We start from the raw sequence: 60901 nt of genomic DNA, 5'->3' as shown, positions 1-60901 counted from the left end.
CCCTTTAGGCCGACCCCACTTTCACCCCTACTTAACTATGATGGCTTGAAGGTTCGATAAGTAAAATGGCTGTAAGCTTTGTGAGCATTTGGAATCACGAATATATTGTTAGGCTTCAACCCTTGGGTCATTTGCTTCTCATTGAACACAACAAAAGTGTATTCTCTACTCTACCCTCTATTTCTTTATCAAAGTCATCAAAGATTGGATTACCATCATAATTTTGCTCTATATCAAAATCATCATAGATTGGATCATTATTAAAATCTCATTCTTCACCAGAATAATCATGTGATAATCATGTTCTCCGTGATAATCATGTTCTCCATCAGAGTCATCATATATGGGACTACTATCATACACTGAAATGTCGAGAATCTCAATCGTCATCACATTATCTTGAAAATTGGATTGATTTCTAAGTAGTATGTAACGACTCGGGCGCTAACAAGGGCGGGGAGTAGCATCTCCGGGCAGGTTTCCAACTGGAAGGGTACGTGAATTAATCGAATCAACACCTGAAATAAGAGATTTCAAAGACTGTGCAGGTATGAGACTGTATAGTTGGGGATAACTTATAAAATTAATAACTAATAAGTAATACCTATACTAACAAGATGCATATACTTTTTGGTAGCTCATAACGGAAGAACTCCATAGTTAAGCATGCTTAACTTGGAGCAATTCTGGGATGAGTGACCTCATACGAAGTTTTCTTAAGAAGTGTGTGAGTGAGGACAAAGCACGCTGAAAAGTCTCATGTTAGTTTGCGGGGACAGTCACTGATCTTGCAAGTGATCATGCGTTACAAGTGGTATCATAGCAGGGCCTCTCTCCAGTACATTATAATTTGAAGACGAACCAAGGCTTCAAGCCTGACCTGATTTCTTAGCCTTGTGCAAGGTAAAATATTGGCCTAACTTGACCTATTTTCTAAAAAATACAAGGCCTGGTCTGGCCTTACAGGCCTATTAAGCCTACTAAGACGACATGTTGTAAATTGTTAACTATTTTTATAAGATCATTTCATAATTTTTTTTCGTAATAAAGTGTAAATTAATACAATTTCTCACAACTAGTGAATTTTAATTAAATCTTAAATTTAAAGTTAGCGAGACTAAAAAACATAATTTACACTGCAGATCCTAAAATAAAAATTACTATTAATCCAATGCAAACTACACGCCACAAAAACTTTGAGAAGAGTAATATATTCTTACAATGAAATAATCCATGTCGTTCTTTGCATTTGATGTAAAAAATAAAATAAAATAACTTTATGGCAAGATATTTTTCTAAAAGAAATAAAGTAGCCACCTATTCAAAATATCAAAGCAATGAGTCGTCATCAATGTAATACAACTTCAATATAACAACTTACATAATATAATTTTAATATTAGGCAGATAACATATCATATTATAATATAATATTAGTCACATAACATAATATTAAAATATTGAGCACTTATGTTATGTGATTCTAAAAACACACATATAAATGATTAAAGATGAAAAATCTAATCTAAATTACTGTTAGGGTCATTTAAATTTGTCTTTACCTTCTCATGGCAGTGTAATTTCATAATCCTCCATTCTATAACCATCGGCGGACCCACGTTGGAGCCGCTGTTTGCAAGTGCAGACATTAGTTTTGGGGAAAAAAAAAGGGAGTGAGTATCTTAACTGCTCGGGCACATATCACCTATTGTTGCAACTCTCTTACTATCTATCTTTCTTTCTTTACTTTGTTTCTTTTTTTTTCCCTTCATAATCATTCCTCTCTTTTAAGGAGCTTGCTACATATATATGCCTTGTTTCAATTATTACCCATTTCTCCTGGCTAGTCACTCTTTCGAGATGGTCAGCGAACCAAACAAAAAGAGGAATCATCCTGTGTTAGAGTCGATTAAATTTGTCTACAATCCATATTATGTTAAAATATGTAGCATTTTGGTCATTACAAAATGACTTTAAGGTGGTGTTTGGTTGGGAGCTTTTTAGGGATATCTATCTTTCTCAAGTATGGCTTTTAAAAACACCATGTTTGTTTCAATGTTTTTCACCAAAATCCCATCTATCCAATTTGTCTGGATTTATGAGAAACATAGATATCCGCACTGTTTAGAAACCCAATTTGAAGGTGGGATTTTTCGGAAAACCGGTTATCTGGCTTTTAATGCACTGTTGATTTCATAAAGTTACCTAATTTTCCCAGTAAAATTTTTCCCCACCAAACAACTTTTTTTTACATTTTTCTACCTATCCCACTTTATCTATCTTTCCAATCATTTCTCTATCTATCTCATTTCTGTACTATTCCAAAAAAAAATTCTTAACCAAACGCCCCCTAAAAATTGAATGAGGATGCTTACATGCCAAAGGTTGTCTCTAATTACTATTTTTTTTATGTTAAGTTGAATTTTTTTTTCTTGTTTATATTTTTTTATTTTTTTATGTATTTAAACTTGTTTTTTTAAAAAAAATTTAAGGGCCGCCACCACTAATTGTGCACACATAAATAAAAATTTTTGGGTCTGCCACTATCTATAGCAAAAGTTTATTCCATGGAGTTATTATACAATTAAATACTGGCTGCTAGAGGTGGCAAAGTGGGCGGCCCGCCATCAACCCGCCAAAAAATGAGTCAGCTCGCTCTGCCCCGCTTTTGAAAGTGGGTTGAAAAACTCGGCCCGTCCTGTCTGGCGGGTTGGACGGGTTGGCCCACCAGTCCGAGCCTATTTTACACTGACCCGCCTCGGCTCGCCATTAATCCGCCAAAAAATGAGCTCTTCCCGCCCCGCTTTTGAGATGAGTTGAAAAACTCAGCCCGCCCTGCCCCGTTTAGCTGGTGGGACGATTTGACCCGCCGAGCCGAGCCCGTTTTGCCGGCTCTATTGATTGCATATGGAAAATAAATTATATGTGTAGTGAATGTGTAAATATTTTTGCAATAAATTATATATGAAAAATAAATGTTGGCTATTTTACAAATTTTGTAGTCCTCATATTTTTAAGGGTGAGAATGCATTTCAATTTGTAAATTGAAACTCATTTTTAGTGATGCATGTGCCTTGAATGTGTAAATTTTATTTGCAATTTGTTTGAACCCCTAGAGTTTATTCAATTAACGTTACATGTATAAATTACATATATAGAATAAATTTGTTCAATTTATAATATCAAGTATAAATATTAATAAAAAAATATTTATATATAGGCCTGTAATAGGCTCAATCATGTTTTTTTGTTCAACAGGTCAGGTCAAAGGCAGGTCGAGCCTATGACAAGCAATCTGACCTAGTTATATTTCTAGTCGAAGGCAACTCAATGCCCTAATATCAAATGATCCCGAAAGCACATATAATAAGAGATTAAATAGAAAATTGGAATTTAGTAAAAGAGAAACCCTCCTATTCTTAATTATAATAATCAAAATAATAAAATATTCAACTCATATAATAAAGGTCTTAAGCATCCTTTTATAATTTAATTATAAATAAATCCAAAATCTAAAATTCTAAAAATAAAGAAAGAATATAAAAATAATTATAGTTAATTACAAATCAATCAACATTAATCATAATTAAATTAGGAAAATAATTAAATTAAAATAAAATAAAATAAATATATGCCTAAATCTCAAAATAATATATACAAACACAAGCACAGTTATAAATTAATTCTAACTGCATCAACCAGCCTTAGCAGGTGTAATCAACAATATATTGTAAGTGCTAACTTTTTAAGTAGGGGTTTGGTAAAAGGTGAAAAAGAAAATTCTAAAAAAAATGGAATAGGAAAAATTATTTGCCTATAATTGTTAGGAGGTAAATTAAAATATAATTGAATTTTTTTTCCCCATCATTTGCTTTTCTATATAAAATAGTTGGGGAAGATTATTATTGAAGGGGTGTAATTATTTTTTTCGATGTTGTGAAAAAATTAAACACAACATCAGTAAAATTAATTCAATATTTTTGAAAAAAATTTAGCCTACCAAACACTTTTTAGTAATTTATCCAAAAAAAAGCTATCCACCATGTTTCCAATTTTTTTTTTCTCATAATTTTTTTTTCTCTACCTTAGTTAAGTTTATTTCCGATCCTAAATTAATTAGAAATTGAAGTCTATTAAATAATGTCATGTAGCAAGAGCCCAAAAGAGACACACACGAGACAACCTGACACCTAAAAATATTTTCTGCAGACCTTCAGTGGTGAGTCTTGTTTAGGAAGTGGCCCAACTCAGGAATGTACCATATCACTCCATTGCAAATATGACAACCGTCACTGTCCTTTATTAGATTATTTCCCAACATGGCAATACCATTAGCATGCACATTAATAAAAAAGAATGTTATTCTCATTGAGAATAGTTTTTTATATTACACAGAGAAGTCACGTGTGTTATTATTAAAGGATAAAAAAAAAGAAAAAAAAAGAAAAGAAAAATAATGAATGAAATTTTTGAAGTGAGATAATATAAGATAATTACCTCATTTAAAATGAGAGTAATATTTTTCATAATAAAAAAGGACCCACTGGATCTTGAATGTAAATTGCAATGCAAAAATAGTTTTTCTTGTGCTTCAAAGTTGAAAGGGAATTGCCCTTTTCTTCTTTTGCATATCGCTGTTTTTTTTTTTTTTTTTTTTTAATATTTGTAAGTGGATGGGGTTGTTATCATGTTCATGTGTGACCAGAGAGACTTGAGAAAGATCCAATGTTATGCTTCCCTTATTCACCACCATAAAGGCAAACGCCCTTTCCATAATAATTTGACACCCTTTTTATTGACCTCAAAGTGAATTTGAATAAAGTAAAAAGGAAGTATCAACTATCTTTAGTTTAGTGCGAATGATTCTGGTTTTCCACTTAAAATTTGGAGTACGTTGTCCATGAAGACTACGGAAAAAAAGAAAGTTCTTCATTTGTTCATTTCGTGACACATTTTGACATTTATAGTTTAAACCATTCGAGAAATTTACTATCGACCTTCGTAGGCTATTGAAAATAAAATAAAAATACCGAAGGATTTTGACTCCAAATCGAAGACAAATATTTTTTATGGGTTAAAAGTTTCTTATGTTACATAAAAACGGCAACTCATTCCTGCACAAACACAATAACATAAGTCCCATGAAAGTTTAAAAAAGAAAAAAAAAAAAATTTGAAAGCTACGTGCTTTCTATCTACAGAAACGAAGTGAATTCTTATGTTATGTGAGAATTTTAATCCCCATTTTTTATATGATGTTAAAATTTTTACAAATCAGTAATTAATCGAGAAGAAACAAAAATAAACCATCATGTTCCCAAACTGCGAAAAGGAAAGTTAAGGTGATGGAAAAAAAATAAAAAAATAAAAGGGTGGCCAGGATTGGTGCCATAATTACGGATTAGCAGGGTAAATAAATTGAATAACTTTTATTTTTTTTGAAAACTATATTGAATAAAATTTGAAAAGGAAAAATATTCTTATTATCAAAATTTTTTACTATTAACTTACTACCTATTTAATCACCATTGAATTAAAGAAAGAATGCTAAAATATTTTTTTTTTTTTTAAATATTGATCCAATAACAATTAAATAAATAATAAATTAATAGTAAAAATATACCTACTTATTTAAAGGGTTTTATAAGAGTTATGTTGTAGGAAAAGTGATCGTGTTATGTTATAGAGATTCGTTTTGCGTGCCAAAGTTTTTTTTTTTTTTTGCTGCGGGCCCCACAAAATGTTGTGTGTGTAGGAAAATTTTTGTGGTCATGTTAAATGATAGATGATAAACCCTTATTTAAATTCCCTTTTCTTGTCATGATAAAATTTGGGCATTGGCATTGGCAAATAGAAAATTTGGTAGTGAGAGAGAGAGATGGCAACATCCATCGACCATTTCTGCTGTATTGGCGGGACAGTCTGGCGTACTTATCTTTGTACCTCGTTTTTCTCGCTTACTACCATACTACCCTTTTTCTTCTTATTTACTTCTCTGCCCTTCTCTCCATTTTTACCATATCTATTTCAAGGCATTTCATTTTGTTAAATAAATAGAATGGCATATCCTTACTTTCATTCGGTTCATCATTATATGTAGATTTGTTTGTTAGTTGATCGGTTTTTTTGTATAGTTCTTCCTCTAAGACCTCAACACATACGCAGAGTCTTGCGTTTCGAGAGGTAAGATACCGTTTTTAATCTTTCTAAGGCTAAATTTCACTGCAACCGGGCCCAACTATTTTTCTTGTGCGCTTTACACACCGAATCATCCCACTTGGAGCAATTTATCTACTAAACTCGCATGATAGAATGGATAGATCATTCAATTTAAAATTAATATAAAATAGATAATAGAAACTAATGTCAATAAATTCTCATAAATTTTCAATTAAAATCTTTTTATCCACCACCTCACACCTGTCTTTTCCTCTGAAATTAGATAATCAGTTAAGCTAAGTCAGCATAGTTCATTGGAAGATGACGACATGATGTGGCTTTCCACACGTTTAATTCGCCACCATGTTAGGCAAAATATTTACGGTACATTTGTGGCACTGTTTTATTTGATGCACGGACCAATCAAAATAAAACATTTTTTCTAATGTGTATGGAGAAAAGATAATTTTTTTTTTAAATACAAATATCAATTTTTTAATAGAAATTATTGATATACTAGATGTACCGAAAATGCTCTCCATATTAGGATCATCGAAGCTAAAATTAAGACCGTTGCTTTTCATGTAGGCTCACAGGCTTTGTAGGATTAAAGATTATGCCTACTTGTCTATAGAAATCTATCAGGTTGTGTGATGTGATACGTGTTCATTAATTCAAACTTTCTCCTTGTAGGCTTTGATTTTGCACCTTGTGCTTTCATCTATGATTGAAATTGGGAAATCGATAATTGATTTCGAGTCTACTTTGAGACAATTAAAACTTTAACAAATATGTATATGACAAATTATTTCAGTTCGTGTGTGCCAATTGGATGGGGGGAAAGTTGCAGACATGATCACCCATACATGTTTAACCGAATTCCAAAAATAGGAATCTTCTTAGTATTTACATCGGATTCTAACTTTTTAAGTGTTAAATTGCCAAGTTCGAGAGAACAAGAGGTTTATGTGCCCCAAAGGTAAAGTTGGCGTCTGGAATGCACGGACCACCCTTTTCAAAAAAAAAAAAATTGCATGTCCGCGGTGTGCTTTGACACACGTTTGACATGTAATCAATATTTCGACACGTTTTGATACATGTTTTTGACACTCGGTCAAACGCTCCAACACGTATTTAATATGATTTTTTAAGGTCTAAATTTTATTTTATTAACTAAAAATGAAAAAATAATTTATAAGTGAGTTTTTTTCTATTATGAAATTTGATATAAAAAATTAATAAAGTATGAAAAATTATTTTTGCTTTATATTTATGTTATAGAATTTGAATATTTGATTGGTTATATGACTTATTATGGACTATTTTATGTATTAAATATATATTATATTATATATATTAAAAATATTATTTAATATCAAAACATGTTTTAACATGTCGAAATAAGATATTTTTTAAAATTATCGTGTTCTATGTCAATGTCGATGCACCATAGGTCGGCGTGGTTAATACGGATTAGCCCTTTTTCTAATTTTAAATTGAAATTCAAAAAAGTTGCATTCAACAATATGGCTACAATTTTTTATTTTTAAAAAAACATAAGAACCATGAGCATCATGGAATGGAATTAAAAATGAGATAACGGCATGATGGGACCTTTTTCTCATTCTGCTTTTACCTGATCTGTTCCTCACCTCATCCAAACCAATAGAAGAACCTTTTGGAGCAATCTTTTTTTCTTTCTTTCTTTTTTTCACTCTCTCTCTAAAGAATGTTTTCTGAATACGAAGTTGAATTGACATATCTCTTTGTTTCCGAATGGTTAGTGGAGCTAGAAGAAGAAGCATGGCTACTTTTGTCTTTGTAAAAAATTCAAATTTCAAACGGCATGTTATAAGTCAGAATCATTAGAAAATACCCAAACCTCCCTCCCCCAGGATTCAACAGATGCATAGCGAGCAAATAAATAAGGCTAAATTTTTACTTTACGGAACGTTTGGTTGAAGAATTCTTTTTGAATACTAGAAAAATGTAATTACTAAAGAAATAGTTGGAAAATGAGTTTGGTAGGAAAATATAAAAAAAGTTGTTTGGTTGAGTAAAATATTACTGAGAAAAAGTTGTAAGTTGTACTGTGCATATATTACTTTTTGCCATTTTCACAATTTTCTTTCAAATAACACGTTGAAAGTTTCGTTCTTGTACAACGAATATGTTGCTTTTTTACATACAATTGACAAGTCTGGGGAAAAACATTTGATAGGTAAATTTTTTAATCTCTTCTACCAAACGGGGACAATCGGAAATGCTGCATTCATTTAACTGGGGAAATTTTCAAATATCTCAAACCAAACGCCACCTTAGTTTTTAAAAAATATAGAGGTCATTGTTTTAATTTTTGAAAAATTTAAAATAAAGAGTCTTATAATTTTATAAGGGGAAAGTATATTATAACAATCAATTAGTGTTACTATCAATATTACTACTCATCAATTTTATCGTTAAATTGATTATGTGGATCTAACGATTATATTTATTTCCACCTTTATATGATTATGATTTGTCATATTTAATACAAAATAATTGACCAAATCTATTATATCATTACTGAACTAAACTATGCCCAAGTGGCCAAGTTACTACTACCGGTCACTTGAGTTATATAAGAAGAGAATAAATCAATGTTTAAAAATCTGGCTCCAACAGGATCAAAAAATATTAAAAAAAATATATTTTGTAAGCAATGAGATTCAAATTTCAATTTCCTTATTTAAGGATAAGAAGATTTATCATTACATCACTTTTATTTGTTGGATATAATGTTCATAAATTAATAGTTATTATATATTATTTTATATTTTTGATTAAGCCCGGTTGAACTACTGACTTAGTACTCTAGTATCTCCACCGAGTTGATGACCAATCTGAGTTTTAAAACACTACAATAAATCTTTATTTTGAGCTCTTGAAATTTGCGTTTTTTATTAATTCGTTATTGAATTTTACGGAAATTAATTCATCACTGTTAGTGGCAATAATGAAAAGCAAAGAAAAAAAATTCAATTTGCATATACTGACAACAATTAATGGCAACCTATTCCTTTTATTTTACACTAATAACACAGTAAAGATTAAATTCTCTTACTTTTAACAAGTTCAACAACTCCTAAACTCACGAAATTCCCATATTTATTAAGTTACATAATTTTTCATTTTAACATAAAAAACAAATAGAACTAATTATTTTATAGCGACAAAAATACCAAAAAAGAGAGGCAATAACCCAAAGATAGTAATAACAATAAAAGAAAAGCATAATTAGGAGTAATTGGCCAATTAGGAAGTTGTTGGCGCTTATTGCACTAGGAGGAGGACCAGCTGTACGTAGTGGCATATTGGTAAAAAACCAGAGAAAAAATGTCGTTAGTGAAACATTTTAATAATTAAATTAAATTAAAAATAGTAATAATTATAATATGCAATGAATTGAAGATCTAAGTTTGGCATCCAGGAAGTCCCCAATTTCCCTGCGACGACCCCAAAAATAAGAAACCAAATCTCAGAAAAAAAAAGAGAGAGAGAAAGAGAGAAAGAGAGAGCGAATTTAGGTGATAACAGACCAAGATTTTAGAGAGAGAAAGAGGAGAGAGAGAGAGAAGCATTATTAATGGCGGAAGGGAAGGAAGAGAGTAAATCTAGCGAGGAAAGTGTGAAACTGTTCGTAGGGCAAGTGCCGAAGCACATGACGGAAGATGAGTTGCTTGGAATGTTCAAGGAGTTCGCGTTGGTTGATGAAGTCAACATCATCAAGGACAAAGCCACACGCGCTTCTCGAGGTTCCCTTATTTCAATTTTCAAATCTCGCATTCTCCGCTCTCAAATCTCTTCCTTTTTTTTTTTTCATTTCATTTCCAACGTTCGTGTTCTCTTTGCCACATGGCACTGTCTACTTTCCAACAACCCTAACTAATCTCGCTCGCGCCTTTCCGTCGTTCGCAGGTTGTTGCTTCGTGATTTGTCCCTCAAGGGAAGAGGCTGATAAGGCCGTCAATGCGTGTCATAATAAGAAAACGCTACCTGGGGTTGGTGTTGCAATTTTTCATGCTACTCTTTAAATTTTTATTTATTTATTATTATTATTATTTTTTCCTTTTAGTTTTTATGATAGTGTTGAAAGTGATCCCTTTTTATGGAATGGTATCAATGGCTAGTGCTACTATATCAGTTACTGATGCTGACGACTACCTAGTAGTAATGAGTGTCTTAATTGGGCAAGAACATGTGTCTAATCTGAGCAATTTATGTGGTTGTACTTACTATGTTTGGGTAACTGACTCAACTCACTCTCACAGCTTTAAAGTACTTACTTGAATTTCATTTTTATTTTTTTTATTTCTTCCTCCGCGGTGTTTCTCATTGTGGTGTATTTTCTCGAGTCCTTATTGTATTTGTAAGTATTGATATTGGTCACCGGAAGCCTCTGGGTCAAGTTTTGATTTTGATGGGAATGAATCATCATCTATCATCTTAGTGTCTGTGTGTGTGCTTGGTGTGAGCGTCTGCAAAATTGAATTTAGATAATCTTGATTTTGGTTAAAAGTAAGTTTAGAATCAAGTTGTTTATTTTTGGAAACTTTTTATCTCAAAAGTAAGCTTAAGTAACAGAAAAATTACATTTTTTTCACTTTTTAGTCAACCGTGAGCTTAGAATTTTAGTTGAAAACAAACAAACGTGGTTTGTTTATTTTTGGGTCAAAATCACGTTTCTGGTGTCTAAAGGTACATTTAAGGCTTTCCAATGCTAATCCAAACATGCAGTTAGTTATTTTGGTTAGTCTAGATCTGACATGTAGGATTCAGTTATGAGCCCCACTTGTTGGGCATCACAGGGCTGGGATAAATCGTATAATATTAAAATTTTAGTTGATTTTTTATTTTATTCTTAATATTTCATTTAACATTAATATCGTTGAGGTCTTCAGTCTCCAACCTTATTAACATCAGGAAATAGAACAGAAATGCAAGTGAATGGACAAATATAGATTTTATAATGTATTTGATGACCGTGATATATTTTACTCCTTATACTTTTAAGTATACATTCAACTAATCAATTTTTTTTTATAAATTTATAAATATGTTTCATGTAATATAAGCAGATGCATCTTGTAATTTTCTTTCATTTTCAAAGAAAGGGTTATTATAGTTTTTTCACCCTTTAACGTTGACAATTTAAACATTTACTAGCATAATCAATGGTTCCCTGATATCCCGACACTCTCATTTGGGATCTTTGCCCTTGACATACACAAAAGTTTAATTTCTCTACTTTCTTGCTAATTGTGGATAAAAATTGGGTTGACTGTGCAACTCATTCGTGTGATTAATGCAGTGGCTGCATTGACAAATAAATTTCTGGAAGTTCATGGAAACCATATCTGAATTCTGAAAGTTCCTTCTTAGAAATCATAGGTTGAGTTATGCTTATAGCCCTTAAAGTTGGAAATGATGGGTGAAGCTGCCTGCCGCTTCAGCAACTATTTGTATCACATTCCTTATAGTTGACATTCATTAAGAGATAGTAGGAATAGAAATAGACAAATTTTATGCCTTGAGATAAACTATGAATCCTCTGATGAGATTGAACGGGGAAGACCCTTTAAATTAGTACATAGAATAGAACCTTGCCCATAAAAACAGGCTGTTAGAGATTTTGCAAGTAGAAGTCAATTATGTAATTATTGAATAAATAAAAGATTATCAAATTATGTATTAACATGTTAACTTTGACATGGTTGTGGTTTGGAAAACATGTTCATGAGCTATGGAATTTATGTTTATTATTTTCAATCCACCAAAAAATATTTTTTTTTTTAATGGACTTTTATCTCAGAAGATGTTTCTATGCATTTTTTTGGATTTTCTGACCTAGGAATTGTATTAAATGGAAGATATCCTTCTAGGTCATGCTCCAGTTTCTGGTGGTCACTAATATTAAAATTTGGGCTTCTGCCTACATGATAAATTCTGTTTGTTGATTATTCCAGGTAGTTGTGATCTAAATATGGATAACAAAGTGAATATGATTGAAAATTTTGATTTCTTGATTATCCAAAGCCTTCCATGGAGCACTAAAGTAATGATGTTATGCATGTTATTGCTTTAATAACCATGTGATATGATATTATTCTCATTCTGATTTGGAAGAATCTTTTGTTTTTTCTTTGGTGTCCAATTCAGGCAGCTAGTCCATTGCAAGTGAAGTATGCAGACGGGGAGTTGGAAAGATTAGGTGCAATATATTTTTTAATTTAATTAAAAAATTTGTTCAACAGATCATTTTATGAGATTCATTCATGTACCGGAATTCCTATGTTATATTGAGGACAATCCTTGATAAATAATTTGTTGTTGTTATTGAAACCAGAACACAAACTCTTCATTGGCATGCTTCCAAAGAATGTTTCTGAAGTCGAAGTCTCTGCACTTTTCTCCAACTATGGAACTATTAAGGATTTACAGATTTTAAGAGGTTCTCAGCAAACAAGTAAAGGTGCTGATTTTACAGCTTAATCCTTCCTTTATTCTTTTAGGGATTTGGTGTTTCTTAACCACAAAGCCTTATTCATAATTCTCCCATTTTTTTGTCAGGTTGTGCATTTTTGAAGTATGAAACCAAAGAACAGGCTCTTGCTGCTTTGGAGGCAATCAATGGAAAGCATAAAATGGAGGTCAGTGTTTATTAAAACCACTACCTGAATTTTAACACTTTTTAGTTTGGTAGTAGCGGAGTTGGTTGTGTAATATAATGAATGTGTTCATAAATTTCATCTGTGAATGTATTTGAGTAATGGAGGGAAGGAGAGAATTAGATTTAATGTACACGATCGAACTATATTGTTAGCTGATTGATAATATTTAGCAATTTAGCGGTACAGTGTGTAATTTTGCTGGTGCAATGCATTCAAAGACATGGTTCTATAACTGAAACCCTGTCTGACTTAGATGGCATGATTAATCATTCATACACTAATGGACTATTTCAGATTCAGTAACATGTTTTTGGTTCCTTGTATGTGGTAGAATGGAAAAGTGAATGCCTTTAGACTCAATTACAATTTTAGTTGTAAATGGTGTTTGCAGTATTTTGGACCTTCAAGCGGCATTCAGCCACAAAATCCTGTTGGTGAGGGACGTGAACATCTAATCATGTTTCTCAGATTTCATATGGATGCACAAATACTTATTTTAATTTTTTATCCCTGTATCAATTTGGAAATCTAAGCCTGGTTTTGTTCCCCATATAGGTTTGTTTAAGATAATGTTCCAGTCTCAAGCTTGACTCATTATTTATAAGACAGGCTGGAACTGGATCTAAGCTTGGAAAGGGAAACTCAAGCTCTGGCTGTGATGCTTATTATATGTTTGCAATAAATGAGCCAAGCTGAGAAAATCCCAAGATAGGATTGTTAAACATGCACAAACACTTATGCACAAGTTCAATCAACATATATAATTATAATTATAATATATATGAAGGATGTAATATATATGAATCAAAGCTCGTGAACTTGCAAAACGGTGCCTAGTGGAGTTGCATCTCATTCATTCACAATCAATTTGATTAGGTTTTACTAAAAAATTACTATTCCTCTTGGCAACTAAACTTCAAGTTAGATTACTTGTCAACCAATTGGACCTTTTTTTTTATTTGTACTGTGAAATTCACTTGTTTTTGTTTAGTTGATATGTTCTCTAGTCATACTTGATGAAAATTGTTAGCGATATTGCTAACTTGACAAGTATATTAATTCAGACAACTGTAATCTGATATTTGTTTGTCTTCTATAGGGTTCAAGTGTTCCCTTAGTTGTCAAATGGGCTGATACAGAAAAGGAAAGACTAGCTCGAAGAGCTCAAAAAGCACAGTCCCAAGCTTCTAATGTACCACATGCTGATTCTCAGCACCCATCATTGTTTGGAGCCCTGCCTATGGGTTATGTTCCTCCATATAATGGATATGGTTATCAGGTTAGTTCTGTTGTAATACTCTACGAGACTCTTCAGTAGCATTTTGATTTCTTAATTCATGCAGTTTGTCTTCTGCATAATCATGTCATCCAATAAGAAATCATTACATTCATGCATTAATGTTGGTTTCCTCTCTAACATCTTGATGGAGATATATATGTGTGATGAATCTAATGATAATATGTTCTCCTGATAGGCTCCTGGGGGTTATGGACTCGTGCCGTACCGGTTGCCAATGCAGAATCAACCTGGTTTCCATAGTATGATGCCTCACATGAATCAAGGAAATGCATTGCGACCTGATCTTGGGCCCAATATGAACCCTAGAAATTATCCTGTGCCTCCTGCAAGTTATGTTGGCTCTTATCCTCATGTGCCAGGTCTGCACCATCCAATGGCATATCCTACAGGATTGATTAGTCCAGGTCCTATGAGTAGTTCTCCTGGGTCCATTTCACCTGCTGGTGGAAATAGTAACTCTGCTACATCTTCAGGCGCCAGCAAAATTTCCGGGGGTCAGGTCGAAGGTTGTTTATCTATATCTTATATGTTCTTGGGTGTAAATGAATGCATACATTTATGTATTTTGATACATGCATATTTATATTTTAGCACCACTCTTTCCATACAAGAAGAAAAGTTACTTGGTGATAGTTCTGCTTATTATTCTATTTTCTGACTTAGGACCACCCGGTGCCAATCTTTTTATTTATCACATACCTCAAGAATTTGGAGATGAAGAACTTGCAAATGCTTTTCAACCATTTGGTAGAGTTTTGAGTGCCAAAGTTTTTGTTGATAAAGCAACTGGTGTTAGCAAATGTTTTGGTGAGCCTATGCTTCATTTATTAACGAATTTGATGGGTTTTGCTTGGAGCTTGTGTTTGATGAGCTCCCATTTGCAGGGTTTGTTAGTTATGATTCTCCAGATGCTGCTCAAGCAGCCATTGGTATGATGCATGGATTCCAATTAGGAAGTAAGAAATTGAAGGTTCAGCTTAAGAGGGACAACAAACAAGGCAAACCTTACTGATGAAGCTGAAAAATGGAATTTTGTATAATTCACATTGTAATTCATGACCCTTCTGATGTTTATACAATTTGTAATTTCTGTAACATGAAAGTCCATTTAGACATTGATTATTAATTTATTGATTTTTCCCTCAGAACGCCTATTGATTGTATTATCTTTTGTAGTTTCATACAGGATTAGAGGATTAGAGGATAACCACGCTTTTAAGTTTTCACTTTTTATTTTTATTTTTGCTGCCATGCAGTGAGGGACTGAGGGGATATTGTTTACACCAGCCACTATATGTTGTTGAGCTTGAGCCTATTAGCCAATCAGCAGCATTATAATTTTTTATATTATGTATTCTCAGAGTGCTTCAAGGAATCAAATAAAACATAAATGTGCATAAAATAAATGAATACCAATAGAATAATTAATCATATAATATTGTGGGGAAAATGTTTCTTCCGTCACAGAATAATAAATTTATTTTCAATCATCCCAAAACGAAGTGTCATAGTGGATTTAACTTCGTTAATGCAATCAAACCTTTTTTAACAAAAAAATAAAAATAAAAATTACCATTTTAATTTTATTAGATAAAATGTGTATATGCATGTAGTTTCGGGATTTTGGATTAGAAATAAAGGGTATTTTTAAAATTTTATATTTCTCTTTGTATTATAAATTTTGCTGAAATACCATTTGTTTTTAATCTTTTTAACTCTATACCTACCACCTTATAATTTTAAATTTTTTTTCTTGAATATTCTTTTTTATTTTTTGTTTTGATAAAATATAACAAATATTTGAAGTGAATCACAATAATTATATGGTAAAAACTTAAAATGTATTCAAATACGATTGTAATTGTATAATAAAGCATATTTTCCATGTTATTTTTTAAAATTTTCATTTAGTAATAAATCTTATTCATAGTTGTAATTTTTAAATTACTAAATGGGTAATGAATAAATAATAATCTGAAAAGAAATCGTTTTTTTTTGTGCTTAGAAAAAAAAAATTCTGTTTGATAATACAATTTCTTTTTATATCAAAGGAAAAAGTGTGTATTTAATAAATAATGTATTTTAATATTGATAATACATTCTTCCAATGTCTGTATTTAATAAATAGTATGTCAGGGAATAAAAAAAAATAAAAAAGTATTTTTCATTTACACAATTTGTATTTCGGCCCACAAATAAAATAATCCGATTTTATCAAATACTATTTATCACCATTTCTATTCTCCAAAATAAAAATAAAGAAAAAACATTTCTGGAAATGTTCTTCACCATTAGTCTGAATGACAGAGGAAGATTCATTTACTACCAAAAAAGTTTACAACTTTTACAATAATTTATAACTGTTGGATTGGCAGAAATCGACGGTGATTAAATTGGTTGTAAGAGTTGTAAATTTTTTTGGTGATAAATGGATCCGTTCCCTGGTATGACAATGAGAAATAGCTTTGTAGCACATATAAAACTATGAGATACATGTTTGATATATTATATGATACAAATTATCTCGTACAATACACACAAAACAAACAGATAAAATCCATTTTTTTCTTTCCCTCTATTTTTCTTAGTAGAAACATATTTCCCTAAAACTATAGAATAAAACTGAGTTCAGCCCATGAGGAATCAGAAAGAAATGCTCTCCTTATTTTATCTTAATCTAAAAACCTGACCTTCTAACTTCATTCTCCTTGGTCACTCCGTGACTTGACTTATTTATTCTGACACTATATAATAAATTCTTGCCTGCGCCTTTCAAGATGTAGCAACAATTTCCCATAATCAGGAAGGTTTTCTTTAATCACAGGAACTTGTTTGAAATTTTGAATCCACGCATGCAACCCAGGAAATTTGCTTGCCTCAATCGTTTTCATCCCCACAATTTCCTCCCAACCTTCTAACCAATGACCAAGGCAACCATATACTATATCCACCATTCCAATATTGTTGCCTCCAAAGAACTTCTTGTGCCCTAAACCTTCCTCTTCCATGATTGTGAGAGTTTCTTGTGCTTTTTTCATTGCTCTTGCTCTCTCTTGTTCATCTTCAGTGGGTCGGAGAAACAGTGTAGAAACGATCTAGAAAACAAAATCATCAAAACACCATTAATTAAAATACAAGATGATTCAAACTTAAATAAGAATTTCAATTTAGAGAATGATATGTAATAAGATAAAAATTAATTTGTACATAGAAAAGACATAAAGATTAGATTAAATTAAATTACATTACCGAATCCTCTCCAAACTTAATCCAAAATCGAGCTAAGGCTCTCTCATGGTTATCTTTTGGAAGCAATGGGTTCTCAGGCCAAGTTTCTTCGATGTATTCAAGAATCACACTAGACTCAGCAATGGCTTTGCCTCCATGAATAAGAACAGGGACTTTCTTGTAAACTGGATTGGATTGCAAAAGTAGCTGACTTTTGTTCTTACTGTCTTCTTCTATGTACTCATAGGTAATGCCCTTGAACTTTAGAGCCCATATCACTCTATGTGCAAAAGGGCTAAACGAAAATCCTAGTAGTTTGACATCAACCATGGTTTCTATGCACTATTGAGCAGGTGCAAGATGGAACTTAATAATGAGATTGATCTTTTCTTGGACTAAGAAGTTTCAAAGTCCAAAACATAGAGGGAGAATAAATCATGAATTTTATTAATTTCATGTTAAAAGGAGATAAGAAAAACACAATTATCGAAATATATGTAAAAGAAAAAATTTATATCATGTAATATGAGAATAATTTTTTTCATGAATTATACCTATTTTGCCCTGTACTAAGTTTTGGTGTGGTGTGTATACATCGGAACAGTGACCAAAGTGTTACTGTTGACCAAAAAAATTACCAGACTGCCACACTAATAGTAAATTTTGTCAAAATGCCACGTGACATATTGAACTACACTGTGTAGCGAAATATGTCACATGACATTTTGACAAAATTTACTGTTGACATAACAGTTTGATAATTTTTTTGACCAACAATAGCAAAATGGTTCCCGTTCCGTATACATCCCCATTGATTGAACTTATCGATTGTTGACTATTATTTTCGAACGTCAGTGCTCACGCCATCATTATAGTGCTCTTTCATAATAGATAATACACAAGGTTAGTTCCATGGATAATGTAATACGTGTTACACTGTCATTCCATTATATACTATTGCATCATTAATAGTGTTTAACTATGATAATAAGTACCTTAAAATCAAATAAAAAATGAAAGTAGTTGGCATACGTCAGTGACTCAGTGTGCACTTCATTAATAATGAAAACATTGTATTCAAAATAAAACGTGTCTCTGTTATAGCTGGCGGCAAAGAAAGCATAGGGCTTTTCTTTTGATAGGGTTTATTTTTGGTGAACAAAAGAAAATAACTATTTCAAGAAGAATTCTAGCAGGGCAAGGATCTTAAGTCAGAGAGTCCTCAACTGATCGGTCTTTTGTTAGGAGTAAAAGGACTTTCAGTATTGTTACCAAAAAAAAAAAAGACCTTCAGAGTAAACAAAGTTCGAGTGGAGCTTATTCCTTTAACGAAACTTATTTCCTTAATTAAAGATATTGAATTCGAAATGTCGAATTATCATTATGCAAAAAAATATAAGAGGTGTTTGGAAGAGCAATTTTTTTTTTACTAGGAAAATATATTTACTGAGTAAAGGTGAAAAAATAATTTTTTCTGGAAAAGTTAAAAAAAACTATTTAGTAGACTAAAATATTACTATCTAAAATTATTACAAATTTGAGTTTGTTGGAAAAATCAAAATACCACCACCAAGATGATATTTCTAAGTGGACATTTTCCTTCATTTTTACATTACAAAAATTTTTCTATCAAATTTTTTTTCTTAGATAAATTTTTCCTACTCCATACCAAACATGATCATTTGTAAATCTCATCAACCACTTTTCCAGTGTTTTAAAAAAATTCACCTAACAAACACCTGACAACCGGTCTCAATTCGAGTCAGACAATACTTGAACCAATTTTATTTTTATTTTTATTTTTAAAAAAATTTCAGATCTGCGATAGGATCGGCCTTGAGTTGAGAGCTTCGTTAGATTTTAGGCCTCATATTAGTAAGACAAAGTGACTTCCACATTCGATCTATTTGAATCATTAGCAGATGAAAACTAATTTTATATTTGAAAAAGTTCATTGTCGAATGGATTGAATCACGAAATTGGCACCAATATTACATACCATAAAATTATTAAAATTAAAATACCATACACATACACTACTGCCGTATACCAGTTCATTCTATGACTCCTTTTCACAGAGTAAGCTCCTAAGCATTTTAAGGTAATTTAACATCAAATCAAACACCAAAGACTTTGACCATATTTGTGCCACCAGAGACATCTGAACACAGGCAGGAAAATGTCCACTGTTCCTTTGCTTTCTTTCGTGCCAGAAAGCGTCGTTTTGCTGCAGCCAGGCAGAGCATCTTGACTTCTTTTGTGAGGATCGGGCTTTGGTTGAGAAGCTGATGGCTCTTCAACTGAACTCTTTACTTCTACAAAAGGCTCAGTATTTGGCTTCATATCCGAGGGACTGATGCTTCCATTGGAAGGATTAGAAGTTTCACCCTGATCCCCAATCTTTTTCCGGGAAGACTCCACCGGTGAACTTGAGTTACCCAATGAATGTCGCATTTCATCTGATGCATCAGTATGCTGATGCCAGTTTGATGTGTCAGGGCTCACTTCCTCGTGTGTCTCTGGAACTCTATTCTTAGCCCGATGATCAAGTTTCCTCCCTTGAGCATCTTTTGCACCATAAAATCAAGCAAAAAGTCCTTCTTCTTGATAACCTATGCAAATATTAAAATATATGTCAGTTATTTAAAATAGAGATATAGGAATTAAACTATCAACAACATGCCGATTTAATTCAAAAATATACACTCAAATGAGGGAGAAACAAAGAAAGGAAAACTGTTAAGATTGTGATTAGAGAATAATATTAGTTAGATATAGTTTTATTCTTATCTTTCTTTTTCTGTTGTAACAAACCACGTGAAGTAGTGGTGCCTTTTTGTTTGGTTCAATTTGTTACAGTTTGTTAGGAGATTCTTTTTTTTTGCATTTCACTCTCTTGTGTATATATATCAGAGATACCTTCTGTAATCAACACAATGAATATACAGTTTTTAATTCTTTCTTCTAATAAAAACATTAGACTTTTAAAATCCATTACCAATCAATCAGGTTGACAAGAAGAGATATGAAAACATCCTAATGATTATGGGAAATTTAAAAAAGCAGAAATATACATCTTTCTATCTCCTCTTGAAGTTCGCACAGGCGTTCTAGCTCCATTTATCTCTCTCGTTCAGCAAGTTTCTTTCTATATGCTTCTGTAATGAATTTGTCTTTATCAGCGTAGAGATGGTCATCTTTGCTTCTCTCTTTGGCAATCTTTTTCTCATAAACAATCACACGATACTGTTCTCGCTCCTTTGCTTTTTTCATCAGATTTTGGATATATTTTGGCTGCATCACAAAGATTACAGGTTGATAAGTACCAATGTCATTTACCAAATAACCCAAAATGAACAAATTTCAACATCAGCTCTCACAAAAGTAAAACAAGAAAATAAATTTAAACCAAATTTACCAAACTATTAAAGAGGAATAAGCACATAGGCTACTTGAAACTCACTATCAACCATTTTCACCATTCTAACAATGTGTTTACTGTGAAGCTTCACTTTAAGAGAGAAGTTGTGTCCATGCATGTCAAACACCAATACCCAGATTGACTCTAACACCTTTATACACTACAGTACTCTTGGAAAGGTTAAAATATTAAATCTTAATATATCACAATCTTGATTTTATAGAAAAGATTAAACATTAGGCATATTTTAAGTACATTTCCATATGCTACTTGATGATCTATCTATCTATCTATCAATTAAATATACCTATCAAGTATATGATTCTCTACAGAGCTATAAACATAATACAATGGTCGTTCCATTGTAATGTTTTCATAAAAAAAATGCTTAAAACTGCAACCATACCTTTCTCTCTTCAAGATCTTGTACCAGTGGACGAGTAACTTTCTCTTTCATTTTGTCATAGACTCCATCATAATCAAATATGGACGGATCTTCTTCCAAGGCTTTCTTTTGATGTTCCTCAACCTTATAAAGTAAAAACCAAACCAAAAGTAAGATCATAATGTAAACAAACAAATACTATGGTCATAATAACAACCACCAGATCAAAAAGTATAAAACACCAAGGAAGCTATTAACCAATGTCAGCTTAGTTGAGAGTTTTATTCTTGCTAACCTGCAGAGCAATTTCTCTCTCAAGGTCATTTTCATCATCATAATTAAAGTCAAAAGTGGTGGCAAGGGAAGGACTAATTGGCTGCTTCGCAGGTCTAAGGTTCAAGCCATACAGGCATACTTGCCCATTTCACCCTGTCTTCTTCACTACAATTTGAACACAAAGTAAAGCATCCATTACTTGTATCATTCCAATTTCATTTGTATCAAAAAAGCAAGCTTTGATCATTAGAGAAACACATTTAGAATAAAATTTCAACAAGAAGCCAGCTACTAGCAGCTCAAGCATCAGAATATAAGTAGAAATGTATCGTGTGTCCATAATTTTCAAGTTGCAGTAATAACAAAATAAATATGAAAACATCAAAGGGAGATAATCATTAACAATATTTCATCAGCGTCTAATGGTGAACACATAAATTTCGAAAGTTGATAGTGTACAATACAAGGTTTTGAAACCATAGGGATTTCAGGCAAGTTCAATAAACACGAGTAAAGTGCATTTTGAGCATTGGTACAAAACCCTCTCAATTCAAATCACATCGTCCACGACATTGAAGAAGGAATTACCTCGATTCTGTAAAAATGAGAGACTTCGCTTTTGCGTTAGGGCTTGAAAAATCTCTGTTCAAATCGTGTCTTTATCTTTGAGCTAAACGGAAGAGGAATACATAGGCCCAAGATGATGATGTCCACCCAATAAGAGCCTGGCCCAATACAGTTTCTTTCAATCCAAATAGCCCAAGGGCTATGTTTGCTTTCGGATATAAAGGATTTGGTTGGCTGATTCATCAAAGTAATATTATTTTAAAAATATTAAAATAATATAATTTGATCTTTTTTCATAATTTTTTAAAATTATATTATATTGGTCAATCAGTTTGATTTGATTTGATTTTTCATTTTTTTTATTAGAATATTAACTAAAAATTAAATTCTAAACTAGAAATAATTAAAAGATTTATCGTTTGTCTTGTCACAGGAAATAAAATTATTTCCAGGAATTTCAAAACTATTTTGTTTGGAGGGTTAGGAAAATTAATGAAGGATGTTTTGATAAAATTCATATAATAAATAAATAAACAAAAATACCAAAACACCCTTAGTTTTGAAAAAGATGAAAAAGAGAGAGAGTTTATATACCATTGTTTAAAATTTTAACGATATAACGAAGAAGAGTTTCCATTCCTTTGTTTATAAGTTTTTCTAAGTATATATTAAATGAGAATGATTGTAGGTTTATTATTCTTATATTGTCCTCATTTTAATACACTAACCCCAATTCAGATAGAAAGAAAAAATTATGAAATAAAAAAGGTATACAGTGGAATTGATTTTCTTTAGTTAAGTCAATTTTGTTCTGTTTCATTGGCAATCTAAACATTCAAATGCTTGATCATGAGGAGGCAAAAGATGCATATTAATTTAATAGGCTTGATCCAAATCCTATTTATTTATTTTTTTATTTAAATATTTAATTTTTTTGAGAAGATAATCGTAAATAGCTACCTGATCGCAAAATTTTATCCTTTAGAGTAGAACTATATATTCAAATAATGTTATTGCATTCGTATTAATGAATTTATGTTTGTTATAGAAATTAATATTGAAGTCAAAGGAAGGAAAAGAAAAATAATAATAACCAGTAGAAGTCAATTTATACCGTCTTAAGAAATACTCTTCAGAATAAATTATAAGTAAATGCTTTACTCATTTAGTCATTACTTGCGGGCATAAATCACGAAAATCAGAAACGTGTTTTATACATCTTAGGTTTCGCTGATGACAAAGACAATTGCGCACACGCAAAATAGATGCATGTTGCCACATGCCTGCTACAAAAGTCAAGATTGACGATTATGAGAAATATTGTTCTTTTTATAGAAACGAGTGGCCACCCACCAACGTTGGTCCCATTTTGTTAATTTTTTCCTAACACAATTCAATGAACAGATCCATGTTTCATGTTTGAAGTTTTACTATCATTTTTTATTTTCTGAAAGCAAAATGCTATCTACATAATTTTTGGATGACAAAAATAACTTCCCATCTCTTATTTTTATTTTCATGTGTAATATTACTCTTCTTGTACATCAAATAAAAATGGAGCTTAATTCACACATGTAAATCAACTCAACTATGATGATTTTCTTTCAATGATTATTTCATTTTTTATTTTACAGTTCTAAGGTCAAGTTCAATTAATTACCGTGAATCATAGGGTCTCTTCATTTTGATATACCAGCTACCCTGCTGTCTCTCTCCAGAGGTAGCTTAATTCCTCATCTTGAACCTTTCTCTTCCCTACTGGTGAAATTTGGAACTGAATATAAGTCAAAAGTGACAAAAGATTTTTCCAAGTTGGCTGCCTTAAATTTCATGCAGCCCATAACGTGTATTTGCATCCCCATTATCCAACACGGAAATCCTCAGATCATGACAACAACATAAGCCAACATTCCAACCTAAGGTTGGAGAATGTCACAAACAAATTACTACTTTTGTTTTGCCTTAATCATCATCTCTTAATTGTTCAACTCCACCTAACAATATCTAATTCTCAAAAATTTATTAACACTAACAAAGACTAAAAATGCAGCAAATTTTTGGGACTCAGGTAATTTCTTCCAATGGTTCCTAGAAACCAAATTCATGAAATTTGGAAAAGGTCATACATTGATCCCACTTGACACGAGAAGCAAATAGAGTCAAAATCCATCAGGGAGGGATTATGACTCCTTCTTTTTTGATTTTTTTTAAGAAAAAAAATCTTTCTTTTTTTATTAATTTTTTTTTTTTTGGTAATCAAAAAAACTTTTTTTATTAATCTCATTTACTTGGGCTTCTTCTAGAAGAATGTTGGAACATGTGTCCCTATTGAGATTGGAAAAGCTAGATGCAATCCCTCTAGAAACCGTGACAAACTTGAGGGGAATCCTTCTCCTTTAATAATGACCACTAACTACTAACTAGTCCCATCTGGTGGAGGCCAAAGTTTTGAAAGATCCCCATCACTGTCATAAAAATGTATCAAACAAGATATTCCAAGTTTACTTTTTCATTTTACTGTTGATAAAAGTAGCTAGGAGATGCCCTTATATTGTATCTTGTCCAACAATTGCAGTATTTGAAGGCATAAAGTGCAAGTTTTGCCTCTTGTTGCTGCAGGGTCCATGGACATGAAGGACCCTTTTGATGTCTCTTCTTACATGCTTCTTGAGGTCACTGGTGACTCTGAAGCTGATTGTAATCCCATTATGGGTGAACAAGCTCATGAAATTGATAGAGAAGATGATGATGCTCAATCTTGCAGCGATGATAATTCTGAGACTTGTAATGCTTCTGAACTCAATGTATTTGATGAGTCTTTGAATGCTGATGATGAAGATGAGAAGAAAGTTGATGGTTATGGAACTTCATATTGTGAAGATGATGAGATGCAAGAACACCATAAGTCTTGTGTGTCTGATGATTCAGGTCAAGAGTTGGTGGATGAGATGGAAAGAAATAGGCTGTTCTGGGAAGCTTGTTTGGCATCTTGATTCTATTTGTGGGGATTTCTTTTCTGAATCACTTTTCTGGATTCCTTAGTATCCCATAGGAGATTTCTTTATCTTCGCCAATATTTATTCTTTAATTTTTAGAAAGATGGGGTTGATTAAACGTGTCTAAAAGATAAAAGCTTTCAATTGTATGTATGCTTAAACTGATATGTTCACACCACACATTTTATGGTTTCTTTCCATTCAAAGGTTCATATGTCATTTCTGCACTTCGTTCCATTATTGATCACGGAATATGTATATATACACTGCAGCATCATCATAATAATTTTTTATGCAATTGTTTGGCATGTTATCAATGCTCCTATCACTTCTTATCATCCAATACCTTTAAGTGTAGCTTAATTATGTGGCATACACTTCTAATAATCTTGTTGCAGAATTGGTAGCTTCAGTTTTCTTTTGAAATTCAGATGATCACCTACCACGTTAAAGAAGATTCGGTAAAGTTAGGTACTGTTGAAAACTCCACTGATTTTCTGACTTTTAGCTGGGGAAGACACGGTGCTCACAGCAGGAAAAGTATTTGGGTTTAGTTTGGCCCCACTGACCCAAAACCCTCCCATCTTGAAGAATTTCTGAAGCTTTTAGTGAAAAATAATTGCAATGTAACGTGTGATCTTAGAATAATTGAAAATCTATTCCTGCCCAACTAACAGCTTTGCATTATATATTGTCAGGTATGATGGAATATTCAAATTTCACTATTATTCAATGGCATTTTGTCTCTAACATTAAAAAAAGGTATTTGGTCAAGTTCCTAATTTACTCTAAAGTTACACAGTAGTTGACCCTCATAAATGTTTTTCTATTGTTTTCATTCAACCAAACTTCCAAACTGAAGAGGGTGTTCACACTGCCGGTTGAGAATAAAAGGTGATTTCAATGTGAAAGGGATTCAACATGGAGCTAATTTACTCTAATCTTGTTAGCATTGTGAAAGGGATTCGACATGGAGCTACAGTGATATAATGTGGAATCAATCAAATTTTGATCTTGCACGGTATACATAGGGTGTGCATGACAACCTTTCCGAAATCAATTCTTTTTTAATTTCTGCTCCCGGGAGCAGAAATGAATAGAAAACTTATTTGATAAAATCGGTTTATATTTTTGTTCCCGGATGAACCGATTTATTTTTTGTGCTTGGGAACAGAAAAAAGAATCAAAAAATTTCTGTTTTTTTTGTTCCCGGGCACAAAATGAGAAACACTTATATCTCTCAATTACTTTTCACTGCTACCATCATCATCACCACCACCACCGTCACCACCATTATCACTGCCACCATCACCAACCACCATCGTAGTCGCTGTCATCACCACCACCACCACGACTACCGCCATCGCTGCTGCCGCCACCATGTCCTCACCATCACCATTGTCGCAACCACTGTTGTCACCACCGCCACCACTACCATTATCATGCCACCGCCACCGCCACCGCCACCATCATGTCATTATCATCACCATCATCGCATCCACCACCATTACCACCACCGCTGCCGCAACTATGCCACCATTACTACCACTGCCGCTGCCACCACTACCATTATCAAGCCATTGCCACCGCCACCACCATGTCATCACCATAACCACCACCATCGCCACCATCGATGCGGCCACTGATGTCACCACCACCACCTCTACGTCACTGCCATCACCACCACCACCACCATCACTGTCACTACCATCACCACCACCATAGCCGCAACCACTACTGTCACCACCATGCCACCATTACCACCGCCGCCGCCACCATCGCTACCATGCCCTCACCACCACCACTACCGCCACCGCCGCCGCCACCACCATTACCACCACCACCACCACGACGCCACTATTAGACCACCACCACCACACCATATGAAAAGGAAAGTGATGATCCGAAATTTTTTTATGATTAATAGGAATATTTTTTATTCTATTATTTGTTGTGTTTTCAAACGCAATTCTCATTCTCGGAATAAAAATAAAACATGTTATCAAACACATTTTTTTTCTCAGAAACTGTTCCAAGGCACAGAAATAAAAAATAATTGTTTCTTTTCAGAAATAGTGTCAGGGAACAGAATGGTTGCCATGCACACCTGACCATTTTATGCTAAACCAATCTCCCTAGATCCTAAGAATTCATCAATGCATACAACTTCCATCTATGTGAAATTCGAAAATGTATGCAGCTACTACTTATATACCATCCTGATGTATCACAGTTAGAACTGTCCAAGTACTGGGACATACTGCAGGATCAGGTTAAATTCAGCCCTAAACTGAACATAACCACCTCACAATCCACAACAAGCAAACACTTCCTACTCCACGTACTAACTAATTTACACAAGCAACTCTGCTTGTAGAGACCAAATCTAAAACAAGTTACATAAATGCTGCTTAAAAGAAGCTCAGTTCTTAACCAGATGCAAACAGTGGTACCAGTGAAATAGAATCTGTAAATTTATCCATCATCTCCACATCATAGGTGCCTGTACTTCCTATTGATGGACTACTTGTTCCCTCAGCAGTCAGAGTTGTTCTCGAATCATCTCCATAAGAGGAACTCGAGCATGAATTCCCAGTTTTGATATCAGTAAATGACATAGCACATTCCACTTTATAGCCAGAGCAATTCCTGGGGCTGTCAAACTCTTCTTGCAAATACCCTTCAGGTTCTTCTGAGAATCCTTTTGTGTTCTCATCCAACCACTTCAAGAGGCATTCCTCTATGTCATTTACAGATGCAGCCTCCTTCTCTTCCTCTTCCTCTTCATTGCTACGGCTGCAGTTAACATGATCATCATAATCTGACTTGTTCCCTCTCAATTCACCACTGATATCCATTTCTTGCTGACTGTCATACTCATCCTCAGATTGGCGATCTGATGAATGAAATGACATGGATGAATATCCTGCTGTTGCTGTTTCTTCACGTTCTCTAAGTGTCTTCAGTATCAAGGTCTTTAGTAAATTCATCACTTGGACCGCATGCATCAGAGCAGTTAGTGGATCAGACATCTGTTTCAGGAGACAAGAATAAAAAAATACGAATTAAGATTAAACGATTTCCCCCCTTTGCATAGTTATCATGTATATAAACGCTAACTGTAACAGATGATAAATGCGAATTACGCGATTACAAGCAAGTTTGCAACTCGTTCGGTTATAAATACTTCATATGTCTTGTGTATAAGAAGATAAAAGATGATATATGAACTGTTTGGGTGATGGAGATGAATATGTTTCCAATATAACAACATCTACGAGGCAAAGGTATGAACATAATTTCAATGGAGAGTTACTCTTACTATTGTTGCAGCGTAACGGCTCTGTCAATGGTGTGTAAAAGGTGTCTTTTTCATATAGGTGAGGAATATTCCCAAATGATAAGTGAAAGGATGAGCCATAACTATTTTTTTTTTTGAGCCCACTAAGTGTGAGGCAAGTAAGGGTTGCAATTGGGGTTGACACATATTACATAAACGAGTAGGGTTATATTGATAAACTTTTTTTTTTACAAACTTATAAACTACATTATGTTTGACCGGTAATACTTTATTCAAGAGTGTATTACCTGTCAGATATAGTATAGTTTGTAAGAGTTTGTTAACAAAAAGTTTGTAAATATAATTTTCCCCTACATAAATTTGAAAATAGGTCAAAAACTTTAATATGAATATAACCCATTTATTTTGCGAGTTGACAAAACACGGCATGAATAACCCACCAAATTCAAAGTGTGTCACTTAATATTTTAGTTGACCCGACAGGATACAACACGAATAACCTGTCAACCTCAAAGTATGTTGCTTATTATCCGAGTTAACACGACACTAATAACATGTAACAAAAAATTAATGAACATCAATTTCATGTTTGTGGGTGGACACACGACATACATGAATTTTTTCGTGTTAGATTTTGCCAACACAAACATAACACAAATTTGAAAATAGGTCAACACAAACATAAATATTTTATGTCATGTTCGTGACGTGTCAGCGAATCAAGTTGAAAATTGTCATCGAGCCAAGCACACTCAACTAGTGCATAAGGTGTGCTATGCATTGGGAGTGAAACTTTTTGTGATGAAGGTCTAAAAATTTCACTTTAAGGATGCAGGAACATAATTCTTTACATGGGGCCTTAGTAGTCGGTTCAATGGACCGGGCTTGTATGACTGGTCAAGAATAATAGACTATTCTATTTTAAGAAAACTCCATTCATTTACCAAAAAAAATAATGATGAGATAATTAACTTGTAAAATAAAAGAATAAAAGCATAAAAGAATGATTAATTAAAATAATTAATAACTTAAAAGTTTAAACAGAAAAATAGTAAGGAAGCATACCTGAGTCATATTTGGAGCAAAAACCATTGCAATATTTCTTGCATCCATCTTATTATACTCCTCTTCTTCTACAACATCAGCCATGAGATCAATAGCCCAGTTGAGCAAGGCTGACTCAGTTGGCTTTAGCTGCTTCACAAGGTGAACAGATTCTTCTTCTGTGTTGCACTGAAGAACTTGCTCTGGAGAAAGTCCATCTAGCACTCCTGAAGGAAGTTCTCGGAACCAAGCTTTAATTAGGCCTGCCAAGCAATGAACATCAATGTCATCTGGCACAATGCCCCTATTCAACTGGTCCCTCAAATGCTCCTCTTCACTGTTTTCTGGGTTTATCCGAAATATACCTTCAGCCTGAAAATTCATTGAGAAGAGACAACAAAGTGATAGTTAATTTCATTATCTGAAAGAGACTGCTTGCAAGGCCACAGTGCTATAAATGACAATATAGCATAAATTCGGTACCTACCTTTAGTCCTCCCTGTGAGTATAATCGCTCCTGCATTAGCAACAGAATAGTGGGGACACTGTTTCCTTTCGAATCATAAGAACACTGCATTGATTCTGCTGAGACGCCAAACACACTAACACTGCAAGTATTGACGATTGCAAATCACGTTAGAATATGGATAAAGATGTAATCGTGCTAGATAAGGAGGTTTAGAGAATAAGAAAAATTAGAAAAAGAAAAAGAAAACATGATTTAATAACTTTTCAAAAATTAATTGTAGCAAATGGCTCATAACTCCTAAGAAACAGTAAATAAAGATAGAATAGTACATAGTTCGGTGAATTTATACTAGGCATTCTAATTCATACTTAATTGTAAAGATCATCAATCCTAATCTAAGTTCTATCTGGAGCTAACAAAGCATACATTCCACATGTGTCCCAAACTCAAAAAAATCACAAGCTTCCCCATTTTGCAATTATAAATCAAAGAAACTTGCTTTAACTAAGTAGCACAACAAGGCTTGCATTCATGAGCTAAACGCAAAAGCCTAAGAAAATATGAGAACTTTTAAAAACCTATATTTCCGTTAGGTATGCTTTTCAGCAAATAAAGGCAAACCTTATTGAAGGATATATGTGCAACCCCAATGCTCTCAAGAAATGTAGAAGAGCATCTTGCCGTTAAACTGTTTACTTCACTAACCTTAAAATTCAGCTAAAAATAAAACCATGGCTTCTATGAAAGTCTTCATCTCTCTCTCTCTCTCTCCCCAACATACACACACAGAAAAACAGACCCACCAACAATAAAATCTCTAGGTACCAAACAAAAAAACAAAAAAAAAATGTTTTTTAAGCATTTTAAGCAAACCCCATTTTGAATGGAACAAAACCAAGTAAGGTATGATGAAAAAAAATGCAAAGAAAGAAGTACCTAGCACTGGGAACCCGACCGGGAATATCAACCTCTAACTCAACGGGAAGACCCAGAAAGCCATTGAAACGATCGAAAGTGACATGACTTATGTGCTTAACATTGGTGGGCCATCCAATCTCCATGGGATGCACGGCGGAGATGACATCATCAGGAGATTCAACACTGCAAGCCACCATGGATTTTCTGAGAGCCGCCAAGACAACCGCCACCGGTGAGAGCTGGTTTTGTTCTTCTTCGGTGACTCTCTCCATTCTCCTCCCCTTCTCACCACCGCATCCACCACCCTTTGTCACCATCACTGGCCCTGTCATTCTTATCTTCTTCCACACACACACAGAGAGACACAAACACAAACACAAACTCTCTCTCTCTCACTTGCTCTTCTTCCTTTCTCTCTCCTGCGCACGAGTAGAGACAGAATTCTTAAATTTGAGGATGAGTTTCCTCGTTTGCCAATGTGTTTTGTTGTGTTGCATTGAAGTTATTTGGTAGTTTATGTAGCTCTCTCGTGAACTTTAAACTTCAACGGCCACTTGTTTCAAATTTCGTTTTATATACTTTATCTACAGTACACCCTGTACTTTTTATTAACACAACCGTCACTCAACATTAATCTTCTAAGCAAATCTTAAAATGGATTTAACTAATCAGAATTTTGTTTGTTAAATCTTAAAACTGTATATGTAATAGCATTTTAGAATTTTAAAAATACTAGATTCTTATAGAAACAAAAGCATATCTAAGCTGAGGGACCAATAACGGAAATGAATTCATTAACATTAAATTTTTTATTATAAAAAAGTGGGGCCTATCTCATTTGCAACTTGCTAGTATGAGTTGTGAAAATAATGGCACATGAACTCAATAGCTCGGAGTGGGACATCAAATCCGTTAACTCGTTTTCTTTTAATACAAGTGGCTTATAATGGTTTGATTGGTCCACCAAAAAAGATGGAATTAAAGAATATCATTAAGCACATGTACTTGTATTTGATGACTGATGTGGTTGGTGCAAGGACAAATTACCAATTTCCAATAAATTATGGAAAGCAATCCCCTTCTCATACAGTGGAATTCGAATTTATGGAAGACCGTTACAAAATAAAGAAAGATGATTGTTTTTCTATGGGGACTTAGTGGGGGAGGAGCTCCTTGTTATGAAGGAGATTATTGTGATGGGCCTATAGCGGAGGATCTCATCTTTTTCTTTTTATTGCTTCATATTATTATTGGAGACAACTTTTGTTTGCCAACAAGTATTGGTCCTTTTTCACCTTATCTTAAATGCTTTATGAGAAGCGTGATGCACTAATTAACGTATCCGTTACAACCCTGTCGAAGATAAAAAAAAGTTGCGAAAAAGGTAGTATCTTGATATATAGTAGTAGGGTTGTGCATATGTTAGGTCGGGTCAGGTTTTTGTCCGACTTGACCCAATTTAGTTTTTATAGGTCAGGTATTTTGACCCGACCCGCTTTAATTTGATTCAAGCCAGGTTTGACTTGTATTAGATTTTGTTGAACTAGTTCAGAACCAGTTTGGATCTGACCTGACTTGGTTTCTGAAGTGAGTCTGAGTTGGTTTCTGAACTGGGTCAAATCTGACCTGACCCGTTTTTGACTTGGTTTTCTAACAAAATTTTGTCAAAATTTTTACGTTGCAAAAGACGAAAATTTCGTCACAAAATTATTTTTTCGTCAAAATTTTTACAAACAAAAATTTTTCTATTGAAATTTAGTTTCCGTCAAAAGTTTTGACGAAAATGATTTCTTCCATCAAAAGTTTTAAACGAAAAAAAGAATTTTGTCAAAAATTTTGACAGAATGTTTTTCGTTCAAAATTTCGATGGGAATGTGTTCTGATGAAAATTTTGACGGAAATTATTTCGAGGGAAATGTTTCATTTGAAACTTTCAACGAAATCTAGATTCTCTAAAGAATTTTGACATAATATTTTTTTCGTCAAAAAGTTTTTTTTGTCAAAAAAATTTACGGAAATTTTTTATAGAAATGTGTTTCGTTGAAAATTTTGATGGAAATTTTTTATCAAAAAACTTGTCGAAAATATTTAGTTGAAAATTTTCGATGGAAATGTGTTTCGCTAAAAATTTCGACGGAAATTTTTTTGTCGAAAACTTTTGCCGAAATTTGAAATCTATAAAGAATTTTGTTGAATTTTTTGCCGTCAAAATTTTTTGATAACGAAAATGTTTCCGTCGAAAAATTCCGCCAAAATTTGAAATCTGTAAAGAATTTTGATGAATTTTTTTGCCGTCAAAATTTTTTGAAGAAGAAAATATTTTCGTCGAAAACTTTCGCCGAAATTTGAAATCTGTAAAGAATTTTGATGAATTTTTTTGTCGTTGATATTTTTTGCCGTCAAAATTTTTTGATGACGAAAATGTTTCCGTCGAAAACTTTCGCCAAAATTTGAAATCTGTAAAGAATTTTGACGAAATTTTTTGGCGTCAAAATTTTTTGCCGTCAAAATTTTTTGATTACGAAAATATTTCCGTCGAAAACTTTCGCCGAAATTTGAAATCTGTAAAGAATTTTAATGAAATTTTTTGCCGTCAAAATTTTTTTTATGAAAATGTTTTTCGTCAAAATTTTCAATGGAAATTGTTTTGAGGAAAATGTTTCATTTGAAACTTTCGACGAAAATTAGATTCTCTAAAGAATTTAGACAAAATATTTTTCTGTCAAAATTTCTTATCGAAATAGTTTTGTCAAAAAAATTTACGAATTTTTTTTACAGAAATGTGTTTCGTTAAAAATTTTGATGGATATATTCTTTATCAAAAAACTTGACAAAAATATTTAGGGGAAAAATTTTGATAGAAATGTGTTTCGCTAAAAGTTTCGACGAAATTTTTTTTTTTTTCAAAAAGTTTAACGAAAATGTTTCTGTCGAAAGCTTTCGCCGAAATTTGAAATCTGTAAAGAATTTTGATGAAATTTTTTTCCGTCAAAGAATTTCGATGAAAATGTGTTTCGTCGAAAGTTTTTATGGATATATTTTTTTGTGAAATATTTTGACGAAATTTAGATTCCGTAAAAAAATTTGACAAAAAAAATATTCCGTCAAATTTTTTTACCGATATGTTTTTAGTCACAAATTTTTGCGAAAATTTTTATGAAAATATTTTCCATAAAAAATTTTGACGTAATTGTTTTACGTTAAAACTTTTCTTTTAATGTAATTGTGATTTTTTTTTCTCATAATGGGTATGGGTCAGTGGGTCAAATTTTAAAACGAGTCAGGTCTAAAACTGACCCAAATAAAAGTGGGTCAGTATTTAAACCAGTTCAAAAAATATGGGTATTTATTGGTCGGATCAAGGGCAGAGCAAGTGAACCAGTTTTTTCGCACACCCCTATATAGTTGTATATATTATAGTTAGTAAATAAAAAACTTATAAATATAAACCTACTAAATTTATACTTGCATGCCTAGTTTATCTAATTTGTGGTAAGTGATCAGATCAATGTTGAATTAATATATATATATATATATATATATATATATATATATATATAAATTAGTTATTTTTATCAAGTTAAAACATCAATTATCAATTATATTTCCCTTAGTTATAACTTGATAAAACCTACTTACAGAATTTGCATGTATGGTACCTAACATCATTAAGTCAAAAACTTGTATATGCACTTAGTTGAATGTTTAGAATTTGTATAACGGAGAAGTTCGTTTATTCGAATTAAGTATAGGCCCAACAGGACGAGTCCTCCTGTAGTCCTGTTGCTTGAAGGGGCCATGGACCCTGCTCCAAGTTTGTTTAAAATTTTGATTTTGTATGTTTTTTACTATTTTTTGTTTGGGAAAAAAATAATTAAACTCTTCAAACAATTTTTTTTATTTGACTCCAATTAAAGCAGTTTAGCTTTTTTTTCCCGCCGTGAACCAGTTTCTGCCATTGAGACCTAACTATAAATTAGAACTAACATAAATAACTGTTCACTTATATTACAATTTTCGAATATTAGGAGTGTGCATGACAACCTTCTCGAAATGAGTTTTTTTTTTAATTTCTGTTTCCGGGAATAAAAATGGATGAGAAACTTGTTTGGTAAAACCGGTTTATTTTTAATTTTCCCGGATGAACCGGTTTAATTTTTGTGTCGAGAAACAAAAAAAAAAAGAATCAATAAATTTCTGTTTTTCTCATTCTCGAAAAAAAAAATAGAATCAGTTTTTTCTCGCTCTCTCGCTTCTTCATACCCCTCACACATCAACACCAAACCATGAGCCTTCAACATATCAGCAGACCACAACCCTCCTTTGTAACACCCCGTTCTAGAACCGGTTTGTTAACATCGCATTATGATATTAAGCGCAGTTACAATCACATGGGTTCAATTAAAATCCGGATAAATTTTTCATTTTAAAACATACCGAACTTCAAATGCCCAATTGCGTGATCATAACCATATTACTTTGCGGAATCAGATAAACCAAGCTTAACATCATGTTCTTATTCTATTTTTAAACCATTAATTTACTTCTTATTTATTTTCCAACTTCTACTATATTGTAGATATCTTCGTTAGCTACGCGTGGTTTCAAACCGCTCCTCATTTGGAGCTTTGTAGCTCAAGTTATGACAATTTTGCTAACTCAGGTGTATGCTGAAAAACTACGCGGGAAGGGCGCTTAAGCGCCCACAGACAGAGGGAATTCACATTTTTTGGCCACCCAGGGCGCTTAAGCGCGCTACCTGGGCGCTTAAGCCCCCATTTTGGGCGCTAAAGCCCCAGGCGGCAGAAAGCTTTTGGTCTTCACAGGTGCATCAGGGCGCTTAAGCCCCCTGAGCAGGCTTAAGCCTCCATTTGCAGGCTTAAGCCCCCTCTTCTGGGCAATTTCCTATACTCATATTTTTCATGTATCTTTCTTGGGGAATCAATCCTACACATTTTACAACCTATTTAACAAGCTTGCGATATCCCTATGTCATTGCTTAACTCTCATCCTCTCATCATTGATTTAACGGAAATTGGGCAGCATAACCTTTGTTTTCTCCACGTTTCCCAATCTAACAGCTTAGCTCCTAATAGACAATTCAGCTCAACATTTTCAATATTCATCATGCATTCATAACCTTGAAGTAAATAACATTACACAAGTTTAATTACATAACGGGGAACTTAGCTACAAAAGGCTATGACCATCCCTTGGCTCTCATCAACAAAAGAGATATCCAATGGCATGATCATAGGCTATGTCCATCAAATATAACGAGATATACATACGTCAATGCTATCAATGATCAATCCTATACATGTAAATCTACAAAATAACATGTATGATCTCAAAACATCATTTTCTTCATGCATGATCTACTGCAAATAAGGCCACTTGCCATCAGAGGCTCCTGCAGCTTCCTTACCTGAAAGGGGGTCCCCATAACACGGGGTGAGATATACGAATATATCACAGTAAACCAGAGGTCCTTGGAGATCACTCCACCCTAAGGTTCACTTTCGATGTACACATAATCATAATAGCTTAACACATTCTTATCAGCAAGCATCACATGGACTTCCAAGAGAGATCCACTAAGGGCTGTTTCTCTTAGGCTCTTACCACATGGAGATCCACATAGGGCTGTTTCCAAGGGAAGTCCTTTCCTCAATCTAGGAACCTCCAAGAGGGATCCACATAGGGCTGTTCCTCTTAGGCTCTAACCACATGGAGATCCACATAGGGCTGTTTCCAAGGGAAGTTCCTACCAATTATCCTCATCATAATACTATCACTCATAACCTCAATCACAATCCTCAACCCTTACCTCATTCATTATTGCTACTTCTATAACCATTCCTCAATTACTCTTAAACAATCAAACATCAACTAATAATCATCAATCAATCATAACATGTATCAATGCATGAATCAATGCATGAGCATACAATTACTATCATAATTACATATCACATCTCATAAACCATTTCTCCTCAATGGAGTATGGTGGAACACTCAATGGGATCAACCACAAGGTCCAAAGGTTTACCTTGCTCTTGAGCTTTCCTCAATTGCACACAACCCCAAGGGTTGGTCACTCCACTTGGTCCTATTGCCTCAATCCTATCAACACAAGGAATACAATCAAACAGTGCTAACAATGCAAGGAAATCCATAGTTCCAAGCCTAGATTTCTCCAAACATCAAAGCATACTAAAATAACACTATAAACTCATTTCTACCGATTAAATGACATTCATAGCATTTTTCACAACATACTCTAAGCCTCATTCTTCCTTGAACATAGCCAATCTACTCAACATTTCATAAAAACCCTAAAACACTATTCATTAACCCTAAACTCATGCAAATCTCCAAGAATCATGTGAAAGAGAGTGGAAACTTACCACCAATGATCACACAATAGAGGAATGAGTGTTCCTCAAGCTTCCATGGAGGTAGAAACTCCCAAAACCCCAAAATCTCCCAAAGGGCCGAATTTTTGAGAGGCAATATCCCTCTCCACAATGCTCCCCACTCAGAACTAAGCTTGGATTATGAAAGAAGGCGAGATTCTAAGCGATTTAGGCTTTTGAATCACTCAAAACGGTCAAGGTTTCCTCCCTCCTCTCTCTCTTCTTCTTCTTCTTCTTCTTCTTCTCCTCTGTTTGCTCGACGGGTTGGGTGGGAAAATGGGGCTCTTTTAGTAGCTTTGGTCACTTAACTTATGTTAAGTGACTTTAAGCGGGTATTGGTTCGTCTATCTATTCAACTCCATTAATTACCAAACTTTACCCAAAAGTCTGGAATATTATTCTAGGAATATTACTATTTTTATTTTTATATTTTGGGTACTTTCATCAGTACCCATTTATACCCCTTAATTTTCACTGAGTATACTTTTTAACTCCAAAGTGACTGAGATTCATTTAATTAAGCCTTATACTTAATTTTACTCACTAAAACATGCTTAATTATTTAATTAAAATTAATCAATTAAATACTTAAGTTTGGGGTATTATATCCTTCATCGCGGAAGTTCTTTCGTCTCCTTCCCTCTCTCTTTCGCGTTCCCACTTGCACGTCAATGTAAGTTTGTTCTTGATTCAGTCTCTTACTTAGCCATGATTTAATTGTGACATTTCCTGTATATACTCCTCTAGAACAATCATTCAATGCGAGTTCATTTCCTTCTCATCATTTCTCTTCTTTCTCTCTGTCCTTGCTTTGCTGATACCTTTCCAGTATTCTGCATAATTGCATATGAATCTTCCCATTATTATAATTCTGATTTGTTTCATATGGGACGTGGACTAACTAATTAGTAGGGTTGGGCTTCGCTTAAAGGGGCAATTAAAGTATTGTTTTTTATCTCCTCTATATTTCAAATCCATAACTTTTTTAGCATTTGTTGTAAAAAAAATTATACAATAAAATATTATAAATTTTTAGATAATTTTTTTAAATATGAAATGTTGTCATTTTAATTAAAATCTATTGCAATTCGTTATTTTATACCAGTGATGAAATTTGTAAACAAAAAGTAAAGAAATAGATTTATACGTAATTTTGATTCTCAGAATAAAAAATAAAATGTCTTATCAAACAAAATTCTCATTCTCGGAATAAAAATAGAACATGTTATCAAACACGTTTTTTTCTCAGAAACTGTTCCAAGGCACAGAAATAGAAAATAATTATTTCTTTTCAGAAACAATGCCAGGGAATAAAATGGTTGCCATGCACACCTAGGCCTACTAGCCCGATGAATCAGTTATTGGGAATATGCAAATAACTAGGAAGAATGAGTATTTTAAATTTAGATATAATTTAAAAAGTATAAATTAAAAGAAAAATTAAAAAATCTTTAAAATTATAAAGAGATACATGTATAATTGATTTAAATAGAATATAAAGATATAGATTAACAAATAAAAAAAATGCACGATTAACTTAAAAAATTATATTTAAAAGAAGGGAATTTAAGAATGACATATGTCAGTTTTTAAAGAAAAATAGACTAAAAGACTAAATCAATCTCAATATAATATACTTTAATTTAATATATATAGGAATAGAGTAGCTTGAGATTTTGGAAGAAAGAACAAATATTGATATAAAAATAAAATAAAACAAATTAATTTGAAAATATAAGTAATTGAAATTAAAGAAAAAAGAAATTCAAATACAAAAAATTAAAGTAATTGTTTGAGAATTTAAGCGGCTGAGATTTGGGAAGAAAGACAAAATTTTATTGTAAAAAATTTGAAAGTAATTAATAATTTGAGTAAGAAAAAATAGAGTACAATAAGAGGTTATCTGAAGAGAAAGAACTCAACCTATATATAATAATTTATTTTTATTTTTATTATTACCACATAACAATTTGTTACATTTTAACCTTTATTTTTTATTATTATTTTTAATGAAAATTACTTTTTATTTCTTTTATTTATATATTTTTTGAATTTTCATCTTTTTCTAACCTTTTATGTTTTTTATTTTTTAAAATAGTCAAAAAGTGTTCTTAAATAAATTTAAACAAGATTATATATCATTATGAAAATATATATTAATAAAATATCCTAAAAAAGCTATTTTTTAACATATTTATAAATTTATTTTGATTTTGACTTTGCAAATTCTAATGGTCAAAATGTTTAAATAAGTCATCATGAGACGACTTTTTTTTTTTTGGTGAACATCATGGGAAGACTTTATTGGTATAGCGGTTAGATATGTGATAATGTGACTTTTAATATTGCAGTGCATTCTGTTCTATTCTATTCCTTTCTCATCCCCTATGGTCCTTTCTTCGGCTCCAAGTGAATTTTTTGAAGACCCAACTCGGCAGTGGAATTTCCTTTCAACCAAAAAAGTGTGTGTATATATATGGGAAATTATTTTCTTATGTTGTTGGAGATTGCTTTCTCATGTTGTGAGATATCAAAATTCGTGCTATCTTTTTTTTAATTTTAATTTTTTTAATAAGTAGTGGGACCTATCACTTGTTGTGTCTATAGCATGAGAGATGTTATCTCATGTGACATGAGAAAAGAAAGACTATATATATATATATATATATATATATATATATATATATATATATATATATATGAGGAAGGTTATTCTTACAACCAATATCTTAACTGTTGATTTCCGTCAATCAACGGTTAAGATTTTTGCAAATAAAATTTATTAAATAATTATTAATTCACAATAAATCTTAACCGTTGATTGACGAAAATCAACGGTTAAGATATTGATTGTAAGAGGTTGTAAAGGAAAATAGGTTGTAAGTATAATCTCTCCCTCTATATATATATATTGCTGATGATATGTTTTTATTTTATTTTTATCTTACATATTCACATAAGATGTATTAAAATTCTCAGGAATCATAGTATATAAAGATTTTGGTTAGTATATTATGTCTTTAATAAGAAAAAATTGTGAAAATGTAATTAAGATTTAGTTCAAAAATTATTTAATAAAATAAAAAATAACGAATAACAATTATAAATATTTTTCATATGCTGAAACAATTTATTTAGCATATCAGAATAAATATCATGACAATTTTTTGGTGCAAATGACATTTTTTTCATTTAAAATGTGTATATAAAGTTAAAAAAAAAATCATATAAATATTATTACAAATAAATAATTTAAATAGGCCTAGAAAAATTTTAAGGCACAATTTTTATGCACACACGTCTAAACTACTAAGAAAATAAATTATAAAGACACCCGAGGCCAAAACAATATAAGGCATCTACATAAGTAGGAGCCATGCTGAAGAAATTCAGAGTATCTTGCATATATATTTAAGGAATGTTGTGGCTATAAAGGAGTACCGTCTCACATTGTTGAAGGCATTGGATTAATATGTGAAGTGAAACTATAAGGTCAGAAAATGTTATGATAATTTTTACACAAATATGAATACTATATAATAGTGCTGGAGTAAGTGATAATTAAGAGTTTGTTGAGAAAAGGAAACTGTGGCTGTATCATTAGTCTATTATATTGAGACACCACATGTGCCGTGGAACTAGCTATATATATGCGACAAACTTGGTAGCCCAATTTTACAATAAATCAGATGTTGTGATGCCTTTTGACATACATAAGGTTGACCCGGTTACTGAATTTTTCTAAATCCTTCGTCACTGCCTTGCAATACTTCAGTCGCTGACCTTCGTTCACGATAACAACCAGAATATTATATACTGTTACCTAACTTATATCATATTTGAATATCTTCTAACATCGAATTCGTAATCATTACTGGACAATTTTTAATTATTGCCGCTTCACATATTAAACAAGAATCTAGTAATGTTTTAGCCTGCATTTTAATTATTTGTCAAATTTAAATATAGCAATTTGTAGTTTTCATGACTACAGCTGTCTATTTGACATGAAGTTGCTGTATAAGTGATTATGAATAAGTTGGAACAATCGCGCCTTTTCGTTGTGTTACCGCTGACCATTCATGTTTTATATATGGGTTCGTCGCTTCTCCTTTCACTGCTGATGAGAAAAGTTGCAGCAAATTATTAATACTAGGATACACGGTCGTATCCTGACCTAAAAAAAAAAAACACATCAGAATCCGGACGCGTATCCTGATGAAAATAAGTGTTGGTACACTTTTTCCCATCTGCAGTGACAGAAGAAGTATATAACCCTTTATATATACCAGTAAACACAAATCGTTTTGTTTCCTGACTTCTTACCGGAACTATGTCAAAGTTAATTCTCATTTTTTGTCTTTCTCTGCGATTGATAAAACATTTGTTGTGTTCACGTTGTTGTTTTTTCTAATTGTACCACCGTCGAAATAATAGTAACTCATTCCATTCTGGAAGGCATTTCTCCACCAACCTTTTGTGTTTGTGTTGTTATTTCTTCTAATTGTACCACTGTTGAAACAATGGTAATAATGATAATCCGTTACATCTTGGGAGATATTTGTCCACCAACCTTATACACTGTTGAGGGGGCAAAATTACTTAAGAATACAATATATAATATTGGGTTCGGGTTTGATTTCCTCTAATTTTTTCACTTTCTAGTTTTCTAAGATTATATTTTGTTCTATGTATATTTGTGTTGTTCATTGTTATCCTACAATACAAATATTTGCACTACCATCAAAAACAGAAGTTATGAATGTATGTACATCCTGTGAGATGAAGGTTTAGAAATTAGTTCCCCATATTATTGTTTTTACAATAATGTTTTGCACCAATTTTCTGGCAAGGTAACAATTGTATATTAGTAATATGGGCTCAAACATTATATCTCAACCAAAAATCTTAAAATATTAAATTTATGGATTCTTATATTACGTTCATTTAATCCATTTCTAATCAATGTAGTACTCACACTTGAATTCCAAAGGGAGATATGTATCTCACACATCGCAGTGTAATGTCCAAATGTTTGGTAATGCTTAGAGGAGTGACCCATAATTTCTTACGTTCTTAAGATTCCACATTTGCATCCCTAGGGACACTAACATGTAAATTTTACTAATAAACCACACGAATTCATCATCAACCAGCTGGTAGAGGTGGTATACTCGGTCAAACTAAAAAAGAAAGCTGAAAGAGGGTTGACCTGCGAAGCCTATGACAGTGAAGAACATAAGTGCAGAGTGCTGGCATATATTCTAACCACAATAGCATTGAGCTACATATTCAACTCATTTCAGCAAACTGACTTTCTTAAAAGAGTTCCATTAACAAACAGGAAAAGAGTTTTTAAAATTTAATTACTTTAATATTACATTGTATTTCTATATTATATCCTCTCTTTCTAGGTGATTATCTTAATGCAACTAGATAAATACAATCCGCGCGTGCAATTTGCTATTAATAATATATGGTTGAACCTGGTATAAGGGCAAGTTATTTTCAAATTAATCTCTCACACCATTTAATATATAGTATGTAATGCTTAACATGTTTTGCTTTAGAAAAATGACATGGAATGCCTATAAAAGGGAGCAACCGCATTGTAGCTAAGCATTCCAATCTCTAGTTAAGACTACTGCAGAGTAAGTGAGGCAAAGAGTTTAAACATGAAGATAACATTTTTCCATGTGGCTTGTTTGGTAGTGTTTTGTCTCCTTGGGGATTCTCAAGGAGGAAGCCTAAGGAAGAATTTCTACCGGAAAACCTGTCCTCAAGCTGAACAGATTGTTCAGACCAAAATCCAACAGCATGTATCTACAAGGCCCGAGTTGCCAGCCAAGTTGATCAGAATGCATTTTCATGACTGTTTTGTCAGGGTAAACATTCCTACATCTTTATGAATATTTTTGTACATTCTCCGTTTGTGGTATATAAATTTTTACACTTGCATTTCAAATTTAATTACAATAATGCAAATTACCAATGCAACTTGTTTTGGAGCTACATAATAAGTAAGTGGCATGGTTGCAAACAATATTTCAGGGTTGTGATGGCTCGGTTTTGTTGAACTCCACTTCCAATAACCAAGCGGAGAAGGATGCCATTCCTAATTTAAGTTTGTCTGGCTTTGATGTCATAGATGACATAAAAGAAGCAGTGGAGGCAAAATGTCCCGGAGTTGTATCTTGTGCTGATATAGTAGCATTGGCAGCTAGGGATGCTGTTTCTGTCCAAGTATGTTAACCATTATATTCTTCTAAGTAATATATGCCTGCAGATTATACAGCAAATTTTGTTCATATCACTGCAGAATTTACATGTGTTTTGTTTTAAGTTTGACATACACATATATATATATAAAATCTTGGTTTATGCATATATCGATAATATTTGCAGTTTAACAAACCTATGTGGGAAGTGCTCACCGGTAGAAGAGATGGCACAGTATCCTTAATTGGTGATGTCTTAGCCAATATTCCAGCACCTTTCTTCAATTTCACCCAACTCAAACAAAGCTTCGCTAATAAAAAGCTTACAGTGCACGACCTTGTTGTATTATCAGGTACATTAAAAAAAAAAAAAAAGTTATGAACTCATGTTTCACATACATGATATTATTGATAAATACTAATTGCAAACAAGGAATTACTCAAATATTATTACAATCAGCAATTAAAACAAATTTGTTAACCTATATATATATATTGGCTATACATATAGGAGGACACACAATTGGAATAGGCCATTGCAACTTGTTCAGTAACAGGCTTTTCAACTTCACCGGAAAAGGTGATCAAGATCCTTCTTTGAATCCAACTTATGCAGCTTTCTTGAAGACTAAATGCCAGGGTCTCAGTGACACAACCACAGCAGTAGATATGGATCCTAATAGCTCTGAAAACTTTGACAGTGATTATTATTCTATCCTTCTCCAGAATAAGGGTCTGTTCCAATCAGATGCTGCCCTTTTAACAACCAAGGAATCCAAAAACATTGTTAAAGAATTGGTTAAACAAAACAAGTTCTTCACAGAGTTTGCGCAGTCAATGAAGAGGATGGGAGCCATTGAGGTACTCTCAGGCTCGGCTGGGGAAATTAGGAGGAAGTGTTCCGTTGTCAACTCTTAATTATAAAGACATGTTTTCTGGTTTTAACTTCCTTTGTTTCTTTTATATATTTTTTGTCACAAATTAGTATGCGTTGTGAAAGCGTATAGTTGCTAATTTGCTTTGTGGGAGACCATCAAACTTGAATAAGAAAACAAAGGCTGTGTGTTGTTTGGGTCACCTTCTCCTCATTCGCTTCACACTTAAATATTCCAAGTTGTGTTTTCGTTATGAATATTCGACGTGCATGCAACCTTTCTTCATCAGGTTTGGCAATTTCAATTTCCAGTGCCATATATACATGATAGTTTCAAAATATTCCAACTTCAATTTCTAGTGCCATATATACATGATAGTTTCAAAATATTCCAATTTCAATGTTAGAGGCCATATCTTGTGCAAGCAAGTCCAAACAAAAACAAATCACTAATCACCAACCTAACTTGTTACGATTGGAGCATGGTAGATAAAATCAGGATTTTACCTAAAATCAGAAGGAGGATAAAAAATCATAAAATCATAAAATCTAAGATTTAAATCGGGATTTTAACTACCATGGATTGGAGGCAGTGACGTAGCCACATCCAAGAGGCACCTGTTGTTTTTTTTTTTTACTTATTATATAATGAATTATAATTAACTAAGGTAAAAATTATAATTTAGCACCACCTAAATAAAAAATCAAATACTCAACACAAAGCAACAACAAACTATCTAAATGCAAACAAATAATAAGGAACATGTATAGTATGGTTATTTTTGTGTTTTACCTTTTTTATTTTTTATCTTGTATATTTTTTTTTTCTGCTTTATTCTAATCAGTTATGTTGTTTATTCTTACTCCTATTATTTTAAAAAAGAAAGACTTCTAAACTTAATCACAAAAATGATTAGTTGACCTATTGAGTGTTTCTAACATGAGTGAAATTCACGCCCCCTTTATTTTATTAACAACTTTTTTTTTTGGTTGTAGTTATTGATTTTATTTCTTTTGAAAAAATGTAGTGTTGTTTTACGCTTACCTTTTAAAAAAAAATTATTTTAATGTAGAGCTACGTTGCTATTGGGGTAATGGAATTGGATTGTTTATTGGTGTTATTTGTATTTTATTTCACAACAAGAATGTGAATTTTGGTTATTAATTAGTGGAAACTGTTAAAGAGAAAAATCAATGAAGATATATGTATACATATGGAGTATGAAAATTTCTTATACATATCCATTAACAACTTCTTCTTCTTTTGTATTTTTAAAATTTTTAAAATATCTAAACACTAATTAAATGATTTATGTGGATCCAATGTCATTTAAATGATTTTAGATATTTGTCGTTGATTATTCGATGTTTCTTTTAATTGTTAATGTTCTTCACAGCCATGTCACGGCTAGGGGTATAAATAGGCCAAGTTAAGTCAAACTTTGACTTTGATAGCCTAAGCCTGTGTAAAATATTTGGAACCTATACTGACCTATTAGCCTATTAAATACTTGATTTATGGCTTGTCATATTATAAAAAACTAAAAAAAACCGAATACGACTTGTAAGGCCTACCAAGTTGCAAACTAAAGTTTGTAGGTCCAAATCAAATTAAAATAAAAAAAATTTATTCACAAAGACCACATGAAATCAATTTTCATTAATATCACATGAAATAATGTTATCAAAGATCACATGAAAATTTTATATATGTATATATAATTTGTATTTTCTTTACTAATTTTATTTTATATTATATTCTAAATTTTAAATAAATAACTATTATTTGTTAAAATAACATCAATCCTATTACTTTGACAATTTTAAGTAAAATTATTTTCTAATAGATTTGTGTAATTATGATTTTTTTTTGATAATTTGATATGTTAAATTTTTTGACCCCGACTAAAATTAAATTCTGGCTCCGCGACTGATTGGAGGCTTGTTTCAAACTTGAAATCTTGGAGGAACAAAGCAACAACAATTTCTCGGAGGTTACACTTTTGAATAAACTACACTCATAGTCATAGGGAACAACTGACATTTAATTGAACAATAATTAATTGTGAATTTTGGTAAACTCGATTTCACTCTTATTGGATTAAGCTTTCCCATTGGCTATGGCGATTTTGCTTATCCTCATCACCGATTTTACCTTTGTCATTGATGTTGTCTTCGTCATTATTATAATTAATACTATCAAATTAGTTTTTTTGTGTTAAAATATACTAAGCATATATTCCAAAGGAATTTGGATTCAAAATATATCTATGTAAACAAGAGCCTACAAGAAAAAAATTCTGACAATACGTGGTGTCAAATAATAGTATTTATAAATAAAGCTAAAGCCTAAAGTGTTGTGTTTATCGAAAAAATAATCCGTTTACAATTTTACAAATTACAGTAAGTATGATCGGTCATATATTCTTGATTAAAGTATGACCGGTCATACTTAATGTAGTTTGTAAGAGTTTATAAATATAATCTTTCTCGTCTTCCTAGCCCTATACTTACCTAGCTCGGGTCCTGACTATTCTTCCACTAAAACATAGAGGCTGGTTACTTATCTAACTAATGAAATAGAAGTCTCTTCTATTCTTTAACTTTAAAGCATTACATCGGGTACGGTTTGTAAGGTAGTATAGGGCAGACTTGGCAAACCAATCCCAACTCACGAGTACCAACTTGCGCCACCTCGCCCGGGAACAAGCTGAGGATAGGTTTGGAATCAATTTACCTAAACCTAAATTCGTAATATAAATAAGTATAATGCCTAAGTAATCTACTAATAAAGTCAATCTTTATTATATAAAGTAATAATTTACGGTTTTTTATTTTTTTATTTTTGCAAAATAAATTAATCTTTACCAGTTTAATACTTATCCAACACATCTTTAATTTATATGAATTATTGAATGAATTTTAAGATTTTGTCAAGGCTAGCCCTAAATACATGTAGAAAAGCAGGAGACTGCATTTGGGCTATATTGTGGGGCCAAATGGACTCTCCTGGAGTATATTAAAAAAAAATTGAGCGGAATTGGCTGGTCGACAAAAGGTGAACGGGAACGGATTTGGATGCGTAAGATTAAGGACTCGTTTAGATAAGTTTTAAAAAAATAACTTTTTATGCATTATTTTTTTTAATATAATTTTTTAAAAAGGTAAAGTTAATTTACGTTTGGATGTATGATCTGAAAATCACTTTTACATAAAAAAGTTGTTTGGATGTTAAAATAAAAAAAAGTACTTTTATATATAAAATTACAATAAAAAAGAGATAAAATAACATAATCGTGAAATAAGAAAAGATAAAATAAGTACGATAAGATAAGATTAAAATTGTATTTTAAAAATTTATATTATATTTTTTCTAAAAAAAAAAATTATATTATCTTTTAATTTCTGTTTTTCTCAAAAACAACTAACTACTGCCTATAAAAAAAAGCAACATTTTAACTTTTATTTTAAATTTTGTTTTTTTTTTTAAATTCTTATCCAAACATCTAAAAATTCTCAAAAGGATTTTTATTTTTAAAAAAAAAAAATTAGAGGTAAAAGCTCGTCCAAACGGGGACTAAACCTGTACGGCAAAACTAGCCAAGGGGAGAAGAATAAACATTTACATAGGTGCAGTTCATCCTGAACTAGCTTATTTAAGACGTGGCTATGATAAAACTGTAAAAAAAAAAAAAAAAAAAAAAAAAAAAAAAAATCAGAACAAATGCACTTTTAGCTATCATTGTTTCAAATTTATCAGTGGTTCAATCCGTTCTGTGAATAACTTAGAAAAAACACATAACACAAAGCCAATAGCAAGAGTCAGACATCATTGGTTTGTACAAGCCGTCCGATTCTTGATTAAGTTTGCCACATGCTGAGCCACCCATAATGAGCCAGCCTCAGTGCAACAGAAACCATGAGTGTGGTTTTCTCGTTCAATGGATGTGGCTATACCTGGAACCTGGTCTGAAATCTGTGACCAGAAGAAACTATAAATTAAGCCACAATAATCATTCAACACTGCGTAATGAGGAAGAAAACTTAAGAACAAAGAGAACTACCAGGGAAGTTTATCAAAGAAACAGAAGAACCGTGATCATGGCTAGCAATGTTTGCCTTTATTACAAAAACATTAACCCAATTCTTTCCCATAATTTATGTTAAAGAAGGGCACTCAACAGTCAACATTGATAATAAACTTCGAATATCCATTTAACCTTTCCATTGCATCATTTTTGGGACCACAAATATCACATACAAACTCAAACACATCCTACACATGCATTCCAAAGGAGGAACTATTAGACATGGATTCTTAAGGTACAAATCTTCTTTGTTTCATTCCTTAATATGATGCAAAAGCTTTCTAGATGATAAAAAAAGTAATTAAAATAAATAATGTTACCTCTTCAAGCAATTGAAGTGGGCCCCAGTGATCGTCAACACCGAATAAAAATGCAAATTGAGCCTTCCTTTCCCTTATAAATGCCCAATCTGGAGTCTCTGACAACTAACACAGAATGATCTGGTAAGCACATGATTGTCAATGTAGTTTAACATTGTATAATATAAACAATACTAAAATTTTATCCAAACTTTGAAATAGGAAGTGCATGCTTGGTATCCCAGTATAAAAGAAGGTTGAGTAGAGGGTCCGCATCCTCATAAAATAGCTACAACAAAACATGAAGAAATCCAAAAAAAGAAAAAAAAAATTGAAGGGGGATCTCGCTCCTCTAGAGGACAGGGGAATGTACAAGTTAGAGATTAATCAGACCAAGCAGCTAAGAATATTAACATCCTACTCATAAACTTCAGTAATGAACTTTGAGCATATCACTGAATTTGAAATTGAGAATTTGTGGATCTTTTTACCCCCTCCGATTTTGAAGAAACATGCCCTTGCCCCCAGTTGATTTTCTTGATCTTTTTAAATTGTCAGTTTCAACTTACATTTTATCAAGAAATTGGTGTATCCCTGAACCTTTCTGTGACATGTCATATTCATCCACATTAATACAAGAATGTTTGAGTCTGTTGAAAGTGGTAAAAGTGTTTTTCAGAATTTGGGGGAGATCGGATGATAAATTTGTATTTAAACTCTTAAGAATGACAATGCAAATCAATTTTTAAGCTGTTAAGAAAAAATGACTAATACTTATCAACTAGGTAACAAGAATCTAAAGTAATGTCATATATAACAATAGCAACTAAAGCCTTTTCCCACTAGGTGGGTCGGCTACATGAATCATATGATGCCATTGTGTTCTGGCAGACACCAATTCATAAAATAATGTCATATGTAAATAAAAATAGTTCTAAATAGTAAAAAGAAGGTAAACGGTTTAATTATAATTTATAAAATTTGAAAGGTATACTCAAAGAAAGGAAGCAATGTTACCATTCGAAATTCAGTCATGGCCATATAGAGGACATTTCGCATCGTATGGTACTGTGAGTTATAAAAGTTAAGAGAGTTAATACAAAAAAGATGCAGATGTAACCACACAGTAAAAAGCTATAAATCAGTATCAATAAAACGTGCATATTTTTCTATTAGTCTCCAAAATATAAATATAGGGATCAATAATAAGAAAGACAAAAAAAAATTGTATACAAGTTTAATGCGAACATTGAAGCCCCTCTTTCAACAGTAAAGCTAACCTGTGACAAGTGAGAGCATGCAGCCTCAACTGCATTGGCTGACCATGACTTCCCAAGGGATTTTCTGACAATAAAATTTAAAGCCAGGGCAGGCAACAGTCCTAATGATGCTGTCAGGTAACTAAGAGCAGAAGAAAGAATTTGGGATCTGAAACCCCATGTACCATTAGTCATTTCAATCTTCAAATACTCATTAAGATTTTCAATTGAAAATTATCATTAATTAGCTTTGACGCTGAATATTTAACAATAATAGATAGAAAATTACCATTTTTTATTTAACCCAAATTTAGGATCAGATCAAATTATAAAGATTGTTTTAAGTGAAAATCGAATCCCACGAGTTAATGATTAGAGTTTGAACCATGTCAAAGGGGTTTGACTTTGGGAGGAGGGGTGAGACTTACTTTGCAATTTTTCCAATAACTGACTGTGTTGCTGAGTGTGGGTTTAATGTCAAAAATGGATAAAGGCCAACACAATATTTCACCTACAGTGCCCAGGAGAAATGCAAACAGACAATTTACGAAGATCAGAAGTAATGAACAGGTGGCATGATGTGTTTGTCCTTAATTAAATATGCAAAGTTCCAATTACCTTCTCCGTAGACTTCTTGAACATTTCAATAGCTATGTATGAACCAATAGAGTGCCCAACCTAGTGAGAAAATCCTAGATTAGCTACCACAATTCCATATCATGTTAATGAAATTAAACTTTTCTATATGCAACACAACTTTTGGATAACATGATCTTTAGTAAAAGAATTTAATTAAACCTTCTTGCAATATGGTTTCTGGTTTCCCAAATCAATAGCTATATATGTTACGAAAACACAGACAAAAACTGCTTGCAAATAACTTTAGCTAAGATCCAGATTGAATTGATTCTTTTATAAAAATCAAATCCACTCCCCATTAAACTCCAACTAGCGAGGGTGGGGTGAGGCTATGTATGCAGCCTTACCCTTGCATAATTGCAAAGAGGTTATTTTCCGGATTCGAACCTGTGACCTAAAGAAACAACTTTACCACTGCTCCAGGTTCGCCCACTTAATTGATTCATCTATAATCATCTAATATTTTTTTTAGAGGATAAAAGGATGTTTGCTGACACATTCAAACAATTATTGAACTTAGTATCTCTAACGTCATCCAATATTTAATCATCGTCCTGATTAAAGTCATGACGATGGCAAGAAATGGCATCCAGATATCCTGATATATGATACTAGTACTCCAGACTATAATTTCATGTATTTTCTTTAACAGCAATCTATTAAATCAATTTCTCCATGCACATCAGAAACTCCAAATACTCCTCCTTTGTCTACTTTAAGTTGCACATTAACTGCCACTCCTTGCATAACACACTCAACTGAAAAACCTCCGTGTGAAAAGATGTCAACATACTTGCTCTAACGTGTACTGCATTGCAGTGCATATAATGTTGCAGGTGAATACAAAAGAAATGAAGTTATTTGCACCAAACTTTTAGATGTCTAAACACCATTGTAAAGAACCAATTCAACCCAAAAGCTTAAACTAGTGGGTGAATATTTTTTAATGGTTTATACTATTCTCTAACACGCCCCCTTACACGAGAGCCCACTGAGCTTGAAAGGTGGACAATACACAGGCCCACCTACCGGTGTTAAGAAAATTTCACAAGAGAAAGTGGAGGGGCGGTGAGTATCCAACTTGGGACACGAGCCTCTGATACCATGTAAAGAACCAATTCAACCCAAAAGCATAAGCTAGTGGGTGAAGGCTTTTTAATGGTTTATACTATTCTCTAACAACCATCATTAACCAAGGAGGAAAAGTTTGCATCTTGTACTATTACATGACTACCATTTTCCAGAGAATAAGGAATATTGATCAGTGTGTAGCAATTTGATGTTTTAGCTCATACAACTCTGCAAATAAACATGACACTGGAGAGGAATATTGGAGGTGCAGAAATAAAAGAACCCACCAGTAATATAGGAATCTCAATATTTTGCAGTTCCTCTCTGATGAAATCAATCTACAAACACACAAGGAAAGTGAAGACTATAATTATACATCAATACACTGTTAAAGTAAATCTATCTAAATCAAGAATGGACAAAGAATGTCAAGCATAAAAGCATGGAAATTAATGAAATGGATGAAAAATTTAAACTAAAAAACAAAGAAAGGAATGCATGTGTTTTGAACATTAGGAAATCTCAACATGCTAATCCAAAAGTGGTACTGCCTGTGACATAGTAGGAGAAATAACTCTAGGATCATAATTCTTGTTTCTGGTCAACAGTTGCCTACACCACAATACGAATTGAAAGTTTAAAAACTCAACTTGCCACCGTTACCACACCATCCAACAAAACATAGATAAACTAGAAGTTCAAAGAATGAAAGACTTCAAGTAATTCTGATTCCTTAATTTATTCAATTTTTTGTAGTTGACATCAAAAGGAGGGACACAGCTTGGCAAGTATCCCCAACTTGTAAATGACAATCGAAACAAACCATTTGTCAATCTATCTTACACTAGAACCACCCAATGATCTGTGAAGATCAAAATAGTAAGCATTGAATTACCTTATGATCGATTTGTTCTTGTAAAGTGAACAACCGTCCATGCTCCCAGTCCTAGCAACAAAACTCTGTAAGAGACATGTTATCCCCATCCCGGCAAACCAAACAGAACAAAAATGAACTTACCTTTTTTGATTGAGAGACATGGCCAATAGCTGATAGGTCAAAGAGAAACATGACTAGTAAGCATATTTGTGAATCAGTGTTCCCTATTAAAAGTAACCAACCATAAAGAAAGAGCTGCCATCACTTGCCTGTGACAGAAGCAGTTCCCCCAAGCTGCTCATATAGAAACTCCACAAAGTCCTTGTAGAATAAAACAACACCTGCAGTAAACAAAGATACCAAAAGCCACAACTAAAAAAAAACATAACATGGAAACATAAGCACGCTAACAAACAATCTAAGCCACACCTGGGTTTCCAGGAACAAAAACAACATGCAGACTTGGAGCATCAGCTTGAATCTCCAATATTTCAGAGGTATAACTAAAAAAAAATATAAAAAAAAGACACTTAAATTTAAAAATAAAAATAAAAATTGTCATCAGATTCAAAGTCGAGATTACATACCTTGACACATTGCATAATCGAAAATTAGCACGCCTTCTGGCCTTGGCATGCAAATTATTGTCCACACCCATGTCCTTATTCAAACACTTTGCACTAAACCTTGTCCTGGAAGACAAATTTGTGAGAATGAAACTTCTTTAATAATGTATAAAATTAGGGGATGGAAATAGCCGAAAATCTCATCGAAGAAAATTTAGGATAAATGGAATTCGCATATCCTGTAGCATCGAACATGTAACAGAAATGCGCATCTGCAAAGCAATAATTGGAAGGGAAGGTACCTGGAACTGGAACAAGGAGACAGCAAAACAGAGTGTGAGAGAGTTCGAACAGTCCAACGTGGAAACATTTGAATGCAATGCTCATAGCCTCATATGATGCAACAATAAATAATTAATTAATTAAGAGTCAACGTGGAAACATTTGGGTGCCTTTGTTTGAGGATAAAAAAAATTTTGCCACGAAATCATGATTTTCATAAACACGGTGCTAAAGTTATTTTAATACTGTTCCAAAAACTATATAAATTTTTTTCAACATATAGAATTTTAAAAATAGCACCCTTGTGATATTTTTAGATAGTATTTTGAAAAAAAAATTATACACAAAATAAAATCACGAAAAAATCAGATTTTTAACAAAAAATTTTGAAAACATTATATCAAATATAGATATAAAGAGAATTATCATCATCACTTTTTAGAAAATCTCAAAACATTCTCACTACCAAACATTCTCTTGCAATAACACGATATCAATATTTTATTGTGCACGCTCTTTCTTTCTTTTTAGTACAATGTCCACCTCTTTTTAATATATTATTGAGTAAATTTTACATAAATTTCATTAAACAAATACCGACTCTGAATAATTTAAGGATGGACGTCTGCCGTCTAAACTACCAAAAAAAAATTAATAATTTAAGGATATTCCCATAATAGTAAAATTAATTAAACAATAAAAAATATATCTGAAAATGTGTTTTATTAATTACCGTATATTTTTATTACTTTTAAAAATGAAATACTCGCTTAAAAAAATAAAGAAATACTCTTTTATTCTTATTTTCAAGTTTTTTTACTGCATTAAACACATGTTTATAAAAAAAAATTTATTTTATTTCACATATTATCACTCTTAAAAAAATATTTTCTTGTAATATTATCATTTCAACTATTTACATTATTATATTTTAAAAAATTCAAACCATACCATTCACTCAATTTACTTGAAAATTTAATACTTTGATGAGTTGATCGGTAAGCAAAATAATTGAAATGGAAAGAATCTATCTTTATGTTAAATTAGAATTTATTTTTTTAGAGTTATTTATTTTCTCTATCTATTATTTCTTGAAAAATAATTTTTTATTATTATTATTAAATTTTCTTCTTTTAAATTTAAATTCATCTCAATTTATTATAGGATAGGATATTGAAACAACCAACTAGTGTTACTACCAATCAATTTCACCGTTAGATCGATTATATTGATCCAACGGTTATATTTATTTCTATCTTTGTATAGTTATGATTCCCCATATGTAATAATATGAGAAATCATAACCATACAAAGATGAAAATAAATATAAAGTATTAAATTTGGGAAATAATAACCATACAAAGATGGAAATAAATACAACCGTTGGATCAATATAATCGATCTAATGATGAAATTAATTGGTAGTAACACTAGTTGGTTGTTACAATATCCTTTCCCATTTATTATTGTTTAAAAAATAATTTTTAATATATATATATATATATAAGAAAGGGGGATTATACTTGATTTTTTTATATAAATATTTTTCCTACCATTAAATCAATAATTATAAATAATATTAAATAAGATTTTTTAATTTAATTTTAATTTAACGATAATAAAATGGTTATAAAATATTTGTAAGTAAAAAAAACTAAATATAACTTAGGGATTAATGTTTTTCATGTTATAGAAAATAAAATTATTTCATACACACATAAAATTATATGGGATCCATGTTTTTTTTCTCTATTTTCTCTTCACATGGGTCTCACGCACTTTTTTTTTTTTTTTTGGTAAACAGAAGGCCTAAGCCAAAAGAACAACAAAGACAACCAAAACCAAAACTAAATCCTACACCTCACTTCCCTGGACCTACTGACACCAGTAAAGTTACCACGGAGAAGATGAAGAATGCGAGGAGGAGGATCCCTCCAAAACTGATAAGTAATGGAATCATCCGAATCCAGAATAAAATTCGTCAACCAATCAGCACAGACGTTTCCTTCTCTATAAGTATGCATCAAAGTAACTGACCAACTCCTATTGATCCATGTCCGTATACGAGCAATTAGATGACACTCACGGACTGCTACACCAGACTTGGTGAGCACAGTGATCACACTAGATGAATCACTCCCAATGATTATATTACGAAATCCTTCGTTCCAAGCTAGCTCTAAACCATGAAGAACACCCCAGAGCTCAGCCTTAAAAGAAGAGCAAACCCCCAATTTGTAAGCAAAACCCCCCAGCCATCTCCCTTGAGAATTACGAATCAAACCCCCACAAGCAGCTACGCCAGGATTACCTCTAGCTGCACCATCTATGTTAATTTTTACTTACCCGTCTGTTGGATATTGCCAAGTAATGTCCATCTTCATTGAAAACTTTACTGGAAGCCTCTCCTGAGCACTAGCTAAAGCATTGTTAATGTCCCACACAGAGCTGCAAATAATCCATTTCCTCACATTTAAGCAAGGAAAAGTCGAGCCATGCACCAAATCATTACGCCATTTCCAATTTTTCCAACAAATAACAAAAATCAAATTCCTCCAACCATTCGTAATCCCATGCTTATCCATGTCCATATTAACCGATAACCAATGATCAACATCACCAAAGAATAAGTTTGCAAACTTGTCCGAAGGCACAAAATGAGACCAAACGGACTTAGCCTCATGACAGTCCCGAATCGCATGTAACAAGGTTTCACTCTCCTCCCTACAAATAGGACACGATTCAGTGCCAGTCCCCCAAAGAGCAGTCCTACTTCGAGTGAGGAGCTTTTTGTGGCAAACCTTCCACATAAACAACTTGATTCTTTAAGGACCATTCCAATCCCACACCCACTGCCATCTACCATCAGCCAAACCCGAGATTAACTCTTGGCCAACAAGAGCCTTATAGATCGCCCTTACTGTTATGGTGTTCTCACCATCAAGATCCCAATACTTGCTGTCAGGACCATCATTTACACATGGAGTTAATGTCCCGTGAAAAATATCAATGACATCTCTCGGGAACCAAAGGCCTAAAGAATCATAATTCCAATCTCCATTAGAGTTAACCATATCAGCAACACACATGACATCATTAACATCCAGATTCGGAGATGTGACTAGCTCACGAAGAGCCTGCGCCAAAGTGAGCCAATTATCCTGCCAAAAGGAAACAGTCCTACCATCACCAACTTCCCATCTAAGCCCCCCCTCCGGTCTCACGCACTTTTGTGTGTGTAGGAGATAAAATTATCTCATACAATATAAAAAATATTAATCCCTATAACTTATTTTCTCTATATATAAGGGCAGGATCAACTTACATTAGTGTAAGAATAAGAAGTCTTACACTAAATCTAATCTTGACCATTAGCTTATGTGAATCTAACGATTCTGCTTTATTAGGTCACACTCATTAATTAATTATTAAAATTTAATAAATCACAATCGTTAGATATACAGAAATCAAATGGTTGTAAAAAGGGGGGATTATACTTAAAAAAATTATATAACTATTTTTCATACCATTAAATCAACAATTATAAAATAATATTAAATAAGAGCTTTAAATTTAATTTTAATTTAACGGTAACAAAATGGTTCTAAAATATTTAAAGTAAAAGAATCTAAATATAACTTAGGGATTAATGTTTCTCATGTTATACGAGATAAAATTATTAAGCACGAAGACGACATGTGATTGATGAGAAAAAATAAGTGATAATAGCATTTGCCCAAAAATGGAGTGGAACATAGGATACGCGTAGTTTCAACCAGATATCTATTTTTCCGTTCGGCCACTCCATTTTGTTATGGAGTGTGAAGAGAGGCGGTCTGGTGTAACGTCTCATGTTTCTCTAAGAAAGCAGCAAATTCAAGAGACACATACTCTTTTGCATTATCACTGTGTAAAACTCAAATAGAAGCACTTAATTGAGTATTAATCTCAGCATAGATTTTTTTCGATAGATAGAAAATAATTGAAAAAGATTTTTCATTAAATAAACTCAAATACAACGAGAAAAATCATCAATAAAAGTCACAAAATACTAAAAATTCAAAACAGACATAGTTCAACTTGAATTTCAAATATCATAATGAACAATAGAAAATGGAGCATCAGCTCTTTTATTAACTCTATTAGCAAAGGAAGAGCGAGTGTGCTTTTTTTGTTGACAAGACTGACAATTTAAAGACTGAAGACTAGACAAAAAAAGAACCATATGTTGAAACTTGGAGAGACTTTAATGACCCAAACGATTGTGGATTAGTTCAGGAGAATCCGTGAGAGAGCACGCCACTGGAGAATGAGGCGCGGTCAAATAGTAGAGACCTTGTGACTCACGACCCGCTCCAATCATCTTCCCCGTACCCAGATCCTGCATAGAGATAGATTGGTCAGAGAAGGTAACATTGCATGAAAGAAAATAAATCAACTGGCTAACAGAGATTAAATTAAAGGGAATGTCAGGTATATAATAAATAGAGGTCAAGGTCAAATAGGGAGTTTGATTGGATTGTCCAATACCACGAACAGATGCCTTGGTGCCGTCAGCAATAATAACAGAGGGTAGCTTATTAGAATCAGTAAGTGAGGTGAAAAGATCTTTATTACCGCAGAGATGATCAGTAGCACCTGAGTCTATTATCCAGGGTCCAAGTGATGATTGAGAAAAACAAGCAACATGATTACCAGTATATTGAGCAGGAGTCTGGGAATAAACCCTTTTAAGAAGAGCCTCATAATCTGCACTTGAAATGGTTACTAATCCAGTAATACGTGGCACAACATTGGTCTGAGTAAAGTTGGCAGTTGGTGGCTTCAGGTGAGGGTACTTCCTGTAGCAACGCTTTTCAATGTGTCCAAGGTTCTGGCAATAGTTGCAACGAGGCCTCTGTCCACGACCACGTCCGTGATCGTGTCCACTGTTCCAATTGGAATCATTGGCACGAGAAATAAAGGCAGTTGAATAAGTGGCTGGCATATGAACAGGTGTCGGTGTTGCTTTATCTTTAAGATTCAGGAGGCGCTGGAAAGTCTGTGATAGGCTAGGAGTCCCAGCTCTGGTTAGAATATTCTCACGAACACTTTCTAACTCCTCTGGAAGACCGAAAAGGGTTACAGCCATAAAGAAATGCTCCACCTGCTTCTTGTACTCAGAGGCATCTGCAGCTGAGGTAACATAACTAAGAATTCCTGCATCAAGAAACGGATCTTACCAATATAAGCCTCCATTCGAGCATCTGGTGATTTGCACAATTCCATTATTTGAGAAACAATATAGTAAAGTTGCGGAATGTCGTTGGTGTAGAGGCTTTTGGCTTCCTCCCATACGTCATAGCAGGTCTCAAAGGAGATAAAAATATTTATAATTGTTGGATCAATGGATTGCCAAAGGATGCTCAGGAGCTGTTCATTAATCATTTCCCAATTAGATTTTTGATCCTTGGGAATATTAGCAAACTTAGTCGTGAGATATTTCTCGTGTCCCTGACTAGCAAACCAGATCTTTACGGAGGTAGACCAAGTCTTGTAAGTAGCAAATCCGGTTAGTTTTATTGTTGTAATGGATGGGATAGTACAGAAGATAACGCCAGTAGTGTTTTTATTCTTATTACTTGAGCTCTCCATCACAAATCAAATGTAAACTTGCAAACAAATGAAAGAGGCATCCAGGGAATAATAGGGAAACAAGGAGTCGCACAATGACTTGTCGGAATAACACACGACAAGATTTTTATGCGGAATCTAGGTTTTCCAAAACACAAGCTTTGGTACCAACTTAAGAATATGGAAATATGAATATTGTATATTGTGTGTATAACTGTACAAGAGAGTTCTCTATTTATAGAGGTTAAATGACCTAATGGGCTAAGTCCAAAAAAGTTCAAACCTAACCCAAATCCTAAAATAAGAAAACAAATAATTACAGATAAGAATGTAATAAATACATATAATATTTTAATTTCTAACACACACACATATATATGATAAAATCTTTAGGTATCAGTGTCAAATTTTAAAATTTGATACCGTTGTCAAATTTTAAAATTTAACATCAAATCTTAATACTTGATTTTCGTCAATCAACAGATATTATTTACTGAGAATTAATAATTAATTAATAACTTTGATTGATGAAAATTATAATCGTTGATTAACAAAAATCAACAATTAAAATTTGACATCAAAATTTTAAAATTTGACATAAGTGTTAAAATATTCTACCTTATGTATACTCATGCCACTTCTTTTTCCTTTATATATATACTCATGACACTTTTTTTCTTTATATATATGCTCATGCCAATATATATATAAGGAAGTCAAATTGTCCCTTGCCGTGAATCCGCGATCCTATAGAAATAGGAGCTAATCTTAATTATTAAATTTTATATTAATAGCTAAAGTTGACCATACGTGACACTAACCCCGTTTTATTTTTACTATTAGTGTACATAAGTCATTTTCACTTGTAAAAAAACTTTCATCTACAATGAAAATTTATAATAAGCCAATTTCTGGTTGACGTCTTGGAGTTGATGAAGGTTCGCTAACTTCGATGCAGTTACTTAATAAAAGAGAACTTTCATAACTTTGTTCATCTCATGACATCACCAATATTCCGACTGATTTCACACGCAGTAGAAATTTCCCAGGCTTGCTTTCCGTTTTGAAATTACTTAGCTAACTTTATTATCTAATCGTATAAGCATTGCTTTTCCGAAGCTCAAGGATCAAGTCAAAGGATGAGTGCAAGCCAAGACATATCTCAACTAAACGCTATGCACAATCTGATCTATTTTCTGATTCTTTATAATTTTTGAGTTTTGTGCAACACTTATAAATAAATCTTAATAAGGAAAAAGTTCAATATATTGCAAAAAAAAAGTACCGCTTAAAAAATATTCTGATAAGATTTCACTAGTTTGCTTTTGGCTATTATCGTTTTTTTAGAGTTTAGATATTAGTTCTTATATTTTTTGTTGTTTGAATTTTAATATCTCATTGTCTAAAATTTAATTAAGATAAAATGATTTGTTATTAGAATAGAAGGTAAAATTAGAAATATAATTTTAAAATAAAGATATAACTGAAAATAAATATGAAGATTCTAAAAAATTGAATATATCTTAAAACAAGTTCTTTCTAAGGAGCTTTTAACTTTTTCTTTTTTCACTTATTATGAAAAAAAATTGTTATGATAGTTTTTATAAAAATATATTTTGTTAAACTTCTAATTTTAAAGAAAAGAGAAATTAAGAAAGAACCTGTCAAACGGTGAATTAATCCGTAGGTATTTTATAGTTAAATATAAAGTCTAATAATTAAGAATGTTCATAGTTTTACCTAAACCGGATTTTTTCCTAATCAAATCGAATTAGTCTGATTAAATAAAGGGGAGCCTATACTTATTACTTTTTTTTTATTATCTCTTACTACTAAATTTTAACCGTTGATTTTCGTCAATTAACGGTTATAATTTATTGGGTCACACTTATTAATTAATTAATAAATTTCAATAAATTATAAC

The 60901-nt window shown here is 32.5% G+C and overlaps 6 protein-coding genes and 1 pseudogene across 6 annotated transcripts; 3 read left to right on the top strand and 4 right to left on the bottom strand.

Annotated features, from left to right (window-relative positions):
- The first annotated feature begins 9637 nt into the window (after window positions 1-9637).
- On the top strand, window positions 9638-15315 carry LOC133309671 (RNA-binding protein BRN1). Its single transcript, XM_061510466.1, has 9 exons — window positions 9638-9951; window positions 10115-10197; window positions 12356-12407; window positions 12543-12668; window positions 12767-12846; window positions 13967-14146; window positions 14343-14673; window positions 14831-14974; window positions 15052-15315. Exons 1-9 carry the CDS (start codon window positions 9783-9785, stop codon window positions 15177-15179), a joined length of 1293 nt encoding a protein of 430 aa, XP_061366450.1. The 5' UTR covers window positions 9638-9782; the 3' UTR covers window positions 15180-15315.
- A 1329-nt stretch (window positions 15316-16644) lies between these two features.
- On the bottom strand, window positions 16645-17808 carry LOC133309677 (probable glutathione S-transferase). Its single transcript, XM_061510470.1, has 2 exons — window positions 17417-17808; window positions 16645-17262 (listed from the first exon to the last, which is right to left on the bottom strand). The coding sequence occupies exons 1-2, from the start codon at window positions 17723-17725 to the stop codon at window positions 16912-16914; spliced, it is 660 nt and encodes a 219-aa protein (XP_061366454.1). The 5' UTR covers window positions 17726-17808; the 3' UTR covers window positions 16645-16911.
- Window positions 17809-19384: 1576 nt separating this feature from the next.
- Window positions 19385-21817, bottom strand: LOC133309708 (uncharacterized; annotated as a pseudogene).
- Window positions 21818-24668: 2851 nt separating this feature from the next.
- Window positions 24669-25037, top strand: LOC133309701 (uncharacterized). The gene has a single exon (XM_061510499.1). It carries the CDS (start codon window positions 24669-24671, stop codon window positions 25035-25037), a length of 369 nt encoding a protein of 122 aa, XP_061366483.1.
- A 2227-nt stretch (window positions 25038-27264) lies between these two features.
- LOC133309825 (rho GTPase-activating protein 2-like) lies at window positions 27265-31104 on the bottom strand. Its single transcript, XM_061510668.1, has 4 exons — window positions 30791-31104; window positions 29873-29993; window positions 29407-29757; window positions 27265-28072 (listed from the first exon to the last, which is right to left on the bottom strand). Exons 1-4 carry the CDS (start codon window positions 31102-31104, stop codon window positions 27470-27472), a joined length of 1389 nt encoding a protein of 462 aa, XP_061366652.1. The 3' UTR covers window positions 27265-27469.
- Window positions 31105-42866: 11762 nt separating this feature from the next.
- On the top strand, window positions 42867-44327 carry LOC133309817 (peroxidase 3-like). Its single transcript, XM_061510656.1, has 4 exons — window positions 42867-43076; window positions 43243-43422; window positions 43597-43762; window positions 43921-44327. The coding sequence occupies exons 1-4, from the start codon at window positions 42867-42869 to the stop codon at window positions 44325-44327; spliced, it is 963 nt and encodes a 320-aa protein (XP_061366640.1).
- Window positions 44328-47995: 3668 nt separating this feature from the next.
- Window positions 47996-53463, bottom strand: LOC133309787 (uncharacterized). Its single transcript, XM_061510613.1, has 13 exons — window positions 53385-53463; window positions 53104-53208; window positions 52946-53019; window positions 52786-52857; window positions 52658-52686; window positions 52535-52585; window positions 51927-51977; window positions 50548-50607; window positions 50358-50440; window positions 49951-50098; window positions 49688-49738; window positions 48692-48796; window positions 47996-48259 (listed from the first exon to the last, which is right to left on the bottom strand). The coding sequence occupies exons 1-13, from the start codon at window positions 53450-53452 to the stop codon at window positions 48113-48115; spliced, it is 1044 nt and encodes a 347-aa protein (XP_061366597.1). The 5' UTR covers window positions 53453-53463; the 3' UTR covers window positions 47996-48112.
- Window positions 53464-60901: the final 7438 nt, after the last annotated feature.

The sequence above is a fragment of the Gastrolobium bilobum genome, unplaced genomic scaffold (assembly GCF_033153095.1).
Source record: "Gastrolobium bilobum isolate Gb01-03AN ecotype WA unplaced genomic scaffold, APGP_CSIRO_Gbil_v1 utg69057, whole genome shotgun sequence".
Taxonomy (NCBI): Eukaryota; Viridiplantae; Streptophyta; class Magnoliopsida; order Fabales; family Fabaceae; genus Gastrolobium; species Gastrolobium bilobum.
Note: the sequence above shows the minus strand (reverse complement) of the source record. Positions and strands in the feature narration are given on the sequence as shown.

Excerpts from the sequence above, each read along its gene's own strand:
- LOC133309787 (XM_061510613.1), bottom strand. The coding sequence starts at position 53,452 with ATGTTTCCACGTTGGACTGTTCGAACTCTCTCACACTCTGTTTTGCTG. Across the intron at positions 51,978-52,534 it reads AAGAACAAATCGATCATAAG|ATTGATTTCATCAGAGAGGA; the intron begins GTAATTCAATGC and ends GTGTGTTTGTAG. Across the intron at positions 50,441-50,547 it reads TCAAGAAGTCTACGGAGAAG|GTGAAATATTGTGTTGGCCT; the intron begins GTAATTGGAACT and ends TGGGCACTGTAG.
- LOC133309817 (XM_061510656.1), top strand. The coding sequence starts at position 42,867 with ATGAAGATAACATTTTTCCATGTGGCTTGTTTGGTAGTGTTTTGTCTC. Across the intron at positions 43,077-43,242 it reads TTCATGACTGTTTTGTCAGG|GGTTGTGATGGCTCGGTTTT; the intron begins GTAAACATTCCT and ends ACAATATTTCAG. Across the intron at positions 43,763-43,920 it reads CGACCTTGTTGTATTATCAG|GAGGACACACAATTGGAATA; the intron begins GTACATTAAAAA and ends CTATACATATAG.
- LOC133309671 (XM_061510466.1), top strand. The coding sequence starts at position 9,783 with ATGGCGGAAGGGAAGGAAGAGAGTAAATCTAGCGAGGAAAGTGTGAAA. Across the intron at positions 12,847-13,966 it reads ATGGAAAGCATAAAATGGAG|GGTTCAAGTGTTCCCTTAGT; the intron begins GTCAGTGTTTAT and ends TGTCTTCTATAG. Across the intron at positions 14,147-14,342 it reads ATAATGGATATGGTTATCAG|GCTCCTGGGGGTTATGGACT; the intron begins GTTAGTTCTGTT and ends TTCTCCTGATAG.
- LOC133309825 (XM_061510668.1), bottom strand. The coding sequence starts at position 31,104 with ATGACAGGGCCAGTGATGGTGACAAAGGGTGGTGGATGCGGTGGTGAG. Across the intron at positions 29,994-30,790 it reads GGTCGGGTTCCCAGTGCTAG|TGTTAGTGTGTTTGGCGTCT; the intron begins GTACTTCTTTCT and ends CAATACTTGCAG. Across the intron at positions 29,758-29,872 it reads ACTCACAGGGAGGACTAAAG|GCTGAAGGTATATTTCGGAT; the intron begins GTAGGTACCGAA and ends ATGAATTTTCAG.
- LOC133309677 (XM_061510470.1), bottom strand. The coding sequence starts at position 17,725 with ATGGTTGATGTCAAACTACTAGGATTTTCGTTTAGCCCTTTTGCACAT. Across the intron at positions 17,263-17,416 it reads TTAAGTTTGGAGAGGATTCG|ATCGTTTCTACACTGTTTCT; the intron begins GTAATGTAATTT and ends TTTGTTTTCTAG.
- LOC133309701 (XM_061510499.1), top strand. The coding sequence starts at position 24,669 with ATGGACATGAAGGACCCTTTTGATGTCTCTTCTTACATGCTTCTTGAG.